Raw genomic sequence first — 72089 nt, 5'->3', positions numbered from 1 at the left:
CCATTAGTGCGATCCGATTGCGATGCGATTTTGGTCAAAGCGCAATCGTCGTCCTGCCGCGTTTTGTATGCGATTGAGCTGTACTATAATGGGTATAGTAGCTCAATCGCAATCGCATAGTGGAAATTGAAACGCGATTGCGATCGCGATTGCAATCGCGATCGCAATCGTGATCGCGTTTCATAGTGGAAAAGAGCCCTAAGTCGTGGAGAGGGCTGTTATCTGACTTTTATTATCTCAACTGTAATTGAACTGTTTACTTTTCCACTGCTAGAGGAGAGGTCATTACTTCACAGACTGCTCTGAAAGACTCATTTTGAATGCTGAGTGTTGTGTAATCTGCACATATTATAGAGTGATGCAATGTTAGAAAAAACACTATATACCTGAAAATAAAAATATGAGAATATTTTCTTTGCTGCTAATCTTCTAGTAATTATTCATAGTACACAACCAATTCATTATATCATATATTTTTTTCCGCTTCAGTGTCTGTAAGCAATGGCTGTGTTATGGCATTGACATGTTTCTTTATTTGCTTTTAATTCTGCCTCATTGAATGTATTCAGTACCAGATCCTATATTATTATTATGATAGCTTTTCTTTAAATCATTATCTGCTAGGATTCATTATACATTGCACTAGGTGAAGGTCTGCGGGTTCCAAGCGGTTACCAGCGACGTTTCATCTTGTGCCAAGCTGACAACACAAGCTCTGTGGGGATGTGTAGTCTGCCCTATGTGTGGTGACATTGACAAATACTGGGACAATGTGTCACAGCGTGAAAAGAATGGCTTGCAAAGAATTACAATACATCCTAAAGTTTGCCAATATGCCGACACTTCCTCCTCCTGGAGCCGCTGATGCAGCTCAAAGTGTCTCCTCTAGTTTGGCCCTCTGTTTGTCTGGTGCTGAATTTCTCTCAGTCATAACTGTGGTTGACATCCCGGTTCCTCTATTCTTATCTGCAAAAGGCTAAAAAATATCAAACACATGAAAAATCTCTGGAGACGTTTTCGAATGAGAGTTATTTTTCATAGTAAATGCCCCCATATTTAGCCTGAACTGCGTGTGCCTTCGTTATAAAGTCTCCACTAGTTTCATCATTGCGTCTACTTTTTCTTGTGCTCTAAATTATAGTCACCCCATTATAGTAATCCCTGTTTTACTACCCAGTGTCCAGTGCCAGTTGAAGCCACAATGGGGTAAAATGAACCTTATTACCACCCATCCCCATATTCACCCTCCAGGCCCGCTGAGCCGGCTGCCACACCCTTGGATCTCTAGCCTCAACTTTACTTTGCTTCCCAGAGCCCCTACACTGTTTTTGTCACCTGTCCTGGTGCACTACTCCATGTGCTTCCCCTCTTCATCCCCCTGACTTACTCTTCTCAATGACCCTGTGCATGGTACTGCGGCGGGTCATGGAGACGAACTAGCCTGGAAGGATGAAGACTGGGAGCAGCAGGTCAGGACAGGTGACAAAAACAGTGCAGGGCCCCAGGGAGCACAAGTCATGGGAAAACCAGGAAGGGAAGAGCGGTGGTTGCACTCGAAAGCCCTGGGGCAATTGCCCCCTTTGCCTCTATGGTAGCACCAACCCTGCCCAATGTCAGGGTTAGGATGGGTCACACCAAGGACATTTGAGAACAGGATATTTATTATTATTTGCTGGATAGGGTAAAAAGGGGTTTCAGTTTACAGATCACAAGGTTTCAGATACCGCTTACTCTTCATCAGAATGTGGTGGGTGTAGTTAGACAGAAGAATCCTGTTGGTGGTCCCCACACCCCTGTTTTACTGCATTTCACGAGGTTTGAGGTTCCTGTAGATAACAAAAAGTTTAATATTGGTGTGTAAAGCCCAGCTGGGATGAACTCTGCTTCTTTTTCCAGAAAACAGGAAGTGCAGTGAAATATCTGTAATTCAGGCACCAACTGCAGTAAAAAAAAAAAAAAAAAAAAAAAACCTTTTTGTGGTGGAACGTTTAAAGCATACCTGAGGCAAAAATAATGAAAAAAAAAATAAAAAATAAAGGATAGATAAAAAGCCTCTGGATCCCGCAGAAGCTTCCCATTTCCTCCTGGCTCAACCTTGCCATGTACGGACCATATGGATCATATCCAACAAGAGCATATCGGATAGGTTACATGCACAAGTTTGGCTGTACTGCTCCTGCATGAGTATGTCGCACCAGCGCAGTAACCCGCAGTTCTACTGCACAGGTGCTGCTGTGCTTGCGTGATTACAGCACAGTTGCGCTCACCAAACTCCTCATCCATGCCCTCATAATTTCCCGCCTTGACTACTGCAATGCCCTTCTGTCTGGTCTCCCTATGACCCGAATTGCCCCGCTGCAGTCCATCATGAATGTGGAAAAAGCCAGAATTATCCACTCCTCCCATCGCTCCACCACGGCAGATCCCCTCTGTGAATCCCTCTACTGGCTTCCTATCCAGTCCAGAATCAGATTCAAGATACTGTGTCTGACTTACAAATCTGTGCACAAAACCTGTCCAACCTACATTTCCGATCTTACTCAGAGGTACACACCTAGCCGCTCACTCCGCTTCTCCAATAAACTTCGCCTGACCGCCCCCCGCATCACCCAGTCCCATGCATGCCTCCAGGACTTCTCAAGAGCTGCACTAACACTATGGAACTTCCTACTTCCACCCATTAGGGCAGCCCCCTCCTTCAACATCTTCATGAAGGCCCTCAAAACTCACCTTTGTACTCTGGCCTACCACCCCTCACAAGTGCTCTAAATGCACAGCTGAACTTTGGTCCCTACCTTTCGTGTCCCAACCTCTCCCTCTAGATTGTAAGCCTTTGGGCAGGGTCCTCCTCCTTTTGTGTCCTACCTGATTATGCACTGCCATTACTGTGCACCCATGCTATGCATTTGAGTGAACTCAATTTGCCTAATCTCCATGCTGCCATCCAGTGACTGACTAAGCATTACCTGGTACTCATACTGTGCTGCGTGATCTTGTTTTTCTTGTATTCCTGTATTGTCATATTGCTGTATGTCACCCCTAAATATTGTCTGTAACCTAAACTAATGTCCAGCGCTGTGTAATATGTTGGCGCTTTATAAATACAATAATAAATAAATAAATCTTGGAAAGCAGGAAATGTGGACACAAACTTCAATAGTGGTGGTGGTCTCAAACCCTCTTTAAGAGTAAGTATCTTTTTGTCATTTGGTTCGCTTTGGGTTAGCTTTAAGAAAAAAATGATCACAGCCTAGTTATAAGCAGGGATGGCAGTGTACATAAACATGTTTATATAGCTGTATATTGGTCTGTAACTCCACCTTCCCAGGCATGTTTAGCCGAGGAGGTTTATTATGCAGCCGTCCAGGGCCGGTTTAAGCAACAATGGGGCCCCAGGGAAAAATAAACCTGGGGGGGCCCCCAACAGATACCCCGGAACAAAAATCGACACTACGGGACCTTTTTTGCAGCTGGTATAGTCAGGGTGTGAAGCCCCAATCGGTCGGAGCTCTACATTCTGGCTATCCCAGCCTGCATAATTTAAAAGAAAAATTCCCACATGCTAAACATAAAAAAAAATGGGAAAATAGGAAAAAATGCCAGGGATCTTCATACAGCCATATTGCGGCTGTATAGCGAACCCTGGCCAAAGCGCTGCGGCTGCGGAGGTGTTTCCAGGAGGACCCCCTGGAAACCCCGTCAGGAAATGTATTGCTTTCTTTTGATACATTATTATTATTATTTATTTATAAAGCGCCAACATATTCCGTGGCGCTGTACAATGTAAGAAAACAAACAAGGGATACATAATGATACAGACAATGATATACATTAAATATAAACACTGATACAAGATACAGCACTGCTGATTACAATTTGATTTAACATGATGACTAAATGTATAAATGTCTAACAGTGTGCAAGCAATTAAATTAATAACAGTCCATGACACAAAAGGGTGAGAGCCCTGCCCTTGCGAGCTTACAATCTAAAGGAATGGGGTGGAAACAAGAGGTGGGGATGTATACAGTATATGTACAGGCAGTGCGTAATTAGGTTATTTAGTGGGTGCATGTAAAATTACACTACTGTTAGGTTTGCTTAGTGACATTTACCGCATTTAAAAGTATACTTTTTTCCTTCTAAACTTTAAAATCGATTTTCTCAAAAACTATAAGGTATTTTTGAAAAATTATTCCCAATGATCTCCTTAACATATCCTGCAAATTTAGGGTTTGTAGCATTTAAGGTGGATTTGCTATTAACCGTTAAAGTCGGCAGGTTTTTAAATGTGTATTTTTTTTTTCCTTTGAAACTTTAAAATCGATTTTCTCAAAAACTATAAGGTCTTTTTGAATTTTTTTTCCTCTTGTAGCCACTGGGGGCCCCTACAGGCTCTGGGGCCCTGGGGCAATTGCCTCCTTTGCCTCTATGGTAGCGCCGGCCCTGCAGCCGTCTTCTACCAGTGCACTCTGAGAGACCAGGGCCCATATGCAATTAACTTTTTCTCTGAAGTTTTCTCCTAAGTGATACTTTCAAACTTGTCAATAAAAAGTATTTTAAATCACCAGCAAGCAATAAAATACTAAAAATTGTTTTCATAGTACTTTTCCACCAACTTTTTGTACTTTTTCATTTGCAAAGTGCTGAAAATGTATTCTAAATTCAAGGTGGAAAATGATTTCTTAGGGAAAAACTCAGATAGTGAATTGCATATGGGCCCAGGTGTTGTGTCTTCTTACTTTGGAACACACAATAAACAAACAATTTGCAGCCTTGCACCTTGCCAGCAGCAAAGATGTCACCACGTATGATAAATGTACCATAGTATAAGATGCTCCTGACCATAAGACGCACCAGGGGAAAAATAAATATATATACTAAACCTGGTGCATCCATGGTGATGGGGCATCTTGTGGATTATGCCCCCTTCGTACCTCATGCCCCCTTGTACTTCTTGTGTCTCCCTGTGTCCTCCTATGTCCCCCTTGTGTCCTCATGTATCCGCCTCTGTCCTCTTAGTGTCCTCCTCTATCCTCCTTGTGTCCTCCTCCATGCCCGTTTGTGTCCCCGAGTCCTTCATTTGTCCCCCTCTGTCCTCCTCTGCATGGGCACAGTACAGCGAGTCCCCAACATTGCGGCGGGTTGGAGGTCTGTATTTGCAGACATTCACAAGTCAGGAACTACCTGCATTTGGACTAAAAGACGCAGTGATTTTTTCCCACTTTTTTTGGGGGGGGGGAAGTAAGTCTTATAATCAAAAAAATACAGAATATCAGGTTCAGGAAAGATTTTACAATGGGCAAATATTGACTAAATACTTTATATATGAATATTGTTAAAAATTATCAATTTTATTCATTAGGCTATTGTAACGATTGTGGAACTTTCTCCGTGATCAGCGCACAACGCGTGCGCTGATACGGCGGAAATCCTCCACAAGCGTATAATTGCAGGCACCCAGCAGAGGGAAATTCCTGTCGGCAGATGGCGCTGGGGAGTGCAGAGGAACCAATTCTCTGTACCTCCACAAATGCCAGACAGGAATTGTACGAAGCGCAGAACGCAATCGCAAGAGAGGCGATTGCGAATGAGAACGAGCAAAGGGACAGGTTGTATGTGTGTGCGCCAACCTAGTCGCCACCCCGCGACAGTGCACACACAACAGCAGATATGAAATAGGAACGCGATCGCGGGAAGTGCGATCGGCAGACGTGACACAAGGCAGATCAGAACAGAATACGAGGATAGCAAAGGCACAGCAAATCATACAATAAGGAGATACGGAAAATAACAAACGCTAACTGAACGTGAACACCGCACTCATTTGCAACAGTGCACACGTTCATGCGCGGTCTCCACATGATAAGCACAATAGAGACAAGCACGCCTAACTAACCATTGACAGACAAACATGAAACAGAGGACGCAAGCGCTTGCTTAACGGTTACCTCACCGAGCCTCCAGCAAGCGTTCGTAGCAGACAAGACAGACACACGAAAACAGGGACAAGCGAGAGCTAGGATCCACAGCACTAGCGAAAGTGGCTAGCGCGATCCAGGAAGACAGAACAGAAGGATCCACAGCACTAGCGCTAGGCGAGTGCGATCCAGGCAGACAGAGTAGCAGAACAGAAGGATCCACAGCACTAGTGAAAGTGGCTAGCGCGATCCAGGTACAGAGTAGCAGAACAGAAGGATCCACAGCACTAGCGGAAAGTGGCTAGCGCGATCCAAGGAGACAGAACAGAAGGATCCACAGCGCTAGCGCAAGATGCTAGTGCGATCCAAGTGAGACAGATCAGAAGAGATAGCTGGTAGCAACCGCTGCACCAGCTATACTCCAAGAACAGAGATCACAACCATTTCCTGTCGACCACCACTGGGACAGGACAATAGCAACAGAACAAACAAACAGATAAGCAATCCTAACTGCACTAAGGAAACCTGCCTAGTGCAGTTTTCCAGGAATTACTCTAAGCTGATCTTCAAACAGAGAGTAAGGCTGACACCCCTCCAGGAGTGTTACACAGGACTAAATCCTTATGACCAGCCAAGCATTGTGGGAAACACATAGTACTTATAGTACACGCCTCCAATGAATGTGGCCAGGCAATTTGCATGACAACGTATGCAAATTCCTCTGCAAGCACAAGCTGCAAAACTGACAGAAGCTCTTCTTTCCAGAGTCCTGCAGCATGCAAACCTAAACAATGGTCAAAAAGCTGCCTGCCTGCACAGGCAGCTGAGCAGATCATTACAGTTACCCCACCCCCCCTCCAGGGTCGAATTCCAGACGACCCTCAAAACTGCTATTAGCAAAAGACTCCAACCGAAGACTCATGAAGGTCGGGACAGCCCGACAAGGTCCAATTCCAGAGTCAGTCCAAACGAAACCGACCTCATCGAAAACAGAAGCCACCGAAACATGCCCATCAGCACTACAAGTCTCAGCGTAACACCCATCAGGACTGTGGATACCAGAGAAGAAGCCACCGACACCCTCCAGACAATACCCACCACCTTCCAAGGAGCGTCCGAAAATACCAAATCTGACACAAAACCTGTTCGAAGTGTCTCTTTCAAAACAAAAGCCGCTGTTGATCGTATTCAGGGTACCAAGCAAAACTTCTCTCGGAATCTCCCAGAACGCCTTGAAGCTCCGCAGAGATTCCAAGAAGCCAGAACGCTCACCCGGCTCACATGGAGAGCTACCAAGCACCCCCATGGAACCTATGACAGTTCCAGATTCAGAATTAGCAGGACACCCATCAAGATCAGGACTTTCAGGGACCACTTCTGGGCATGCAAGCAGGCAGGCTAAATCAGAACATGTCTCCACTGAGGAAGCATCTGAGTACGCTGGTAACCGAGGCACACTAGGGCTTTCTGGGTCACAGAGCACACTGGGGTACACCAGCACAGGAGAAACCTCAGGACACGTCGGGGAACTGCCAACCTCAGAGTCCGGCATGACCAGACCAAAACCAGGACCGGGCAGAAAATCATCACGAGTAGAGGTCACAGGTACTGGTATTTCAAAAGAAGACTCGGTCTCAGGCTTAGAGATCTCAATGACTGTAATGGTATCTGACAGAAATTCATCATTGACTACCCATGACTGAAGCTCCACCAGAGCTGAAAAGGTAGCCAGCAAGGCAGCAATGCCTACAGAAGAGGGCAACACCTCAGAAGGACTTGGGGGGCAGGAGACATCTCCCACAAGTTCTGCACCCTTTGGGAGGAACTCGGAGACCTCCAGAACATCAAACAAGACCTCAGGAACATCATTTTCCAGATTTTCTAAGAAGGATTCTGAACTATCCATGTTACAGGGCAAAATTGGAACTTTATTTTGTGAACAGGGCAGATGTCCCAGGAATGGTTGCACCATAACCTGAGACTGAACTTCATCATAATTAGCGGGATGTACAGGAATATTTACTGGAACACACACTGACTCCCTAACTTCATTCTCACTGTACCCAGAATTCTGTGTGGCAGTCAAACTAGCTTGTAACTCCAAAACTGCAGAAAAACAGGTGAGTATAGTGGCAATACCTAGACGAGCCTCTAGGGACACTGCACGGGATTCTAAGCAAGGCCACATTGACTCATCCAGAGTACAGGGTGCAGAATCAGCACTTCCCTCAGAGCAAGAAAGGGGCTCACAAACGTCAGTGTGAAAGGAAAACATGTTTTCATTCATGATACAGGGCAGGTTCAGAGAAAGCGTCTCTGAATAAGGCAAAGAAGGTTCAGCATCAGATTCGCAAAACCGAAGCGCTGTCTCACTCTTAGATTCGGCTAACAATGTCGAATCCGAGGAACCAGAACGCAAAACCTGCGAATCAAAATTCACTTTAGGTTGTGAAACTGACGCTTCCATAACGCAAACCTCCGCGATCTGCGGAGCAGACTGCAAGGCATCTAGGACCGAAACACTGGAGCAACTGTCACCAGGCAACGGGCCCTTACAGTTGTGAACAGGGTGAGACAGAGACTCATCTGTAGAAGAAATAGCGACATCAACAGGATAAACTTTATTAGGCATATTAATTTTACTTTTGACGCTGCATAGTCGAGAAATTTTCCCCATAGCAGGGTCACAGACGGAAGATCTCAAAGATCTGTTTCTAAATGACAAAGGATCCCACACATCCTTGAGGAAACCGGCAGACTCATGCCGATCACAATCTGCAGGAACATCCGAGAAACAGGCATCTGATCGCACAGATTCAAACTGCACACTGTCAGGAGCGAATCCTTCAGGATTCGCACAGGAATCAACCACAGCGGCACACTCATTCATTTCAGATTGCACAAAGTCAAGACTCTCATGCTTTACCCCAGAAAGGCAGGAACAATCACCTGACAACGATGTCTCTTTATTGGAATCAATTGGTTGGTGTGTGTGCAACTCATCCAAAATCGTCTGCCACACATAAATCACCAGATCCACATCACCCTCGTCACATTCATCGGAATCAATCAACAGGTACATAGAATTGAGACAATCAATCAAGACATCTTCGCTTTTTGCAATGTAAAAATCGCAAAAGGTTTTCCAATCAAAATCGAATTCTTCCAGCAAGGCCCCAACATCCCAGGAAGCAAATGGGGGTTCAAACAGGCCAGTATCCAGATAATCTCCATATGGGTGGAGTTCAGGAGCAAGAACAGATTATTTAACTGCTTTAATATAGTGTGCGATCCTACCTATAGTAGGATGCACATAAGCTTTGGATTGGGGCAAAAAAGCCGGAGACGGAACAACATCATTATAAACATTAATAGGGAGTGTTTTATTCCGATGCTTGCGTTTTTTAGTTTTTCTCTTTTTAGCCACTTTGCATGTCTGCTGTTTAAAACCTGAAGTGGCAACAGACACATTGAACTGATTGTCATACTGAAAAGTTTTGCATGGAAGGGAAAGATCAGCTGACTTATCAGCAGCTACACATTTAATCAGAGCAGGTGGTAAGCCAGGCAGTTTAAACCAGTGAGAGAATATCACTGCAAGAAACTGATACAGATTACCATTCCAAGAATTGTGTTTCAGCACATCATACACCCAGGTGAACAAATCGTCTTTTAAGAGCACATAGGCAAACTGAAGAGCCGACGTAGACGGATCAGTAATCTGAAAGGTGGGATCCAGACAAAACCTCACACATTCAGAAAGAAATTCCGCCTTGGTCTCTGAGTTTAGCCTTTTAAAGCTCTTAAAGACACAGGACCCAAACTCGACAAAATCGTACAAATCGGAATTTCCGTCTGCACTGGGGTTTTGGGTTGGGCTGGTCATACTGTAACGATTGTGGAACTTTCTCCGTGATCAGCGCACAACGCGTGCGCTGATACGGTGGAAATCCTCCACAAGCGTATAATTGCAGGCACCCAGAAAAAGGTGCTACGCACCCGTAGAGGGAAATTCCTGTCAGCAGATGGCGCTGGGGAGTGCAGAGGAACCAATCCTCTGTTCCTCCACAAATGCCAGACAGGAATTGTACGAAGCGCAAAACGCAATCGCAAGAGAGGCGATTGCGAATGAGAATGAGCAAAGGGACAGGTTGTATGTGTGTGCGCCAACCTAGTCGCCACCCCGCGACAGTGCACACACAACAGCAGATAGGAAATAGGAATGCGATCGCGAGAGGTACGATTGCCAGACGTGACACAAGGCAGATCAGAACAGAATACGAGGATAGCAAAGGCACAGCAAATCATACAATAAGGAGATACGGAAAATAACAAACGCTAACTGAACGCGAACACCGCACTCATTCGCAACAGTGCACGCGTTCATGCGCGGTCTCCATGTGATAAGCACAATAGAGACAAGCACGCCTAACTAACCATTGGCAGACAAACATGAAACAGAGGACGCGGGTGCTTGCTTAACGGTTACCTCACTTAGCCTCCAGCAAGCGTTCGTAGCAGACAAGACAGGCACACGAAAACAGGGACAAGCGAGAGATAGGATCCACAGCACTAGCGAAAGTGGCTAGCGCGATCCAGGAAGGCAGAACAGAAGGATCCACAGCACTAGCGCTAGGCGAGTACGATCCAGGCAGACAGAGTAGCAGAACAGAAGGATCCACAGCACTAGTGAAAGTGGCTAGCGCGATCCAGGTACAGAGTAGTAGAACAGAAGGATCCACAGCACTAGCGGAAAGTGGCTAGCCAATCCAAGGAGACAGAACAGAAGGATCCACAGCGCTAGTGCAAGATGCTAGTGCGATCCAAGTGAGACAGATCAGAAGAGATAGCTGGTAGCAACCGCTGCACCAGCTATACTCCAAGAACAGAGATCACAACCATTTCCTGTCTACCACCGCTGGGACAGGACAATAGCAACAGAACAAACAAACAAACAGATAAGCAATCCTAACTGCACTAAGGAAACCTGCCTAGTGCAGTTTTCCAGGAATTACTCTAAGCTGATCTTCAAACAGAGAGTAAGGCTGACACCCCTCCAGGAGTGTTACACAGGACTAAATCCTTATGACCAGCCAAGCATTGTGGGAAACACATAGTACTTATAGTACACGCCTCCAATGAATGTGGCCAGGCAATTTGCATGACAACGTATGCAAATTCCTCTGCAAGCACAAGCAGCAAAACTGACAGAAGCTCTTCTTTCCAGAGTCCTGCAGCATGCAAACCTAAACAATGGTCAAAAAGCTGCCTGCCTGCACAGGCAGCTGAGCAGATCATTACAGCTATATTCAGTAAAGTTCCTCTTTAAGAACAATGCAGTGATTGGAGGAGTGCCTTATGTGGGATTGTAAGGTTCAAGTGCCCTGATGCAGTCATACCCTCTGCATCCCCTATTGCTACGTCACTTAGGCTGAATGTATTCTCAGATGGATAATTCCTTTCAGGACAATGGAAATAAGACTGTAGATAAATAAGTATTAAGTAGGCATGTATCAACCCCCCTCCCCCCTGCAAAATTGTCATGGGCCCCCTGGGAACCAAACTCCTCCCTGCCTATCCCCCCACACACACTTTGCCCCGACAGAGTAGCACAGGAAGAGGAGTATTATTTACCTGCTCCAGCGGCCAGCACTGCAGGTCTCCTCCATGCATCACAACCGCCCACACTCTGCTGCCATTCGTCATCCCCCAATCACATGACTCACGTGATTGGGGAATGGTGTGTGTGGCTGTGATGCATGGAGGAGACCCACAGCACTGGATCAGGTAAATATGACTGCGCTACTCTGCATTTGGGTGGGGAGCAGGACCCCAGAGCCTGTCCCGCCCTCCCTCAATAGCAGGCTTTGTGGGGGCCATTGTTAGACCCAATGTATAAAGAGAGGTAATTTTGAACTGCAAAGGAGAAACAAAGAGGGTGTGTGCTCATACCAGGCAGCACCGGACTTACAATGACTGCAGAAATGTCTCTCAATAAACTTTAAGGCACAGAACATGCAAATTGCATCTGCCTGCCAGAATATGCAGGGTCTAAACTGGCTATACTGTTTTTCTCTGCAGGAGTCGGCCCATGCAGAAGAGAGAGAGAGCTGTAAGGTCTGCTTTAAATTGCCTGAATGTGTTTTTTTTTGCTAAAATAGAAGAGTTTCTGTGATAATTATTGTTTGCATTTTTTGGTATCTACAGCATATATGTTTAAGCCAATAAGGGTGTTTTCTCCAAATAAGTTTGGGCTGTGTATATTTATTCTAACAGGTGAATATGTATCTTCATATTTACCGTTACGCTATTTCTGCCTAAGCCATACTATTTTGGCATTTTGGGCTAATTTTACTCTCTTCTGTAGCTGTGCTTTGCACTCATGGAAAAAAAATGTTTATTTTGAGGCTTGAAGAGGGAGTACTGTTCCAATCATTTCATTTGAGCCCCTGCGGCAGATTATGCCGTTCGTGGAAGTCTGTGGATAAACACCCTTTTGCAGAGAGCTGGGTTAAATCCTACTTAGTTTCTGAGAGGAGCGGATTTGGTGAATTTTAGGTCAGATCACATTGAAGCTTTGCAGAAGCACACGGTGTTCAGACTCAGCTTTCTGTGGGGAGGTGAAGGAAAAAAATGCACAGAAGCCATCCTCAGGTTCTCTGCATCGCTGAGATCTTGAGTTAAAATGTGCCTCATATCTGATCTTTTGTTCCCAAGTAAAAAGTACAGGTACAGTAGCCATTTCTTTGTAGTGTTTGTATGAGTGTTTCCAGTGTAAATGACAAAGTTTGTCATGTCAGGCTCTATTGTCAATGCTGCAGGACTGGGGGAGGGGGTCTCAGGGTCAATAACTTACCTGATTGTCTGCAATTCAATAGATAAGTGAAGCTCCGCCCCCTCCCCCCCTCCTGGGCAAGACAGTCACAGCCTTTTTTCTAAAGTCTTCCAAAGCTCTGTGGCCACCCCAACCAGCGTTGCCATGTCCCGCCCCCAGCTTGCCAGACACCAATTAAGCCACAGCTGCCGTGCTGGGGGTGGGCAACGGCAACCCAGGTGGGGGTGGCCAGTGCTTCAGAAGACTTGAATAAAAACACCACAGCTAGCTAATCCAAGAAGTGGCAGAGCTTCATGTTTGTAATAAATTACAGGCGATCAGGTAAGTTATTAACCCTGAGACCCTCGTGATCCTGGCAGCGTTAAGACAGGGCCTTACATGACAGGCTCTTTCTTTCACACTGGAAGTACTTTTTAAGGTAACAGGAAAAAAGTGCACCGGCTGAGGGTGGATGAAAAGGGCGCCGCCATAGACTTTAACCCATTCAGGTTCCGTCGTTTTCACGTGAGAAATGTTCACCTCCCATTCATTTGCCTATAACTTTATCACTACTTATCACAATGCACTGATCTATATCTTGTTTTTTTCCGCCACCAATTAGGCTTTCTTTGGGGGGTACATTTTGCTAAGAGCCACTTTACTGTAAATGCATTTTAACAGGAAGAATAAGAAAAAAATGGAAAAATTCATTATTTCTCAGTTTTTAGCCATTATAGTTTTAAAATAATACATGCCTCCATACCTAAAACTCACGTATTGTATATGCCCATATGTCCCGGTTATTACACCATTAAAATTATGTCCCTATCACAATGAATGGCGACAATATTTTATTTGGAAATAAAGGTGCATTTTTTCCATTTTGCATCTATCACCATTTACAAGTTTAAAATAAAAAAAAAATATAGAAATATTTCATCTTTACATTGATATTTAAAAAGTTTAGACCCTTAGGTAAATATTTACATGTTTTTTGTTTTTTTTATTGTAATGGTTTTTTTTTTTTATAGTAAACATTTTATTTGGTTAGTTTTGGGAGGGTGGGAGGTAAACAATAGATTTATAATGTAAATGTGTGTTAATTTGTATTTTTTTTTCTTACAGGTGTAGTATTACTTTTTGGCCACAAGATGGCGGCCATGAGTTTGTTTACATGACGTCACTCTAAGCGTAACACACGCTTAGAGTGACTCATCGGAGAGGGTACGGCCAGAAAAGGCGCAGCTTCCGAGAGAAGCTGTCGCTTTTTCAGCGGGGGAGAGGAATCAATGATCGGGCACCATAGCCCGATACATTGATTCCCTGGCTACCGAATCCGCGGCCGGGAGTGCGCATGCACGCGCGCGATCGGCCGCGGGAGCGCACGGTAGCACGCATGGTTCCTGGACGTAGAAACTACATCCAGGAACCAAAATAGGTTAATGCAATTATCGTTAATGCGGCGAAAAGAGCAGAAAACAGGGCGCCGCAATAAATATCGTTAACAACATTAGAACATTACAGTTTTTGAAGTATGTTATTGTTTAGAAGCTTGCAACGTTATAGTTTTTGTCATATTATTTTGTTTGTATGCACAGATTTTACGTTTTCAAAGATATTATCGCTTATATATGTGTAAAAGGATGTTTCTGCAGAGGGAGTGGTTAGGGTTAGGCACCACCAGGGGGAGTGGTTAGGGTTAGGCACCACCAGGGGGAGTGGTTAGGGTTGGGCACCAGTTAGTTTTATGCCACAATGGGGTGGGGGGCTTCTTAGGGTTAGGCACCACCAGGGGGGGTTAGGGTTAGGCACCACCAAGGGAGTGGTTAGTTTTAGGCACCACCAGGGGAGGGTTTTGTGTAAGAATAGGGTTGGGTTAAGCTGTATTATTGAATTACGTAACAATTTTTAACATTAATATCTTTTCGTTATTATTTCCCGTCTGTTTTTAAAACGGTATTTATTGTTAACCAAGTTTCACAGCGATGTTTATCGTTATCAGATTTTGTTATCCACCGGCGCTATTTCATTATCCAGCCGGGCCCTTTTTTCACTGCGCCTTTTTTTCATGCACGCCTTTTTAAGATATAATTATCAAAATGGCTGGCTTAATTAAAGCCCCACTCCTGAAAAAAAAATGTCTTCCTGAGACTGGTGCAGGCATTGGTCAGCTTGTGTTTATACTTGTTTGTGAGCTCCTGGATAAGCTAACTGAATTGCTTGCAAAGTACCTGTTCAGCAGGCCAAACACTGGCCACTTCCTGCAGAAAAGGAGCTCTGTACTGTATCTACTGTTGTCTGGAAAAATCAAGACCTGTCTAAAGCTGTGTGCTAAGAAGTAGTGGCCACCTGGTCAGACATCACATGACATGTGCTGATAGAAATTTAAAGAAGTCCAATCTTGAAAAAATAAACTAGAATAAAAGGAGAAAACCTTCAGAATTGAGAGGAAGTCTCAGCCGACAGAGCCTGGAGCGCATTGTGGAGAGCAAGACGTTTGACGTCATCTCTGGCTACCATGCTTTGGATGAGACAAAATGGCAGCGGCTTTTCTGTGGACACTCGGCGCAGCTCTATCTGGGATGATATATGTCACATATCTGTTCACCATTCCCTTGCTGGCTGTGAGTAATTGGAAATAACTTTCTTCCACCACGGAGAAAGTACTGTTTCACAGTGTTTATTGGATGAACAGTTTTTCATACTCAGCGCTTGGTTTTTCTCCACTTTATTGGCTGTCTACCTTAAGGGGCATTGTCGACTGGCCCTGAAAAGTGGATCTTGCTTTCAAATTTTGAAGTCTTCGGGAGCCCAAGTGCTCCTGAAGATGGGTGGCTCCGTACTGCACATGCACAAGCGCGCGAGACAGCATGGTAGCACATGCGTAGTATGGAGCGGCACGTCTTCAGGAGCACTCGGGCTCCCGAAGACTTCTGAAGCCTCCTGCAGTGGTGAGCAGTGTCCGTCAATCAGTTGAAACTGCTAATGGGGGATTTAGCGCTGGAACGCGGGGACTGTGAGAGCTACGGAAAGGCTTATCAGGACCCGGAGCCTTCCCTTAGGTAAGTATCTGGTTTTTTTTTAATGACCTCAGACTCTTTTTAACAGTGGTTGCCAGAGTGGTGACCCTTGTGTGTGAGTATTAATGTATTCACTAAATATGTTTATTTTTGAACCTTAACATACTACACTATTGTGGGCTTTTGGTTTCCCTTTTTGTCTACACCAAATGAAAGCACCTGCTGTGCCAAGTAAAGCAGGCCTGGAAGGTAATCAACAAATGTATTTATGTACCTTAAATTACCCTCTGCACTTTATATATATATATATATAATTCTCTTTTTTTACTATTTGCCTGGAGCTGCTGCGTGGCCTGTAGAATGAACACACCTCGGTAGTATAATCTGTTAAATACCTCTTGATTGTTTACATTGTTAGAGTGGAGGTTTTTCTGGATGGGAGCCACTGGGAATCCGCTCACATCCTGCCTCTCCCCCTTGGCTATTAGACCCTCGCTGGTCCATTCATTATTAAACCACTACACTCCCATGGAGGAGGTAATTTTAGACATCTTAATTACTGCCTGGCGATGTCACAGGAATTAAAAGCATAATCTGCTGTTGACACTGGAAACAAACAATGGTGGTGTTTCTCTGCAAAGACAAAGAAAAGCAACATAAAAACTGTCAACAGCAGCAGTAAACTCACAATGTGGAGTAAAACATAGTAATTAGCAGATATGGGTTTTATTAACCCTGTGGGTGCAATTGCATTCCCTGGTCCTGCTTTATTCAACTCAAGGCCAAATTCTGTAGCTGCTTGCATAAGATGAATGGTATCACTAACAAAAAAAAAATAGAGATAGAACAAATCCCAAATTTCCTCTAAGTATATTCTAAGTTAGAATAGTATATTCTAAGTCTAACTAATATTCCTACACGCATCACACAATTTTTATGTACAGGATTCGAGATTCGAAAAATTTGAGAATGTTTTTGGATTCGATCCAAGGAAATCGAGGTCCTACGTGCACAGTAGGACCCGCCCATTCGCCTGCGAGCTACGAGTCCAAGTCACTGGACACCGTGCTGCTCGCCACACGTGGATTATAAGCAGAGCCGGATTAAGGCTAAATGGGGCCCTAAGAAAAGTAACTGATTTGGGCCCCCCATCATGTCGTAATAGAATCAGAAGATGCAGCTGCACAGCAACATGCCGCACACACTGGGGCAGCCGAGCTACTGGTTGCTATGGGCAACAGCCCGCTTTCCTCTGTGGGTGCACAATGCAGGGAATAGCAGCGGCAAAATGCAGAGTGAGAGAAGAATGGCTGGGACATTTGCACTCAGGGGCTGGGTACCCCTGTGAAGAGGGCGCCAGATATCACAGCAGCACTTTCCTCCTGCATCTCCAGCCTGGCAATAGCAGAAAGCTCTGTACACCGCCAAACCGGAAGCCGTTCCCCAGACAGAATTACATAACCACCCCCACCACCAAACAACCGATTTCCTCCCAAACTAGACAGCCACCATGCAGCCTCCATCCCAGTGAATACGATAGTCCAGCAGAGAAGGCAGCCACAGCGGGGGAGAATGACAGCACCAGATGACTCACATTCACCTATTGCGATCCAAGCAATAGAGGTCCCGTCATCCGGAGCCCATCTGTCTCCTCTAGAGTGCTGTCGCTCTATTACTACTACTATTACTACTTCCTACTTCCAGTCTGATCTGAGAATCAGGAAGTTCAGAGCGGCTGCACTGTAGAAGAGACAGATGGGTTTCAGATGACGGGATCTCTATCGCTTGGATCATGGATAGGTGAGTGAGCGTTTGCCATCTGCTGCTATCATTCTAGCTGCAGCTGTGGTTCTCTGTGGGAAGGGAGGGCGGAGTGGGCAGCGGCAGAGCGCACAGTAGCAGGAGGGGGACCTAGGAGGAGAGCCTGGCTTTGAAGACAATCAGCAGCACAAGACAAAACAAATAACATTTATATCGCGCTTTTCTCCTGGCGGACTCAAAGCGCCAGAGCTGCAGCCACTAGGACGCGCCCTATAGGCAGTAGCAGTGTTAGAGAGACTTGCCTAAGGTCTCCTACTGAATAGGTGCTGGCTTACTGAACAGGCAGAGCCGAGATTCGAACCCTGGTCTCCTGTGTCAGAGGCAGAGCCCTTAAAGGGACTCCGAGCAGTGCCTGTGGGTATGCCTTTAAGCATGCCCACAACTAATTAATTAAATCCTCACACCTACCAGCATGAAGTTTGTAATTATATCCCCCTGGGTTCCTTATATTTCATTGCATTGTGCTGAATTGAGCTGCCGACTTTGGAGAAAAGTCATCCTGTGGCTGCGATTTGGATCACGAAAATAGCGAAAACTAAAAGGCTTAGGGCGGCCGTTTATATATCATTGGAAAGAGGAGAAAGAGAGCTTTAAAATGATATGCATCTTTCCATAGTTAGTGTACTGCTCAGAGTCCCTTTAACCATTATACCATCCAGCCACCGCTGACAGGATGGCGAGGGCTGGTTTATGTGCTGATGGGGCCCCTTTGACTCTGAATGGGGGCCCCAAGCGACTGCTTTTGTTGTCTGGTCGGTAATCCGGTCCTGATTATAAGGAGACACTGGGACCACAAGTCAGGCTACTCTGATATGCGAAATGGGTATAACAGAGACGCCAACAAGGATAAAATAGTTTAAATCCGCTTAAAAGGGGGAAGTTGGTGGACTCGCCTCCCTCAGGTGAACAATGACCGGACAATGAGACGTTACTATAAATCACAGTAACATTTATTAGGAAGCTTCCTAATAAGCGCCTCTGTTTTACCCATTTCTCTATTGATCTAGTCCACCTTGGGTGGAGGGGTGTATCCCCATTTTCTTCCTGTTTACAGAAAGCAACTTTTTACTACCTGAGTGGGGTCAGGTCAAAATTCTCCCCACCTGCCTTTTCAGTGGTTGCCTTTTGCGGCGACCCTTGTTAATATCGTTAATTTTTATACTGTACTATCTTCTATTTGAAATACTAATTTGAAATACTACACCATATTGGACTCTCGGTTTCATTTTTGTCTTTTTCAAGCCATACTCTGATATGCGGTTTTAACAAGTTTTAATCTTGTAAGTAGAACTTGTAATTTACGAATAAAGCTTTTAGAAGTTACTGCACTATGGAGCGCTCTGCTTTCATCTATGTCCTTTCAGTTATAACTGACAGCAATTGATATAGTTATAAGGCTTTCAGCTTCCTTAGAGACAAGTCTGACCAGATCTAGTCAGAACTGGAAGTCATCGTTGTCAGAAAATAGTGAGCTTCTGAGAGGAACTGACGGTGAGGTAAGTATGCAATATTCATTTGCAGGTACATCATGTGTCTATTTTAAATAATTTTACTCAATTCAGGCTCAATGCTCAGCACTGATGTGCTTTTGTTTTTTTTTTGTTTCTTATCTTAGAGCCTTTTTCTATACGTTATTGTTTATGCTGTTTAGTTGTTAACATAGTTGTTATACTGCCTTTATATGCTACTTTGTCATCAAACACCTGTAATGTTGCATCAACAGTCTTTGTTGTTTTTGTCTCTACTTTCTGTTGTTTGCAGTACTTTGTATCTTTTCTTTTCCGCAATAAATAGCAAACAAAGCAAATCGGTTACTGCAAGGCTGACAAGATGTTTCAACACACAGCTTATATACTTTTGAACATCAGAAGGAGGTACATAGATTTATTTGCAAATATATATGTCATTCTGATACATTAATTACAACAGGAAATCAAAAGGGTTCTTGCAAAGATGCTGTAATTTCTAATCACCCAAGTGTTGTGAGGTATTTATGAAAAATAAATAAGACATAATTTTCACAAGTGGATTGGCATACCTATGAAATCACCGCCGGGAGACTTGGGTGCAGCATATAGCCGTTATATGGCTTATCCTGCTCCTGCACAAGCCCCGGTGGCATTAATTACTATTCCCCCTCCAGGTCTACGTGGATGGTGGGGAATTATGTAAAGGGCCCATACACTTAACGATTTTCCCGCCGATATATAGCAGATTCGATCACTGTGATCGAATCTGCTGTGAACTCGTTGCGCAAACGCTGACCGAACGATCGATTTCCGCCCAAAATCGATCGTACCCGTTGATCCATCCATGTGGAAGATTTCGCTCGATCGCCAGCAGGTCGGAAGTGCGTTGATAGCGCCGTTCGAATGCCTGACGACCGACGCTAGCGGCAATACATTACCTGTTCTGAGGGCACGAGTCCCCGCTCTCTCCGCTGCCCCTTCTCCGCTGGGCTCCGGCAGGCTTCACTTCTTCCTGTCCCGGCAGGAAGTTTAAACAGTTGAGTGCCCTCTACTATTTAAACTTCCCCCGGCAGGAAGTAGAGTGAAGCTGGAGCCCAGAGCGGAGAAGAGAGACAGCGGAGACCAGGGGACTTGCGCCGGCCGGATCAGGTAATGTATGCAGTAAAGGCAGCCATACAATCCCTCTCTGATCAGATTCGATCAGAGAGGGATCTATCTGTGGTCGATCTGATGGCAAATCGACCAGTGTATGGCCACCTTAATTTGGCTTCCAGCTATTGCTGGTGGCTGAATTGCAGTGTTTTAAAAGTAAAATGAGCTCCGACCTCTGACGGCGCCGAAGTTACTCACTACAGCCATAAATCCTATTACGGTCTAACACCATGTTTTTATTTCGCAGAGAGCTAAAATATATGAACTATTGATCTTTTTTGTGCACACCTTGCTCAATTCTTTGCCTGGAAAGTGTTGCATGGCTGTAATTCCTTATCATTGAGGATTACTGTAGTCTGACTGGGTCCCATGAATTGATGAATATTAACTACTAAACGACCACTCCACTCCAATTGCCCTGGATGGGGCGGTAGCCCCAGTACCGCTCAACACCAATTGACGTGAAGTCTCGGGGCGGGGTTTTGCAGGAGATCGTGCACGCCGATGTGTGTGCATCTCCGCTAGGAGACTGTTAGGCAGCAAAACTGCCGTCTATGTACACTGTACAGCGCAGCACTGCTACAGCGCTGTGTGACACGGCTGTCCCCCTGGAACCCACAGGAGCGATTGGCTGTCATAGGCTGATGCCTATGTCAACCGATTACGGTGATTGGCTGGCCCCCTGCCAATCCCCGAGGGAGGGATGGGAATAAAAAAATAATTAAAAAAATAGTAAAATTTATCATGAAAAAAAAAAAAAATACAATAAAAAAAAATAAACAAACATGCCGGCAGGGATCAGAGCCCACCAACACAAATCTCTGTTGGTTGGCAGAAAAGGGGGGGGGGGGAGAAATCACGCGATCCCCTTAAAGCTGCAGTGGCCTGATTTGTAAGAAATAGCCTGGTCACTAGACGTGGGGGGGGGGGGGGGGGTGAATGGGTAAAGCCTGTGGTCCTTAAGAAAAAAGAAAAGAAACACGGCTTATTTACTGTATATGTATGCTTCCACTGCACATGCAAATTTCCATCTCATCCTGTCACATAATGTAAGGTTCCCTTTAGAGGAAACCAGAGATGATGTAATAAGCAGCTTCTATACTCATGTGGGGCTTCCCCCAGCTCCATGTTGGCCGTAGGCTCCATCGCTGCTCTCCTGGGATCTCTGTTCCTCCGCTGTTTCCCCTGGTATGTATGTCAGTTGTGGCCAGTTATAGGTCACCGCGCTCCTGTCGACGGGAGCGTTCTGTGCCTGTGGAGCTGGTACTGCGCAGGCATAGAACGGTCCGTGTCACGGGAGAGCGACATGCGTGGTGAACTATGACTGCCCCTGACTGAGCTTTATACCGGGGGACACAGCGGAAGAATAGAGGGACGCAGGAGAACAGGGATGGAGCCCACGGCCAGCATGGGGCTGGAGGAAGCACCAGGCCAATATAAAAGCTGCTTATTACATCATCCCTGGGACTCTGAAGTGAGAATAAACTTATAATATAATGAATTGTATGTTTAATACTGCTAAGAAATAGAACATTAGCAGCACAATCTCATATTGTTTCCAGTACAGGAAGAGTTAAGAAACTTCAGTTGTTATCTATGCAAAAGAGCCTCTCTGGGCTCTCCACTTGGGTCACTGTTTTCTGGAGCACTTATACATGAAAGAAAAAGTCAGAGACAGGCTTAGATAAGATTTTTACCGCAGGGAATTTGAAAGAGTCCTTAGCTCTGCTTGTTGTATAGTTTAAAATACAGAGTGTGGCTTGTAATTGCAAATATGACAGAATTATTATTATTATTGATTTATAATGTGCCAACTGCCAACATATTCCGTGGTGCTGTACAAAGTAAGAAATGAACAGGGGGTACATAATAATACAGACAATGGTGTACACCAATATACAAAATACAGAATTGGTGATACAAAATGCAGAATAGAAGATACAGAATTGGTGATGACAGTGATAAAAGTAACATGATAAATACAATGTATGATGATTTTCAGGACACAAAAGGAGAAGAGATCCCTGCACTTGAGAGCTTACAATCTAAAGGACTGTGGGGGGAGAACAAGAGGAGGGGTTGTATACAACAAATATGTAGAGGCAGTGTGTTTTAGGATATCTAGTAGGAGTGTAATTTGGTCTTAGGACAAAGGGGAAGTAGCCTATGGAAGAGCATATGCTTGTCGGAACAAGTGAGTTTTTAGTGACCGTTTAAAAGGTAACAAAGGTTGGCGAGTGACGGATGTGTTGTGGGAGGGCATTCCAGAGGAGGGGTGAAGCACATGAAAAATCTTGCAAACATGAATGTGAGGAGGTAATTCTAAAGGAGAACAACAGAAGATCATTTGCAATGTTATAAAAAAAAAAAGCTATATAACTAAAAATTAAAATATGAGACTATTTTCTTTGCTACTCATGTTCTATTAATTATCCGCACTACACGTACAAATCATTACATCATACGTATTTTTTCACTTCCGTGTCACTTTAAGTGCATCATGAAGTGTACACATGTATTCCCATAGGCCAATCCAAATCCACAGGATGTGCATTTGATTAGTCCAAGCTGCAGACAATTTTCATGAAATATACATACAAGTCATAATGATTTGCATCTCTATTTGTGCTGGTGTAGGAAGAAAGTAAAGTGCTGTGTCATGCTGCCTTCCTGTCAAACACAGAACTATGCAGCTCCTTACAGTTAATGTTCTCCTTATTTGTCACCTCTCTGACAGTGCAATATAAAGCATACATAAAATGCTGTTCTCTGGTACCCGAGTGCATCTGATGCTGACAATAAACACGCTTTCCCTCCCTTCACAGCAGTCAGCACAAGTAATCCTGGATGATGTGCCGGCTATCTGTGCTGTACTGCCGATGATTAATAGGGTACATTGCTGACACAGAAACTGTCTTCAAACCTCTGTGTATGAATTTACAATTCTTCTGCGGAGTGTTTCTTTTTTTAACCAGCAGTACCTGCAGATCGCTGTGTGATCAGTCTGAAAGATGAGTTTTGAAATTCCATGGAGTGCATCTTTTCTGGGGTGGTAAGGTGGGGATTAACCCTTCCCAATCTATTTTTGCAATCACCCCACAGCACGGGCGGTCATGGGTGATCGTGGGAGTGCAGAGTAGCAGAGAAGTAGAGAAAGAAGTGGAAGTCTCTACTTCCTCACACTAGAGCGAGGGGTGGAGCTGACACCAGCTTGCGCACTGTAGCTCCGCCCCCTTGCACAGTGTAGTGCTGGAGGGTGGCTGACAGTGTGTCGGACTAGATCCATCAACGGCACTCCTAGTAGCAGGCCCTAATGCACCAACAGAAGGGTGCATATTATTTCAGTTCGGCGTGGGGAGAGACAAATGGCGGCTCTCTGCGCTGCCGCTAAACTCTGAGGCGGCTTTAAATACTATTCCCCCTCCGAGTTGTGGCAATTTGGAGGGAGATGTAATTTGGGGTCTGGAGCCACGAATTACCGCTACGCGGGGCGCGCATCATAGCATTGCTGCTATGACGGCGCCCAGTTTCGGCGCACGGCTCTGAGAGAAATTAACTGATCCGCCAACTTAATATTTAAATTACATGGCGCAGAGGATGGGGCTGGTGGGGATCAAGTTATTGTTGTTCAACACTTTGATCTAAAGAGGCTGACCACCGCCCGGCCCAGCAATCCGCCATGTGGATCAATTTCACCAAGCGCCAGCCGACAGCTTCGTGCTTGCTGCTCGCACATCTGCACCACTCTGTCAGCCCTCCCCCCCCCCCGCATTGCAATAGAATGTGTCACCAGTCTGTAGGCTGACTGCACATCTGTTCAACTTCGGCCCAGTGGTGTCACCTGTGGGATCCCTTTCTGATCCCTATTGGGCAACTTCAATCTAGCATGTGTACAGGCCTTAAACGTAATAAAAGCAGAAGTTCAGCAGGCCTGCCAGGCAATTTGCATTGTTTTATGGACAACTGTAATGATAGGTATATGGAGGCTGCCGTATATATTTCCTTTTAAACAATACCAGTTGCCTGGCTGCCCTGCTGCTCCTCTGTCTCTAATGCTTTTAGCCATGGACCCTGAACAAGCATGCAGCATATCAGTTGTTTCTGACAATAATGTCAGATCTGACAAGATTTGCTGCATGCTCGTTTCTCTCTGACACTCCTGCAGCTTCATAGACCAGCAGGCCTGCCAGGCAACTGGTATTGTTTAAAAGGAAATAAACATGGCAGCCTACATATCCCTCTCATTACAGTTGTCCTTTAAAAGGAAATAAATGTGGCAGCCTCCATAACCCTCTCAGTTCAGGCGTCCTTTAAAGAGAACCCGAGGTGGGGTTCTCACAACAAAATCCCCATACAGAGGCTGGCTCTGCCTATCGAGCCCGGGAACAGTAAATTCGGGCGCCTGAGGCAAGTGGACAAATCGGGCGCCGCCATTCACTCCCATAATAAATATCGTTTAATGGGCGCCCGACAGGAAAAAAGGGCGCCGGAGAAAAATAACGTTTTATAAGCGGCGCCCGGAGACTTTTACTGTTTTATAACTGCTTCTCATGATTACACATTATTTTATGATTTATAATTTTTTAAACATTATTTTTAAACGAAAAACAGTACAATCTTTTTTAAAACATTATTTTTAAACGAAAAACAGCACAATATTTTTTTCACACGTTATTAATGCTTATCACAGGGGGGTCTTAGGTTTAGGCACCACCAGGGGGGTCTTAGGTTTAGGCATCAACAGGGGGGTCTTAGGTTTAGGCACCACCAGGGGAGTCTTAGGTTTAGGCACCACCAGGGGAGTCTTAGGTTTAGGCACCACCAGGGGAGTCTTAGGTTTAGGCACCATCAGGGGAGTCTTAGGTTTAGGCACCACCAGGGGGGTCTTAGGTTTAGGCACCAACACGGGGGTCTAGGGGTTAGGGGTAGGTACAGGGAGGGTTACTTACTATTTTTTTTTAAACGTTATTATACGTTTCACTTTTTAAACGGAAGATTAACGTTTTCACAATTGCCAATTTCATGCACATTATTTAATGATTTATAACTTTATAAAACATTATTTTTAAACGAAATATAGTACATTATATTTTTAAACGTTATCCATTTTTATCGTTTAAAACCCGGCGCCCTTTTTTCCCAGCGCCCCTTTTTAACGTACGCATCGAGCCCAGCCTCTGTTGCTAATCAGATCCCCCCTAAATCCCCCCTGCGCTCAGCCAGACCCCATAAATCATAGCCGCGCTATGCGGCTATGTTTACCTTCTTAACGTCAGTCTCGGCACTCCCCCCGCCTCCTGCAGAGCTCCGGTCTCCGCCCGCGTCCCTTCCCTCCAATCAGCGTGGAGGGAAGGGACGTGGGCGGGGACCGGAGCGATACAGGAGGTGGGGGAGAGCGGAGACTGACGTTAGGAAGCTAAACACAGCTCGCTGCGACACGCTGCGTGTCGGCAGCGCAGCTGAGATTTATGGGGTCTGGCTGAGCGCAGGGGGATTTAACGGGGATCTGATTAGCAACAGAGGCTGGGCTCGATAGGCAGAGCCAGCCTCTGTATGGGGATTTTGTTGTGAGAACCCCACCTCGGGTTCTCTTTAAGCTTTTCTTTATACTGATTTTGAAGTGTGCCTTCTCCATACTAATGCATGCCTTGGGTATGTGTTGAACACTTACTGAAAACAGTGCCTGTATTTTTTTTTTGAGGTCTCACTTTTCTGGACAGATATTTTATTAGAGAACTCATAGTTTGTGTAGCCCAACCCATAAAGAAGCATGTGATCAGTTTGATCAGCTGATCGTCTTGTAAGTTTCTGATTTGCTGTGATTGCTTACTACATTAGCGCATTATCGGTATCAACAAATACGATAATCTTTTCCTCCTTTGCTTATTTAAAAGAGCCTACAGCATAGTAAAGGCTCGTACACATGCTTGACTAAAGTCAGCTGATGGTGCCAATAACAACCGCCTCAACCAATAATCAGGCATGTGTACAGTGGTTCGGGACCCCCTACCCACCAGCGATCCACCCATTGGATCAACTCACCCCCATGACGGCCGATACCCCATTGTCTACGCCGCTCCCCCTCCCACGGTGTGATGTCACGCATGCGCCACTCCTTCGTCCCTCCACCTCCTCCCTGCATAGCAACACAGTGTGTCAGCTGACCTGTGTCTCTGCAACCTGGCCCAACGATGTTGCCGAAGGGGATGATGGACAACATCCAACAAAGGTGTGCACGCACCTTAAAGTGACCCAGAACAGACCTCAAAAAATGCAATACTGAACTTACCTGGGGCTTCCACCAGCCCCCTGTAGCCTGCAAGGTCCCTTAGCGTCCCCTGGGTCCACTCCATTCTCCCGCTGGCGGCTCCAGTAGTGCAAGAATTGGTCGGGAGACGTGCAGAACTGCACATGCGTAGCCCTTCCGCATGCCTGTCTCGATCATGCCCTTGTTGCAGTGAGTGTTCTGCAAATGTGCTCTTCTCAAGAGGAGGAACTGCACATGTGTAGAACGCTCACGGCAACAGGCGTCTGATTGATCCGGGCTGCGCATGACTCCTGGCCAAGTTGCGCAGCTAACAGAGCTGCCAGTAAGACCACAGAGGGGACCCAGAGGACGCAGAAGGACCTTGTGGACAGGAGGAAGCTCCATGTAAGTTCAGTATTGCATTTTTTAGGTCTGTTCAGGGTCACTTTAACGCAGAGCAAATGTTTGTTTTTGTAGCCTACTAAAAACCCACTGAGACACAGCAAAGCACAGGATGTCTGGCAGCTTAGAGATGTCTCTAGTCAGGCTCCTGCTGGGGGATGCTGTGTGATTAACCTTCAGGTGGACTTGTAGGTAAGACACACCCTGCCTAGTGCCCAAGGCACCTCACTGTTGTGGAATAATCACCACATCCCCTTGGCCATTACAGTTTCTTAAAAGTTTCTCAAATTATAATGCAGGTGTATCCAGTTTGCTAAGTAGCGCTTTCAAGCAAATGACCAGTTTCGTGTGACCTTTTTAGCATCAGATAAAGATTCGCAGAACGTCTCCTGTAAAATGCCCTGGGAAGAAGCTGTTAGGATAAAGCATCACTATAGAATGATATTCAGCTCCAATATCCAGTATGTCATTTCCAAACATGCAGTGCAACAATATTCTGTGATGGCTGCTATGTTCAGGCGCATAATGATGGAACATCATAGCAAACATCATTACAGGGTGTTGGATCACAGTTTTCAAGCACGGATCACTCTCTCTCTACATTCGCATTGCTTTCCCGCCCACTCCTCTGTGAGCCAGTCAGGAGCTAATTTCATTGGCTTCTGACCCTGTGATCACTGTGAGCCAATCACAGGCAATAACAGTGATCTCAGGCAGGGGCGTAACTAGAAATCACTAGGCCCCCCTGTGAGACTTTGGATGGGGCCCCCTCCCACCAAACCTTGAACCTGCAGAGAATAGAATGCTTTTTCTTTCTGTGCCCAGACTCCCTAAGCATCACTAGAGATGAGCGTAATGACCTAATTACGATTTCGCGAAATTTCGCGTAATTAGTGTAATTACGATTATGGCCGTAAGTACATAATCGTAATGAAGAAGGATTTCACGAAATTTCACGTAAGCGTAATTTTCGCATTACAATGGTTATTTGTTCATGCCGTAATTTCGCATTAAACGCTACCGTAATTTTGCGTTAAACCGTAACGCTCCGTATAATATAAAAAAGCCGCCGACTTTAAGGGTTAATAGCAAAGCCCCCTTCAATGCTAAGAGCCTCAAATTTGGAGAATATATTAAGGAGATCAGGAGGAATAAGAGGAAAATTTTTTTTTCAAAAAGACCTTATAGTTTTTGAGAAAATCGATGTTAAAGTTTCAAAGTAAAAATGTATACATTTAAAAACCCGCCGACTTTAACGGTTAATAGCAAAGCCTGCTTAAAGTTTAGGAACACCAAATTCCTAGGGTATATTAAGGGGATCAGTGGGAATAAGAGGAAAAATTTTTTTTCAAAAAGACCTTATAGTTTTTGAGAAAATCGATTTTTAAGTTTCAAGGGCAAAAATGTCTTTTAAGTGCGGAAAATGTCAGTTTTTTTTGCACAGGTAACAATATTGTATTATTTTCATAGATTCCCCCAAGTGGGAAGAGTTTTACTTACTTCGTTCTGAGTGTGGGAAATATAAAAAAAAACGACGTGGTGTCCCCCCTCCCAGACCTCTTTAACCCCTTGTCCCCCATGCAGGCTGGGATAGCCAGAATGCGGAGCACCGGCCGCGTGGGGCTCCGCACCCTGACTATACCAGCCCGCATGGTCCATGGATTGGGGGGTCTCGGAAGGGGAGGGGCAGCCAAGCTTTCCCCTCCCCCTCCGAGCCCTTGTCCAATCCAAGGACAAGGGGCTCTTCTCCACCTCCGATGGGCGGTGGAGGTGGAGGCCGCGATTTCCTGGGTGGGGGGTTCATGGTGGAATCTGGGAGTCCCCTTTAAAAAGGGGTCCCCCAGATGCCCACCCCCCCCCCCTCCCAGGAGAAATGAGTATAGAGGTACTTGTACCCCTTACCCATTTCCTTTAAGAGTTAAAAGTAAATAAACACACAAACACATAGAAAAAGTATTTTAATTGAGCAAAAAACATAACCACGAAAAAAGTCCTTTAATATTCTTAATTAACCATTAATACTTACCTGTCCCTTTAAATAAATGATCCCACGCAATATCCTCGGAAATGTTCTATCAGTTACAATGTAACAAAGTTATTACAATGTAACAACTTTGTTACATTGTAACTACGCCGCACCCGACGTCACTCGCCGCTCACCCGCCGCATACACTTACGCGTCCTTGCAGGACGCTAAGTCCCTGCCTGCTCCCGCTGTCCACCCCGCCCGCATCTGTCACCCACATGTCACCCACATGTGGGTGACATGTGGGTGACATGTGGGAGAGGCGGGGAGGGCAGCGGAGCCGGCGGGGACTTAGCGTCCTGCACGGACCCAACAGAGCTCTGAGCTATAGCTCAGAGCTCTGAGAAGCATCTTTGTATTTGGGCTCCAAGGAGCCCCATTGGTCCTTAGCAGACCAATGGGGTTCCTTCAAATCAGAAGGAACCCCATTGGTCTGCTAAGGACCAATGGGCCTCCTTGGAGCCCAAATACAAAGATGCTTTCGAGAGCTCTGAGCTATAGCTCAGAGCTCTGTCGGATCCGTGCGGCGGGTGAGCGGCTAATGACGTCGGGTGCGGCGTAGTTACAATGTAACAAAGTTGTTACATTGTAATAACTTTGTTACATTGTAACTGATAGAACATTTCCGAGGATATTGCGTGGGATCATTTATTTAAAGGGACAGGTAAGTATTAATGGTTAATTAAGAATATTAAAGGACTTTTTTCGTGGTTATGTTTTTTGTTCAATTAAAATACTTTTTCTATGTGTTTGTGTGTTTATTTACTTTTAACTCTTAAAGGAAATGGGTAAGGGGTACAAGTACCTCTATACTCATTTCTCCTGGGAGGGGGGGTGGGCATCTGGGGGACCCCTTTTTAAAGGGGACTCCCAGATTCCACCATGAACCCCCCACCCAGGAAATCGCGGCCTCCACCGCCCATCGGAGGTGGAGAAGAGCCCCTTGTCCTTGGATTGGACAAGGGCTCGGAGGGGGAGGGGAAAGCTTGGCTGCCCCTCCCCTTCCGAGACCCCCCAATCCATGGACCATGCGGGCTGGTATAGTCAGGGTGAGGAGCCCCACGCGGCCGGTGCTCCGCATTCTGGCTATCCCAGCCTGCATGGGGGACAAGGGGTTAAAGAGGTCTGGGAGGGGGGACCCACGTCGTTTTTTTTTTATATTTCCCACACTCAGAACGAAGTAAGTAAAACTCTTCCCACTTGGGGGAATCTATGAAAATAATACACTATTGTAACCTGTGCAAAAAAAACTGACATTTTCCGCATTTAAAAGACATTTTTGCCCTTGAAACTTAAAAATCGATTTTCTCAAAAACTATAAGGTCTTTTTGAAAAAAAAATTTTCCCTCTTATTCCCACTGATCCCCTTAATATACCCTAGGAATTTGGTGTTCCTAAACTTTAAGCAGGCTTTGCTATTAACCGTTAAGGTCGGCGGGTTTTTAAATGTATACATTTTTACTTTGAAACTTTAACATCGATTTTCTCAAAAACTATAAGGTCTTTTTGAAAAAAAAAATTTTTCCTCTTATTCCTCCTGATCTCCTTAATATATTCTCCAAATTTGAGGCTCTTAGCATTGAAGGGGGCTTTGCTATTAACCCTTAAAGTCGGCAGCTTTTTTATATTATACGGAGCGTTACGGTTTAACGCGAAATTATGGTAGCGTTTAATGCGAAATTACGGCATGAACGAATCGCGAAATTTCGCGTTGAAAATTACGCTTATGGTATTTTCAATTACGATTTTAATGGCAATTTCGCTACGCTAATTTCGCATCGTAATCGCAAATTTCGCATGCGTAATTATAGTAATGCGAAATTACGAAAATTTCAGCTCAACTCTAAGCATCACTACAGGACACAGCACTTGGGGAGGGGTGGACAGGCTGAGGATAGAACAGCACTGTACACAAGATCCTGCTGAACACTGAATAGGGATTGTCTACAAATCTTTGTCTGCAAAACTATGTATGATTCCTTACCAATGGCTGAGCAGATGCAGTCATTAGAACAATTGTGCAGAGAGCAGAAAGCTTTTTCTCTCCTTGCCCTTAGTTGTCAGTCTCTCAGGAAAGGGCTCCCTGTGGCTTCTGGGCCCCCTTGCGGTTGTATCCCTTGCAGGGTATATTGTTACGCTCCTGATCACAAGGTCAGGAGCTAATGAGATTGGCTCCTGACTGGCCAATGGAGATCTGCTGCAGAGTGTGTGGGCTGCAACAGGGAGAGAGCAGTGCGTTTGGTGGTAGCGTGAGGCATGGTCATTGAAATCTACGCCCTGGCAGCTATAACAGGTCCTAGACAGGGCATAGATTTCTATTAGCTCGGTCTGGGAGCAGTTAAAACACACCTGTAGTGTGCTTAAGAATAACAATGATCCAGGACGTAACTACAGGGTAGCAGCTCCTGTAACTGCAGAGGGGCTCAGAGGTGTGGGGGCCCCCCAAGTACTAATCTTCCTTTCCTCCGATACTCCACATCAGGTGTTTTTGTGACTACACATGTTAAGTGTGTGAAGGTCATGATGGCCACATTTGTTTTATGATCCTTTTAAAATGGGACCCCAGGCTGTGAAGGCCACCAAAGGGAGACAAGGGAAGGTGTGTGAACATTAAAGTGGATCTGAGACAAACTTTTGCTGCCTTCATTTTTCTGCCCCCTTACATATAGTTTATTGGGCATTCTTCCCCGGATGCTTTTTTGTTTTATTTATTACCTAATTGCATGTAAATTAATGTATCCACACCCCAGATCCTCCAGCACCTAAGCATTCTGAGTCCCTGCTGCAAGTGCTCATGGGAGCTCAGCCTGGGGAGGAGGAGGCTTTTGCTGAAGCACTCACAAGATTTCAGAGGCAAGGGGGTGGAGAGGGGAGGAGAGAGGAGCAGAGGGGGATGGAGTTTTCACAGGCTGAGGGGAGGAGATGCAGAGCAGCTTTCCGGTGTATAATGATGACAAGCAGAATATGGCTGCTCTGATTTATCACAGGAATAAATAATCATAAACGGTTGAAGCTGTTTGCAGGTAGATTTACTGTGTAAACCATCTAAACTTTAGATAAGATATATAGACAAGTTACTTGCTATAGTTAGATTTTCATCTCGATCCGCTTTAAGGGGGCCCATAACTATTTCACTGGGGGCCCCATAATTTGTAGCTACTCACCTGCAATGATTGAATTGTTTGTAATAAATAAGAAGAATCAGCAAAAAAAAAAATGTTACTTTCACTCACACTTTACTCTCGGAAATAGTTGCCCAAAAAATACGTATTTTGCACGAACCCCTTTTTAATGGTTACTTTTAAAGTTTAATGGATGCCGACTTTAGCGGTTAATAGCCATTCCCCGTATGTGCTAGAAACTGTTGGCCTGTTGATAGACCAATGGGAGCCTTGGAGGGAAATGTGAAGATGCTTAGGCTCTAGCTACACTTAGTATAACTAGAGCTGTGGCGGGGAGCGGTCATGTGTGGCGGCGGCCGGAGAAGAGCTCCAGTCAAGCTCTCTCACTATATTGTCATGGGATAATTTAATTTAAGGGTATTGGCGTGGGAACATTAATTAAAGGTAAGTATTCATGGTTAATTGAGAACAATAAAGGACTTATTCATGGTTGCTTTTTTATTTCATTTTAAACCTTTGTTCAAAATGGGTAATGAGTATGTTACGCCCCTATACTCATTTCACATGGGGAAGGGGCTGGCATCTGAGGATCCCCTTCTTAACGAGGACTCCCAGGTGCCACCATGAACAAGAGGCTTGGCTGCCCCTCTCCTCCAGAGCCTTCCATATCATGGACCATGTGGGCTGGTATAGCTCAGGGTGGGAAGCCCCATGTGTCAGAGGCTCCGCATTCTGGCTATCCCTGCCTGCATGGAGGACAAAGGGTTAAAGAGGCTTGGGATGGGGAATGGCATATCTTTTTTTTTTCTTTTTAATTCCCCACACTCTGAACAAACAAAAAAAATGTAATGGTCATAAAAAAATAGGTAGTTTCCAGGGATCCTTATACACCAAGATTGCGGCTGTATAGCGATCCCGGCCACATTTTCCACCGGCTTACTGAGAGTTCTATGCACAAAGGGAGATATTGCTTGCTTGGCAGTTGGAAAAAGCTGTTATTTCCCACAATGCAACAAGGTTCACAGATAGCAAACTGTCAGGACCTTTGTCATGACATCACACTGTGGGAAGGGTTTCACCATAAGATCCGCCATACAGACACCCCTGATTTTGTGGGAAAGGGAATATCAGCTACTGATTGGTAGAGTTGTCGCAAACATAGAATTTTCCGTTCGTGAACCGCCATAGACTTCAATGGGCAGGTGAATTTTAAAACCACCAAGGACTGTTTCTGGCCACAAAAGTGATGGAAACATTGTTTCAAGGGGTCTAACACCTGGACAGTAGCATGTCAGAGGGGGATCCATGCCAAAAGTCCCAAAAATACGGCGTTGATGCAAAGTTGGGTTTTAATCCGTAAAGGGCAGAAATCACATTAGGCACAGCTCTGGGTGTCAGTGGGCTGTGGAGTGTCTCACACAGAGAAATGCAATAGTACTATCAGAATACAGTGAAATATTAATGCACTGGAGTGGTTCTGTGCCTGCAACTTAAAGCGGAATATAACCCTGCATTTCAACTTTGCTCTAAAATATTATTTACAGCATTTTATATGCAAAAAGCATTTTTTTTACTAGACCAGCATTGGAAGGGTTAAACACAGAGGTTTAAAGTTCCGTGGAGAGATATGCAGAAGTTCAGATTGTTACATTCTATCTAGTTATATGTATCTATTGATAAATGTTACACACTCTTTGGCTGTCCTCCAAGCTCCTTCTCAGTCAGAGAGATGAGTCACATTCAACACTTAGATACATTTATGTAAACAAAATGTATCTATTTCAGCTTCGGATGCGTCTGCAGAAATCTCCAGGAACTTTAAAGCCCTGTGTAACCCTTCCAATGCTGGTCTAGTAAAAAAAAAATGCTGGTTGCATATAATATACTGTAAATAATGTTTTAGAGCAAAGTTGAAATGCAGGGTTATATTCCGCTTTAATGTAGCAACAGCAGTAGTGTGCACACAGCTCTGGGTGTCAGTGGGCTGTGGAGTGTCACACACAGAGAAATGCAATAGTACTATCAGAATACAGTGAAATAATAATGCACTGTAATGGTTCTGTGCCTGCAACTTAATGACGCAACAGCAGTAGTCCTCACACAGCTCTGGGTGTCAGTGGGCTGTGGAGTGTCACACACAGAAAAAACTACAGGAGACCGATGTGCTAGCCCTCAAAAGGGCTGTTTGGGACGCTTTCACAGCAAGTGAGGAACAAGAACACAGGCCTAGCTAATGCTTTCCCTACCTATCTGCAGCAAGTTTGACCCTGCTCTCACTCAGGATTCGTTCTAACTTGAGTGGGAATCGCTAACACGCGTTTGCGGTTAGCGTTAACCGCTAACGTGTTACATGCAGCAGTTTGCCTGCGATTAGCGATCACGATTAGCATGCATAGCACTGCTAATCGCCATCGCTCCAAAACCGCTGCAGTGTCCAGTGATTTTTCCGCGTTAATCGCGGAATAATCACTCCCGCAAAACGCTAGCTAGCGAATCGAGCATGGCAAATTTTTGCTGTTTGAATGCGAAAAGCAAATGTTCGCAGAATACTGCTCGCCGGCGAACTGTTGGGGCCATCTCTATTGATTGGGATGAAGTTCAATCTTTGGTTAAAGTTCCTCTTTAAACCGAGATACACATCTATAAGAGTGTATGAGAAATCCCTTGTGCGGAATAGATCTGAACTGAGAGAATTGTTCTTTTTATCAATAAAAGTTACAAATCACGTTTAGACCAGCTTTACTTACCTTCCTGGTGACTCTCTGGCACTGAGATCAACTAATGCAGAGGCCAGATGCTTTGTTATTCTTCTGTGCTTTATTTTGTTTTTTTAAGTTGAGAAGCTCTAGGCTGTTTTTATCCATATTTATTATGCACTGGCCCTGTGCTCTGCTGGCAGCTCAGATAAATATATGCAATGCTTCCTGCCTTATCCCAGAGGGAGACACAGCAACTGTTCCAAACACAAATAGAAACACAGCTCATTGGAAATAGGATGAGGAAATCAACAGGATGTCAGAACAAAAACACAGTTGCCACAATATATATTTATTACTCACTATAACTGGCGTGTGGGTCTGTGGCATGTCTTGTGAATCATAATCAGAATTTGGGGTATAGAAAGATTATGCAATAATATGCAGATTGTCATTACATCTCTACACAACTATGCTGAAAGAAGATGTCAAAAATTAGAACTGGTGTAGAATTATTGGGGTTGATTCACCAAGCTTTTCTCTTAAATGAAGGTGCCCATACATTCAGTCGATTTCCCGCCAATAGACAGCAGATTCGATCTCGGTGATCGAATCTGCTGTGAAATTGATTACGCAATCGCGGACCGATCGACTGATTTCAATCCGAAATCAATTGATTCTGTCAATCTGTCCAGGCGGAGAATTTCACTTGATTGCTGGTGGATCGTTTAGCAGCGTTTGATTTGGTGACGACCCAACGCAGTAATAATCTCACCTGTTCCGCTGGCGCGAGTCCCCAGGTCCCTGCAGCACCTTTCTCCGGCTTGCCTTCTTCATCTTCACTTCACTTCCTGTCCCGTCCTGTGACCAGCACAAGTTCAAACAGTAGAGTGCACTCTACTGTTTTAACTACCCCTTCTCACAGGACGGGACAGGAAGTGAAGTGAAGATGAAGAAGGCCAGCCCGGAGAAAGGGACTGCAGGGACCCGGGGACTCGCGCCAGCGAAACAGGTAATGTATTGCTGCTGGCCGGGGAAAGCAGGGGCAGAGAGGCAGCGGCAGCTCTACAGATTGTGAATCGATTTCATGCTGACATCGATTCAAAATCTGTGTGCAGTAATGGGAAGCCATACGATCCCTCTTTGATCAGATTCGATTAGAGAGGGATCTATCTGTTGGTCAATCTGGTGGCAATCGACCAGTGTATGGCTGCCTTTATCTCACCTCACTTACTTTTCACCACAACTTTTAAGGAGATATAATTAATTAAATAAACAGGTAAGGGCCCTTATTCAATTAAAGGGAATCTGTAACAAAAAAAAAGAGCCCCTGGAGGTATACTTACCTCGGGAGAAGGAAGCCTCCGGATCCTATTGAGATTTCCCCCTTCCTCTTCAGACTCGTGGATCCAGTGCTGTCGGCCCCTGAAAAATCGCAGGAATGCCTGCAGCTTGTGGCAATATTTACCGTCTGTGCTCCTGCGCAGGAGTGGCTTTCTGATGGGCTCCAGTGGAAATAGCTGAGCCTGGTCAGGTCCGCTCTACTGCGCAGGTTGGAAGACACCTTCTGTGCCTGTGCAGTAGCATAGATGGTAAATATGGACATGTGTGCTGTTCGGGGGTTGCCGGCACTGGATCGCCGAGGCTGAAGAGGATGGGGGAAGCCTCATTAGGACGCAGAGGCTTCCCTCTCCCTAGGTAAGTACCCCCCAGGGGCAAGGCTGGATTTGTACTTTGTGTGCCCCTAGGCCAAGTATGTTGTTGTTCCCCTTCTACAGATTCCCTTTAACTTTTTTCTCCTGGGATCACTTCTCATCTTCTGTTTAGAATAACTTTTCAGCACTGTGCAGACAAGAAGATCTACTAATTCATGAGATAAAACAGAATAACAGATAGAATAAATGTTGAATTGAGACAGAGATATATCCTGAGTTCACTAGTAAGATTATATAATTCATGAGATAAATAGATAAGGGCCCAGATGCAATTAACTTTTTCGCCTGAGTTATCGCCTAGGAGATTACATAGTTACATAGTTATTTTGGTTGAAAAAAGACATACGTCCATCGAGTTCAACCAGTACAAAGTACAACTCCAGCTCGTCCCCCACATACCCCTGTTGATCCAGAGGAAGGCGGAAAAAAACCCACAAGGCATGGTCCAATCAGCCCCAAAAGGGAAAAATTCCTTCCTGACTCCAGATGGCAATCAGATAAAATCCCTGGATCAACATCATTAGGCATAACCTAGTAATTGTAGCCATGGATGTCTTTCAACGCAAGGAAAGCATCTAAGCCCCCTTTAAATGCAGGTATAGAGTTTGCCATAACGACTTCCTGTGGCAATGCATTCCACATCTTAACCACTCTTACTGTAAAGAACCCTTTCCTAAATAAATGGCTAAAACGTTTTTCCTCCATGCGCAGATCATGTCTTCTAGTCCTTTGAGAAGGCCTAGGGACAAAAAGCTCATCCGCCAAGCTATTATATTGCCCTCTGATGTATTTATACATGTTAATTAGATCCCCTCTAAGGCGTCTTTTCTCTAGACTAAATAAACCCAGTTTATCTAACCTTTCTTGGTAAGTGAGACCGTCCATCCCACGTATCAATTTTGTAGCTCGTCTCTGCACCTGCTCTAAAACTGCAATATCTTTTTTGTAATGTGGTGCCCAGAACTGAATTCCATATTCCAGATGTGGCCTTACTAGAGAGTTAAACAGGGGCAATATTATGCTAGCATCTCGAGTTTTTATTTCCCTTTTAATGCATCCCAAAATTTTGTTCGCTTTAGCTGCAGCGGCTTGGCATTGAGTACGATTATTTAACTTGTTGTCGATGAGTACTCCTAAGTCCTTCTCCAAGTTTGATGTCCCCAACTGTATTCCATTTATTTTGTATGGTGCTAGACCATTGGTACGACCAAAATGCATGACTTTACATTTGTCAACATTGAACTTCATCTGCCATGTATGTGCCCATATAGCCATCCTATCCAGATCCTGTTGCAATATGACACTATCTTCCTGAGAGTTGATGATTCTGCACAATTTTGTATCATCTGCAAAAATAGCAACATTGCTCACTACTGCATCTACTAGGTCATTAATAAATAAATTGAAGAGCACTGGACCCAGTACAGACCCCTGTGGGACCCCACTGCTAACAGTCTCCCATTTTGAGTACGATCCATTGACCACAACTCTTTGTTTTCTGTCCATTAGCCAGTTCCCTATCCATGCACACAGACTCTTCCCCAGTCCTGGCATCCTCAACTTTTGCACCAGACTTCTGTGGGGAACAGTGTCGAAGGCCTTTGCAAAGTCCAAGTATATCACATCTGCAGCATTCCCAATATCCATATTAGCATTCACTACCTCATAAAAGCTGAGCATGTTAGTCAAACAGGACCTGTCTTTAGTAAACCCATGTTGATGCTGAGAAATAAGATTATTTTCTACTATGAAGTCATGTATAGTATCTCTTAGTAACCCCTCAAATAGTTTGCATACAACTGATGTTAAGCTTACAGGTCTATAATTTCCTGGATCAGATTTTTTGCCCTTTTTAAATAATGGGAAAACGTGGGCTGTACGCCAATCCACTGGGACTCTGCCAGTTGCAAGAGAGTCACAAAAGATAATTTTCATCTTCTTTTAAACTAAATATTCAGCATTTTACAATTCAAAAAGTACCAAAACGTATGTAATTTGAGTATTTTCATACTTGGCGGTGGCTTAAAATACATTTTATGAAAAGTTGTGAAAATATCACCTAGGAGAAATCTGACGAGAAAAAGTGAATTACATATGGGCCAAGAGGAGATATAAATAATGTGTTAAAGGTCTCCACACTGACTCCTCCCATGCATAAGAGTCCCTTCACCAGCTTAGATGGCTGCTGTGTAAAGGTGCATACACACATCAGACCATAGTCTTTGGAAAATGAAAGATCACAAAACCAATTTTACCCCCTTCCATGTAGTATGAGAGCCATACTCTACACAGTCTATTCTATGGAGCTGAACTCCCCATCAGACAGAAATCTTTGCAAGATGCTGCACACAAAGATGCTGTACACATGCAACAGATCAGTATCTACAAAAGATCTGTTCCTGCAAAAGATCCGTTCCTGCAAAATGCATTCATAGTCTATGAGATCTGCAGATCATCATACACACCTTGTTTAACTGACATTCATCTGCTGATCAGACAATTATCTGCCGATCTGAAGATCCATCCTGGTGGATCTGATCTGCAGATGAATGTCTGTTAAACAAGGTGTGTATGATGATCTGCAGATATCATAGACTATGAATGCATTTTGCAGGGACAGATCTTTTGCAGGAACAGATCTTTTGCAGTTACTGATCTTTTGTGTCTGTACAGCATCTGTGTGTGCAGCATCTTGCAAAGATTTCTATCTGATGGGGAGTTCAGCTCCATAGAATAGACTGTGTAGAGTATGGCTCTCATACTACATGAAGGGTGGTAAGATTGGTCTGTGATCTTTCATTTTCCAAAGACTATAGTCTGATGTGTGTATGCACCTTTAATCCTTTTAAATGGGTGTCCCTGGGTGTGGGGGTTTGGTGAGAGGAGCTACTCCCTCTTTTTAAGAAGATTTTGTAAACACAATCAGATGGGATAAAGCTCCAGTGGCATTCCTTTAACTCTGCACATTCAGAACTTAGCAACAAACAGACTAACTAGGACTTATGTGCAGGTATTTTTGGAGTACAAAGACCCAATAAAACAGTTGTATGTAATAGTTTGAGATGGTCAATGAGATACAAATAATCCAGCTTGCATGCAAGTTTAATATACATTTTATGCAGCTGTGAACTGGGCAATCATAATCAACAGGAAATGTAAATGATTGGCCCAATTGTAAGCTGCATATCATTTGCATTACATTTGCATGCATTCCATACTTATTTGCACCTGGTAATGATAGACTTGAAAGCCAGCTTGGTCACACTGAAATCTTTACTCTTCCAAATCCGAGACTGGAGTCACACTTTATAAAGAATGGGCATAGCAAGGTGTCAACTGCCCCAAATCTGAGACTGGAGTCACACGATATAAAGAATGGGCATAGCAAGGTGTGAACTGCCCCAAATCTGAGACTGGAGTCACACATTATAAAGAATGGGCATAGCAAAGTGTGAACTGCCCCAAATCTTCCCCAAATCTGAGACTGGAGTCACACATTATAAAGAATGGGCATAGCAAAGTATGAACTGCCCCAAATCCGAGACTGGAGTCACACTTTATAAAGAATGGGCATAGCAAAGTGTAAACTGCCCCAAATCTGAGACTGGAGTCACACATTATAAAAAATGGGCATAGCAAAGTGTGAACTGCCCCAAATCTGAGACTGGAGTCACACATTATAAAAAATGGGCATAGCAAAGTGTGAACTGCCCCAAAGCACCTGACTGGCAAAAACTGAAACATTTCAAATGGACAATGACCACCTTGTCCTATTATCCAGAATGAGACTGGCCATAACTCTTTTTAAATGAAAAAAGATAAACATATTGTTTTACTGTTAACCACTTGAGACTCAGCTACAGTATATCTAGCTCCTCTGTGACTTCATCTAAGCCACAAGGACATAGATATTTGTCTTGCAGCTTAAGCACATCTATGCATGATTGGGTTTGCTCATGTGCTCACCTCCAGCACTATCTGCTACAGCACTTATTGGTTAAAGGGAAAATATGTTCCCTGAGCCAATAAGATTGCTTTTTACCATTAAAAATACTTTTATTTTCTCAGTTCATAGTGAAAAATACACACTGTAACATTATTTCAGAATCACATATCCTCACCATAAATTGTGACATAATCTAAGTTTTGTTATAAATGGTAAAAATAGTCAAACAAAATTAGTGTTTTTTATCTACGGTGGCAATTTTTATTTTTAAATTGGAAATGGTAAAACTGAGAAATAGTGTGTTTTTGTCTTTTCTTTTCTTTTTATCCCATTAAAATTCAGAGAAAACAAATTGTTGTATGTAAAAAAAACTGCCATTCAGTTAAAGTCTAGTTTGTCTTGAAAAAAATTATCTATCTATCTATCTATCTATCTATCTATCTATCTAATATATATATATATATATATATATATATATATATATATATATATATATATATATATATATATATATATATATATATATATATATATATTTCATTTAGATGTCATAAGTAGGGACAAAGGTTATGGCTAATTAAAAAGGCACCTAGTCAAAATGTAAAACTGTCCTGGTCCATAAGGGGGAAGTCTAGATGCGAAGTTTAAAGCCCCTCGAAAAATAAAAAATACTCATCATGGTTAGTGCTGACTAGTGCAGCGATATCCTGCACGGATCACCAATGCCAGATGTCAGTTTATAGTGCTGGCCATCACATGATAATGATGTCATCCGACAATGAACAGTGTTTGCTCCTTCTTAGGAAATGGAGCTATTTTATGCCTCTTGCTGTACAATTCATTAATCTGATGTCATGGGGAGATAAATGAATACTTATATCACTTAATGCTGAATTAATTGGAGCATTTATTTTCACATATAAAAAAAGAAACCAAAGGAGTCTGTCAGGACTTTGTGTTAAATGATTTTGCAAATGGTAGGAATAGCAGCTTGTTTTGTATCTGGTATATTCTATAATGTATTTATCATAATTAATTCCAAAACACTAGTAATAAACAATATTGTGTTTGCTTTGCCTGTAAGCAGTTTTTTCTTGTGGATTAATTGAATTAACAGAGGGTTGTGTTCAAGGCTGTATTTACACTTTTTCTGCACTTAGGCCAACTTTCTTGTTGCTCCCTATCCACGGACAACATCGCCCTTCCCTTACATGTGCAACCCCCTCTGTGTGCATTTCTACTATTCCTTATATTGGTCTCCATTTGCAGCCTTATCTTCTAAACTCAGCAACTTCTTTCCATGTTAAGACGCCCCTTGGGCAGCAGCCGCCCACCGCCTGGGCCTTTGTGACCTTTCTAGAAATCCAGCCCTGGTTGTGTTCATTTTTAGTCTCTGGGATTTGGACTTTGTGTTCGGCTTTGTGTCAGATATGTGGGTGCAATCTTGATGACCTGTGCTTGCGTGACTTGCCATATAGTCTAACCCTAATTATTATTATTTAGTAGTTGTATAGCGCCAACATCTTTCACAGCACTTAGCACAGTATATTGTCTTGTTGCTAACTATCTCTCGCGGGCGCTCACAATGTAATCCCTACCATAGTCATATGTCCAATGTAGTCTAGGGACAATTTATTGGGAAGCCATTTAAATTATCCATATGTTTTTAGGACATGGGAGGAAACCTGTGCAGACTTGGGTAGAACATACTAACTACTTACAGAAATTGCCCTGGGTGGAATTCAAGCCGGAGACCCATCGCTGCAAGGTGAGTGTGCTATCTACTACACCACCATGCTGCCCCAGCGTAATCCCTGCCCTGGACTGTATTTCACCAAAACTAACTATACTTTTTCCTCCCCCAGGTCAAGTGTTGGGACATTGTAACGATTGGTGTAGCAACACAGATGTCTGATTATGTGTGATCTGCAGAATCACCAATAATACAGACGTTATACCTGATTATGTGGTGATCTGCAGTATCACCAATAATACAAGTATAGCTGGCAGAATACAAAATATGTAGTGCTTGGTGCAACAGTAACAGAATAGTTTAGCTAGACCTCACCAGAGGAGCTGGTGGGTACTATTAGAACACAGTAACTGATTAATTTGGCTTAGCCTCACCAGAGGAGCTGGTGGGTACAATTAGAAGAGCACCTCACTAGTGACAAGGGCTCACTGGTGAGTAGAAAGGTCAGACAGGCTAGGATCAGTAACAAGCGGGCAGGTACAGTACAGAATCGGCAGGCAAGAGAGTAGTAAGATATCAGGCAAGGTTCAACAACAGAGTCAGATAGGCAGAAGTACAGAAACGATAAGCAAGAGCAGAGTCAGAAGGTAGCAAGAGTCATGCACAGATTATCAATAAACAGTATACACTAATCCTAGTCTTGTGTGAAATCCCTGGTTTCCTCCCAGATCAAAGCACACCGGATACTATCTAAGGTCTGAGCGCTAGCACATAAGTATTCGCAACAGCAGACAAGTTGCGAGTGAACAGTGAAGGCTTATGAAGCAGAGGAGACCCCACGGCCGAGCCCACAACAATCAGCCAATCTGGAGCATCGTGAGTCTCCTCTGACGTCAGCCGACCAGCCGGTCAGCTGATGAGCCTCCTCCCCGCATAAAGGTCCCGTCTCCGCACGCACCCGCGCAATACGGCAACCTTATGTGCAAAAGAGCAACCAGTCCTCGGCGTACAAGACGCCAGAGGCACGGGCGAAGTCCCCGAGCAGAAAGGCAAGGCGGCTGTGGAGACACCTTGCGTGCCTGCAGCCACCATTTCTGCGGATGTTACAGACATCTAGTGGGCAAAAAAGTAAAAAATGCATTTAAAATACATAAATAAAAATCCCCTATAGTTATTTATCCCTTCTACCCCCTCCCCCATAGTTACCAAAATAAAACACTTGTAAAAAACTAAAACAAAGCAGCAGTATTAAATTAAAAATACATTTTTTTTTTTTAATATGTACGTCATGATGGTATATTTTATTTTTGCAAATAACAGTTTGTAATTAGTGATAAAGTATAAACAGAAAAAAATACAACTTTTTTTCCAAATAAAATATTGTCACCATACATTGTACTAGGTACCGGTACATACTGTATTTAAATGTTGTAAAAACCTGGACAAATGGGCAAAGATAATGTGTGGGTTTTATGTACAGGGTTTTGTGTACAGTACCACTTTTTATTTTCAATCTATAATGGCTGAAAACTAAGAAATAATGACTTTTTTTATATTCCCTTTAAAATGCATAGGAAATAAAATAATTCTTAGCAAAAGTATCACCCAAAAAAGCCTAGTTTTTCCTGCAAAAAAAACAAGATATAGATCATTAAGGTGTGATAAGTAGCAGTAAAGTTATTGGCAAATGAACGGGATCCACGTGAAATGTTAAAATTGCTCTGTTTTTTAATGAGAACCCGAGGTGAGAGTGATATGGAGGCTGCCATATGTATTTCCTTTTAAACAATAGTAGTTGCCTTGCAGTCCTCCTGATCCTGTGTCTCTAATACTTTAAGCCATAGACCGTGAACTGTGGCGTAGCAATAGGGGTTGCAGAGGTAGCAACCGCATCGGAGGCCTTGGGTCAGAGGGGCCCCGGGGGGCCCTCTCTCAAGCACAATATTAGCTCTATATTGGCCCTGTATTGGTAATAATCACTTCTATAGATGCTTTAACCAGTTCACCCCCAAGGGTTTTTATCCTAACGGACCAGAGCAATTTTCAGTTGTCAGCGCTCCTCCCTTTTATTCCCTAATAACTTTATTACTACTTATCACAAGAAAATGATCTATACCTCGTTTTTTTCACCACCAATTAGGCTTTCTGTGGATAGTACATTTTGCTAAGAATTTTTTTATTCTAAATGCATTTTAATGAGAAAAACAGAAAAAAAAAAAAAAAAAATCATTATTTCTCAGTGTTCAGCCTTTATAGTTTTAAAATTAAACATTCTCCTGTGGATAAAACAAACACGTTTTATTTTCCCAGTGGTCCCGATAATTAAACCATTTAGATTATGTCCCTACCACAATGTATGGCGACAGTATATTATTTTGAAATATAAGTGGTTATTTTTCTGTTTGTTCTGGCCATAATTACAAGCCCCTATGTAATAAATTAAAATTAATTTTCCCCCATAAAATATAGAATAAAAAAAGCTGAGTCCCTAAGGCAACTATTTATTTATTTTTTTTAAGCTGATTTTTTTTTTTACAAGTGTTTTTTTTGGGGGGAGGGTTGGAAGTGTAATTTTATTAATGATGTGTATATACTTGAAAATGGATGTATTTTGTAGGTGTAATATACTTTTTGGCCACAAGATGGCGCTAGTGAACACTCATAGGCCGTGTTCATTTTTTTTTTTTTTTTTTTTTTTTTTACACTTTATTAAACTGTTACATTTCCTGTTTATGTGAATGGACGTAGCCGCTGTTCGCGGTCACGTCCATTCACTCCAGGCACTGCGATTGGGTAGAGGACTGTTCGGTCCTCTTCCCCAATCACCCAGCACGGGATCCCGACGGTAATGGCGGCGGTAGCGGCGGACACACGGCGGTAGCAGCGGCGGGAATGCGCGACGTATTAAAACGTCATGTTGCTGTTAATAGCGGTAAGCATGACGTTTTAATACGTTAGGATGGCGGTAAATGGTTAAATAGTAGTGATCATTAACAAACTGTTTCCCATCCCCTACTTGCACCTCTGACACTGTTGTTGTTCTTTGCAGATTTTGGTGCGCCGTATCAGTTGTTATGTATAGAGTGCTTGGGGGGCTCCATGTAAAACTTGCATCGGGTCCCTTAGCTCCTTAGCTACGCCACTGGCCGTGAACATGCATATGCAGATCAGATACTCTCTGACTCCGCTTACTCAGGTTTTATTGGATTAGCCATATGCTTGTTCCAGGGTTTTGACTCAGACACCACATTTGCCAGAAGATCAACAGGACTGAGAGGCAACTGGCATTGTTTAGAAAAAAAAAAAAATATGGCAGCCCCTATTTCACTCTCACCTCTGGTTCCCTTTAAAGGACACATGAGGTGTTTAAAAAAAAAAAAAGAAGTTTAGACTCTCCTGGAACTTCTACCAGCCCCTCATAGTCTTTGTATCCCTTGCCGCAGCTGCGCAGTCAACCATTAGTCAGCCGTTGTCCTGTCTGAGTCTGAGAGCATTCCCATTGCCGGATTTGCTCTGCACAGGAGTAGTAGCGCACTGTGCATTTCTTACAAGATGATCTGTACTGCTGTGTGTTGTTGGTTCCGGTTTAGGCATGGCATGGAGACAGAGAGGAAAGTACTGCTTTATGTAGAGAGCTGCTGAAGCTATGACTACTGCACACAGCACAGACAATCTCCTTCTCACTTGTAGGTGACCTTAGAGATGTGTTTGTGGCACTGATATACCTGTTGTCATTTCATTAAAAGAATATGAAACGCAAACGTTCTGTGCTTTACTACCACTACTACACCTACAATTAGAATTATCTCAAGTTTGTGTTCAGTTCTGGTTTGCTTTAAGCATTTGGCAGGCATTTCAAGTGAAAAACACAATGCATCGCTATGGCTGGCACTCCCCAGGCATTTGACAAACTGCAGCAGATGCTACAAAAACAGCACAAAAATGTGATAAAACGCTCATTCAAATGCCAAGAAAATGTCAGTCATGTTTTGTTGAAATTTGGCATAAATACCATTTAGAACTTAACCTAATTCTCTCCAACTAATTAAGTTACAGACTTGAAGACACATACACCGATTATATACTGAGGAAGATTGGCATCAGGTAACTGATGGGCGGTTTCTTAAATACAAAGAGTGTCGAACTGGGAGGTGGAATAACTGAGGAAATCCACCTGCTGGCCAAGCAGCAGTAAGTCCTCGTTCACATCTGCTGCGCTGAAAAACGTGTTAAAGCGCGTGGTAAAAAATGCATGCGCTTGTGCGCGCTTTAGTGTGCGTTTCTGTACGTTACGCTGCGCTTCTTTAAAACACGTTTTGCTTGTTGTAGCAGCAGCAGTTGTCAATAAAACTTTGTTTTTGTATGTAAATGTATTTTTTTCTCCAATTAGGGGTAAAAAACGCATGCGCTTCTATGCGCTTGTACGCGCTTCTATGCGCTAAAAAAGCGGACCCATTCACTTGCATTGATGTGCACTTTACAGCTCAGCGCACAGAAATGCATGCAACCCTACGTTTCTGTAACGCTGCTCAGCGCAGCGCATAGATGTGAACCAGCTACATTTAGTTACATGGAAAAATCAATACCTTGCTGATCGCACAGGGCAGTGCGCTGTGGAAAGTGCACAGAAACGTCCCTGATGTAAACGAGGCCTAACCCTGCCTCAGCTTTTCCAGCTCCCAGTCCGACACTGAATACAAATCACAGCAATGGACAATCTTCAATGTGTTGCTAACTTTTGCTTCTTTCGTGAACATGCCTGCATGGCAAAAGTGATGTGTGTAGTTCTTTCTATGCATAAATACTTTTACCAGTTATCACTATTTAAGATGGCCATACAATGGCCATTTTATTTTCATCGACATCCGGCCGATTTGATCATGTGATCAAATAAGCTAGAAATTAATGCAACAAATCTTGATCTTCATCCAAAATAGATCAACTCGATCAATTGTGCAAAATGGAAGATATGGGGTCGGGAAAGCGGCGATAGCGCCATTTGATTTCAGAATGAGCAAAATGCATTGTAGGCAGCAGAGCTTACACTCACCTGTCCGCCGGCTGACTTCCTATGTCTTTTCTCCATAGAACAAACACTAGAGGCCTCTAGTGATCACGTAAGGTAATCTAGTGCTTGACCTCTAGTGCTTGTCATGTGACACATCTGCCCTGGAAGAGAAGACACAGGGAGAAGCACCCAGTAACTATGGAAAGAAGACGCTCATCGGGAGACAGGTGTATGCAAGCTCCACTGCCTACATTTGGGACTTCCTTAGGTGAGGGGAGGGATTGGGCTGGTAGGACTTCAGGAAGTTTTGGGAGGGGGTTGAGCTGGGTGGGGGAGGGGGGTAAAGATCGGGGGGCTGGCAGGCATTGCACTGATCCACAGATTTTCAAAACATTTCATGCTGACTTCTCTTGATAAATCTGCATGGAGGTATTTGATCAGATAGATTCCTCTCTTATTGGATTAGGATCTGTGAGGGGTCAATCTGTTGGCCACATCAACCAGTAAATAGCCAGCTTTATGCCTAGTACACACCATACAATTTTCTGTAAGATTTTCTGTTAGATTTACCTGCCAGATAGATAAATTCCAACATGTTGGAAATTATCTATCTAACCATCTATCTGCCGAGCAATTAGGCATTGTTCTACTCAGCAGGAGACAACCAGAAGACAATGCGCCAGAGATAATGACCAGTCTCTACCAGCACTTTACAGAAAATAATCTAATTACAGAAAATCTTTATTATTATTATTGTTGATTTATATAGCGCCAGCATCTTCCGTGGCACTGTACAATAGCATACAAGGTATAACAATACAGAGTATACAATACAACACTTGATACAAGACAAGAGGGTATAACAGCTAATACAGTGAACAAATGAACTACATATTTTTACAAAAGGTGGGGGGTATGTACACCCATTACACAGCATGGTGAGACAAAGGGGGAAAAGAGCCCTGGCCAAAAAGGCCTGATGCTGGCTCGATCCCGGCGCATCCTGGCTCATTACCGCCGGCACCTGGATCAATCCCCGCTCGTCCCCGCGGGCGCTCCTTATCTTCCGCTTGATTCTCCGCTATTGTCCGCCCGCGGGGATCGAGCGGGGAGTCTATCCGGTGGGCCATCGGACCTGTCGGATATTAACAATCGAGCCAACAGCGGCTCGATTGATAAGGAGCAAATGCTCCGTGTATGTGTAACGTTTGCGGAATCGTTTTCGTGGTCAGCGCACGAGATGCGCACTGACACAGCGAAAACCTTCCACAAGCGTATAATTGGGTGAACCCAGGCTAGGTGCAATGCACCAGCAGAGGGCAATTCCCACCGGCAGATGGCGCTGTGGAGTGCAGACGAGTACAATTGCTGCACGACCACAGATGCCAGATGGGGATTGTACAGATCAAGACAATGCGGGGCTGAACAGCCCATAAAGAGAAAGAGCACAGGGACAGGACGAATGTGTGTTCACCAATCTAGTCACGACCCTGCAACGGTGAACACACATCAGCAGAAAAAAAAAGTAGGAACGCGATCGCGAGAAAGGCGATCGCCAGAAGTGACACAAGACAGACTAGAACAGAACACAAGAGGAGCAAAGGCACAGCAAATAATACAATGAGAATGATAAAGAAAATGACAAACGCTAACTAAACGCGAACACCGCACTCATTCGCAACAGCGAACGCATTTATAGCGCGGTCTCCGCGTGTTAAGCACAACAGAGACAAGCACGCCTAACTAACCACCGACAGACAAACACGAAACAAAGAACATGAACGCTTGCTTAACGGTTACCTCACCGAGCCTACAGCAAGCGCCCGTATCAGACAAGACAGACAAACGAGAAACAGGAACTAGGCAGAAAGGATCCACCGCTCTTCCGCCAGAGCAAGTGTGATCCAAGCAGGAACACAGATCAGAAAGATCCACAGCCGCTCACACTAGCGGCTAGTGCGATCTAAACAAGACAGATCAGATGAGGTAGCCGGAAGCAACCGCAGCTCCAGCTTACACTCCAGAAACTAGATCAGAAGGATTCATAGCCACTAACGCTAGAGGCTATTGCGATCCAGACAAGACAGATCAGAAGGGGCTACCAGTAACTACCGCAGCGCCGGTTAGCACCCAGACAAACAGAAGATTTCCTGTCGACCACGGCTGGGACAGGACAATCGTAACAGACAAACAAACAGATATGCAATCCTAAGTGCATTAGGGAAACAGCCTAGTGCAGTCCTAAGAATTACTCTAAGATAACTTTAACAAGAAGTAGCATGGCTGACACTCTAGGAGTGTTTATTACAAACCCTGAAGGAATAACCAGCACAGCATTCTGGGAGCAGAAAGCTCTTATAGTGCCAGTCATCAAAGGAGGCAGGCAGGGGATTTGCATAACGAATGTATGCAAATTCCTCAGCAGCAGAACAGACCAGAAACTTTCAATGGAAAAACAGGTCTCTCTTCCAGAGACCTGCAGCCCACAGACTAGAGGAATGGTCAAACAGCTGTCTGCCTGTGCAGCCAGCTGAGCGGATCATCACAGTATGCCCAGCATTACAGTCTAAACATTTAAGGTATACAGTGGCTTGCAAAAGTATTCGGCCCCCTTGAAGTTTTCCACATTTTGTCACATTACTGCCACAAACATGCATCGATTTTATTGGAATTCCACGTGAAAGACCAATACAAAGTGGTGTACATGTGAGAAGTGGATCGAAAATCATACGTCATTCCAAACATTTTTTACAAATAAATAACTGCAAAGTGGTGTGTGCATAATTATTCAGCCCCCTTTGATCTGAGTGCAGTCAGTTGCCTATAGACATTGCCTGATGAGTGCTGATGACTAAATAGAGTGCACCTGTGTGTAATCTAATGTCAGTACAAATACAGCTGCTCTGTGAGGGCCTGCTCTGCTCTGTGAGCAGTAGGACAGTAGGTAAAGCTGTGTGTGGAGTGGTAGAAATGGTGGTTAGTGGGCAGGGTCCTAGGTAGGAGAGAATGCTAGGGTGAGTGACGGATGTGTTGAGGGAGAATGTTCCAGAGGATCTTACAGTAAATCTTACAGCAAAATCTAACAGAAAATTGTATGGTGTGTACTAGGCATTAGAGAGGCGTAACTTCAGATGACAGACAAATCACTCTCATTCACATCCATGTGACTAAAAAGGGCGTGTTTCAGACTAGCTGGGGAGAAAGAAAGCAGCTGTAGGTCGCGAAACAGGAAGTGAAACTCTAAGCAAACTTGCTCATGTATGATTTATTTATAATAAAGTTTTCTTCAATACGTAAGTAAGAAATCTGTATGTTCAAGACCAGGTTTTAAAATTTTTATGTATTATATGTGGTAACAGCGCTCAACAGATATCATACATCAAATCTTTGTAACTCCAACAATTTTGCATACCATCACCCCGATATTCAATACAGAGAAAAAATATTTGAAAAAATATATGAAAAAAATATAATAAAATAATATATATACATCAGTCCATATCAAAATTCTCATCAAGATAGATAATTATAGGGTCCTAGTGCACAAGTCCCATTAGCAGATTTCTAGCTTCCAGCACAGATAATCCTTATCAGTAAACAATTGTGCTCACCAGACAGAGGTGCCAATCATAACAGTTGGCTAATTCACGTGTGGCCCAGCCAGTAATGATGTCCGCCTTGTTGTCACCGCATACAGCCCGCATATGTAAAAGAGAAACACTTCTATGGTGTGGTATGTTATAACCAAGTGCACACCCTTTAGTGCCTAGCATACAAGCCTAAGCAGGCTGTGACCCAACACCGGACTTTCTTCCGCACTCAGACATCAATAGGTCAGCCTCTTACCAGATACTCTGGCTGACCATGCAAGACCAGCAATAGCGCTTAACTTTAATGTCTGGAACTTTGTGAGTGCAATTTTAACCTTTTTTTATTAAATAAAACGGTGTTACACTATGGTAGTATTTGCTTGAGTTCAAAGGTGCTGTATTACGAGAAGAGCGAAGTGAAAGAGGACATTAAAGTTAAGCGCTATTGCTGGTCTTGCATGGTCAGCCAGAGTATCTGGTAAGAGGCTGACCTATTGATGTCTGAGTGCGGAAGAAAGTCCGGTGTTGGGTCACAGCCTGCTTAGGCTTGTATGCTAGGCACTAAAGGGTGTGCACTTGGTTATAACATACCACACCATAGAAGTGTTTCTCTTTTACATATGCGGGCTGTATGCGGTGACAACAAGGCGGACATCATTACTGGCTGGGCCACACGTGAATTAGCCAACTGTTATGATTGCCACCTCTGTCTGGTGAGCACAATTGTTTACTGATAAGGATTATCTGTGCTGGAAGCTAGAAATCTGCTAATGGGACTTGTGCACTAGGACCCTATAATTATCTATCTTGATGAGAATTTTGATATGGACTGATGTATATATATTATTTTATTATATTTTTTTCATATATTTTTTCAAATATTTTTTCTCTGTATTGAATATCGGGGTGATGGTATGCAAAATTGTTGGAGTTACAAAGATTTGATGTATGATATCTGTTGAGCGCTGTTACCACATATAATACATAAATATTTTAAGGGCATACACCCCTCACTGATAGTAGCGCACCAGGATCAGGACTACTTAGACCTTAGTAGGAGGGAGGAGCGCACTGAATTGCCTGGTTTATATACAGGTTTTAAAATTGTAACGATTGGTGTCAGCACGCAGAGAGAATCTGATTATTGGTTAACTGCAGTATCACCAAGAATGCAGATATATACCCGATTATTGATGGTCTGCAGTATCACCGACAATCAGATATATTGCTAACCTCTGGACACCTATGGATATGTGAGTGTTTGGTGTAACAGTAATACTTTGAGTGATGTACCTGCTGAGCAGGCGATAGACAATATAGAGACACTGCTCTGAGAACACAGGAACCTTCCAGCAGCCTGAGGCTCTCCGAGGGGAGGAGTCAGGCTGGAGACAGGAAGGGCCTAGGAGTGAGTGACACCTAAGATGGATGTCACTATCTGATCTGGAGACTATCTCTTAAAGGGGAGAGATAGCTCTCGAGGTCGGGCACGCCGGGTCGGCAACACACTGACAGATAAAGTACAAAGACAGAAGGCTGATTCGGTATCAAAGTCAAGCAGGGTCTGGCAATGGAATATCAGATATACGAGGTACCGAATCAGAAGACAGAAGAGTAGTCAGAAAAGCTATAAGTCATAACATATATCAAACAATGCCTATTCTGGGTGCGAGGTCCTTGGTCTCAGCACCCCGGAACTAGTCTGAAGAATACACAGATGATAATACAGTTTCCCTAGACTGGGTGCGAGGTCCGTAGTCTCAGCACCCCGGAACTAGTCTGAAGAATACACAGATGATAATACAGTTTCCCTAGACTGGGTGCGAGGTCCGTAGTCTCAGCACCCTGGAACTAGACTGAAGTATAACACAGATGATAACTCAGTTCCCTAAGCTGGGTGTGAGGTCCTTGGTCTCTACACCCTGGAACTAGCTTAAGGTATAACACAGATGATAACACAGTTCCCTAAGCTGGGTGTGAGGTCCTTGGTCTCTACACCCTGGAACTAGCTTAAGCATAAACGGAATACAATTCAAATAATCTGGCTAAGTGTGTATTCCCAGGTCCACCTGGTTCAAACACACTGAGGATCTGACTAGGTCTGAGTGCTTCCACGTAGTGATCGCAACGGCAGACAAGTTGCAAGTGACCAGCAGGAACTATATATGGAGTAGTGCTCTCCAGCACCACCCCTAATTGCTCAACCAATAGTATCCCGCTCAGGAGTCAGCTGATCGGCATGGTCAGCTGACTCTTCCTGCTTAGTATAAGAATTCTGCCTCTCAGCGCCCGCGCGTGTATTCCTAAGTCTATGTGCACTAACAGACTCAGCCACACCAGACACACGCTGCCGCGTGCAAACCGCCGCACTGGACGCGGAATCAGCCGCCTGCTCAGTAGCACATGTGGCGGCTTTTCCGCGATCTCTCACAAAAATCAATGTATTTAGCAGCCAATATTTGTATAAGAGATGCAAATAATAATATAGGTTTTCTGATTGCATTTGTCTTGAGCGGAGCTGACCCTGAATTAAGTCCCAACCTTGCAATGCCACACAGATCAGCAGAAGGACGGCTAGGAGGAAATGAGATGGCTTCCCATCAATATTTGGCTGTGCATTCATTATTTAAAAGCAGAGTCATTTTATTGCTGTAATGGGGCCAGATCCAAGCAGTCTAGATCCTCTCATGTTGCTGGGTTTTGCCTTTTTAATTATATCTGCAAGTCTTACAACCTGTGGTAATCCAAAGCCAAGATGCATGATTTATTTTATCTGCTAAGCTAACGTGTAATTAAAATGTTCATAAATTGACATAACAAGACCTCCAGAGCTGCACTCTCACACTGATCTTCAGACTGTCTGAAAACTTTCCAAAAACCGAAAAAAAAACAGAACATGTGAGCGATAATCATTTACAGTTATGTGAGAAAACAACTATTTTCTGAATTGCATTAGTAGCATTAATTAGATGATATAGATGATTGTGTTTAAAGTGAGTCTGAAGCATAAAAAAACAAACAAAAAAAAAACAGATACTTACCGAGAGGGAAGGCTGTGGGTCCTATAGAGCCTTCCCATTTATCTTGTCCCCCTACTCCTGCGCTGGCTTTGACCAATGCATCCTATTGTATGTGTGGTACGGATAATTAATAGAAAATTAGTAGCAAAGAAAAGAGTCTCTTATTTTTTTTTTCAATTATAAAGCCGTTTTTCTATAACATTGCATCATTCTCTAATATTTGCAGTTTACAAATTACGCTCTATATTTTAAATGATGAAACAGAGCAGAGCTAATGACCCTTTGAACTTTCTGGCAGAAAAACTTTAAACACACAAGAAACAGGTCCTGAACTGGTTAACTCTTCCTGTACTGGAAACAATATGAGACGCGTATCTGTGCTACTAATGTTTTATTTCTTAAGGTAGCCATACACTGGTCGATTTGCCATCAGATCCGACCAACAGATAGATCCCTCTCTGATCAGATTCGATCGTATGGCTGCCGTTACTGCAAACAGATTGTGAACCGATTTCAGCATGAAACCGATCACAATCTGTGAAGCTGCCGCTACCGCCCCTCCCCCCCTGCACCCCCCGCATACATTACCTGCTCCGCCGGCGCATGTCCCCCGGTCTCCGCTGTCTTCTTCACTGAACTTCCTGCCGGGGAAGTTTAAACAGTAGAGGGCGCTCTACTGTTTAGACTTCCTGCTGGGACAGGAAGTTCAGTGAAGCTGGAGGAGCCGAGCACGGAGAAGTGACCGTGCAGAGAGCGGGGACACGTGCCAGCGGAGCAGGTAATGTATTGCCTCTGTATTGCGTCAGTCGTCGGGCATTCGAACGCCGCTATCGACGCAATCCCGACCCGCTGGCGATCGAGCGAAATTCTCCACACGGACGGATTGACGGGAATGATTGTTTTCGGATGGAAATCGATCGTTCTGTCAGCGTTTGCGTAACGATTTCACAGCAGATTTGATCACATTGATCGAATCTGCTGTATATCGGCGGGAAAATCGTTAGGTGTATGGGCCCCTTTAGCTGTACTACATATACCAATCATTATCTCATAAGTTTATTTTCACTTCAAATTTCCTTTAACATATAATAATGAAATACATGAAAATAATGTGTGATTTTAGAAAATACATAATATGGTTTCAATTATTAGTTTGTACCTTATTCTACTTTTTACCGAATAGCCAGTCCTGTCTAGTTAATGAGATATTTTTTCTTTCCTTTCATGAAGCAGCAGTGTAATTAGCGGGGAATTTCACAGGCTGAGGTACATGTACAATGCGCAGTAAGCTCTGGACAAGAACAATTCCCCACTGAATGAGCAACGCTGTCCCCATGTGACACGAGCCTGGCGTTCTGTCTGCAGGTATTATTTGGATCAGCATGTGCTCTGTATTTACACCGCTGCTAGCTGACAGCCCATGTCACAGACACAGAAGAATTTGGAAATGGCTCTGTGTAATGAGGTTTTATGCCGGATTTCAGATGAATAAAGATGACATAAGCCATGTGATTTGTCCAGCGGCGATGTGGCAGACTTTGAAGCCGGTGAAGTCAGTTATTTTTCATGTTCGGCTCCAAGTGACCTCAGGCAAATTAAGTCATTTCCCTGTGCTTTAGGCACAACATGAGTTTGTAAACTCTCTGGGGTCTATCTGATATATTGAGTGCAGCACAGGGAATAGCATAGTCTGCTGTGACACGTAGGCTGCACACACAGAGGTGGCTGCAGAGCCATGGGCCCTGATGCAGGTTTTACACAGGGACCCTGCAGCACCGTATATACCAGGGGACCCCAAACTTTTTTGGTCAAGGGCCGAGGTCAACATACTTCAGACTGCTGGGGGGCCGGAGCATACATAAAATGATGTTGAAAAACATTACATTGAATCTAGGTATTGATTTCCCCCCAATCTTGCCTGGAGGAGAACTCCCAGCAGCAGCCATGCGGTGCCCGAAAAATGTCTTTGTGCACCAGACAGTGAAGCATTCCCAGGTGACAACCTGCCATCCAGTTGGACAGCAGTGTCACCTGATGCGGAATTGGATTGGAAGCCACCATATGACTGCTCACTGGCTTCTACAGTATGTGGATGGGTGGGGCCAGCGCTGCTATTCTTATGCAGCCCGCTGATATTTAAAGGTGCAGTGGACCACATCTATAAGTTATACATTTGGTGTTTGGGGCCAGTGAAAAAGCCTCAGGGGGCCACATTCGGCCCGCGGGCCTTAGTTTGAGGACCACTGGTATATACAGTATAATAGTCACATGATATTCATTGCCAGAACCTGATTTTCAAAGAAGTTGTATGACAGAGACAAAAGCAGAGGGGGGCACCATTTAAAGCAAACCTGAAGCTAAAAAATAGGATGATATAATGAATTGTGTGTATAGTACGGATAAGGAATAGAACATTAGTAGCGAAGAAAAGAGTCTCATATTTTTCTTTTCAGTTATATAGCTTTTTTTTTATAACATTACATCATAGTGTCACAGTTGCAGTTTTAAAACCGCACTCTGTCCTTTAAACTATAAAACAAAGCAGATGTAATGACCCTTTGAACTTTCCTGCAGTAAAACCTTATTTCAAGCTGTCTCTCACTGTTTCTTGACTGTTAAAGTGCTTCAGAAAACAGGACTGTATTCCACCCAAGGTGGAAGAGCTCAGAGAGCTTTTTTGCAGAGATAACAACAGCCTTTTTTTTAACTCTTCCTGTACTGGAAAACAATGCGAGACTCTTTTCTTTGCTACTATTGTTCTATTTCTTAGCTGGACTACACATAAAATTCATTAGCCCATAAGTTTATTTTCGATTCAGGTTTGCTGTAATAGTAATTACATTATGCGAAGCATATCAAGCATTATCATTATATAGTGTAAGCTGTGGATGTGTAGCAGGTAGGCTTCCTGGGGTGAGCAGCCTTTTCAGGTACAGAGAACAGTCCAGTGGCTTTCTTCAAACAGTGGTGTGTTTATTGTTGCTATTTACAGCTATATACACAGGAGCAGAAAATGGGCTTTAAAGAGAAACTCCGGCCAAGAATTGAACTTTATCCCAATCGGTAGCTGATACCACCTTTTACATGAGAAATCTATTCCTTTTCACAAACAGACCATCAGGGGGCGCTGTATGACTGATATTGTGGTGAAACCCCTCCCACAAGAAACAAGAAAAGTACGTACTCTTGGCAGTTTCCTGTCTGTGAACCTTGCTGCATTGTGGGAAATAGCTGCTTACAGCTGTTTCCAACTGTCAAAAAAAGCATGCAGCAGCTACATCATCTGCCAACAGTAAAAATGTCACCATGTAATAAATGTCAGAATGTAAATCAGGGATTTAAAAGTTTTTACAATGGGCAAACATTAAATCATTTATACATAATTATTGTAAAAATGAAGCACTTTTTTTATTACATTATTTTCACTGGAGTTCCTCTTTAAGAAAACAAACCTAAAACCTAGCCATGGCTCAGTTCTAACCATATAGTATATAATAAATTGGCTGCCACGGCCACAGGAGTCTGTCCTTTTCTTGTTTTTCTTCCTTTTTTCCTACCAATTCACCTTGTTTTCCCCCTGAAGGTGTGCAGTGTGGTTTGGTGTAGCCTGGGATGTTGGTGGTGGGGAGTTCGGGACCTGTTTTTTTTTCCTCTTTACCTCTGGCTGATTCTGTTGTCTATTCAGGTACAAGCTGTGTGGAGTCCACCGCTGCTACCAAGGAGTTTGGGTCTCCACTGAGGTCGGAAGACACCGCGCAGATCCTTTGGCTCCACTGGATGCTGGCTCCATCCATCCATCTGCTGCTACTGCTCCAGTTTCAGTTGTTTATGTGATGTACTGAAATATAATTATAAGCACTTCACACGTTTCAAAGGCTTTTATTGACAATTACATGAGATTTATACAAAGTATTTGCAGTGTTGGCCCTTCTTTTTCAGGACCTTTGCAATTCGACTGGGCATGCTCTCCATCAACTTCTGGGCCAAATCCTGACTGATAGCAACCCATTCTTTCACAATCACTTCTTTGAGTTTCTCAGAATTAGCTGGTTTTTGTTTGTCCACCCGCCTCTTGAGGATTGATCATAAGTTCTCAATGGGATTAAGATCTGGGGAGTTTCCAGGCCATTGACCCAAAATGTCAACGTTTTGGTCCCCGGGCCACTTAGTTATCACTTTTGCCTTATGACACGGTGCTCCATCATGCTGGAAAATGCATTGGTCTTCACCAAACTGTTGTGGGATTGTTGGAAGAAGTTGCTTTTGGAGGGTGTTTTGGTACCATTCTTTATTCATGGCTGTGTTTTTTGGCAAAATTGTGAGTGAGCCCACCACCTTGGATCAGAAGCATGCCCACACATGAATGGTATCAGGATGCTTTATTGTTGGCATGACACAGGACTGATGGTAGCGCTCACCTTTTCTTCGCCTGACAAGCCTTTTTCCAGATGCCCCAAACAATCGGAAAGGGGCTTCATCGGAGAATATGACTTTGCCCCAGTCCTCAGCAGTCCATTCACCATACTTTTTGCAGAAGATACATCTATCCCTGATGTTTTTTTGGGAGATAAGTGGCTTATTTGCTGCCCTTCTTGACACCAGGCCATCCTCCAAAAGTCTTCGCCTCACTGTGTCTGCAGATGCGCTCACACCTGCCATTCCTGAGCAACCTCTGCAGTGGTTGCACTCAGATTCCATAGTTGAATCCTCTTTAGAAGACGATCCTGGCGCTTGCTGGACTTTCTTGGATGCCCTGAAGCCTTCTTAACAAGAATTGAACCTCTTTCCTTAAAGTTCTTGATGATCCTATACATTGTTGATTTAGGTGCAATCTTAGTGGCGACAATATCCTTGCCTGTGAAGCCATTTTTATGCAACGCAATGATGGCTGCATGCGTTTCTTTCCTGGTCACCATTGTTAACAATGGAAGATCAATGATTTCAAGCATCACTCTCCTTTTAACATCTCAAGTCTGCAATTCTATCCCAATCAGCCTGACATAATGATCTCCAGCCTTGTGCTCGTCAACATTCTCACCTGAGTTAGGGCTGGTTCAGATGGACGTCTGCGTGGCGTCACGTTTGGGGGCGTTGCAGCGGCTGCACGGTCAGGCTTTCAGTAGCCTTCGCGTCACGTTCCGATGCGGACGCGTTTTTTGTTCCCCTAGGGGGACATTAGCCGTCGCTGTTGGCCGCCCCCTGGAAGCTACTGTACATGTCGCTTCCAGGGACAGATCGAAAATCGGGACTCGAATGCCGTGATTGTGAAAACGCGCGCAAAAGCTCGGTGTAAACGCTCCCATTCACTTGAATGGGAGCGTTTACCGCGACGACGTTCCGGACGTTTGCGGTAAACGCTGAGCAAGCGTCCGTCTGAACCAGCCCTTAACAAGACGATTACTGAAATTATCTCAGCAGGTCTTTTAATGACAGCAATGAAATGCGGTGGAAAGGTTTTTTGGGGATTCAGTTAAAGCGGAAGTTTAGATCCTCCAATGACCTGCGCCTAGTCGCACCACGCATAACTCAGTCACATGCACGATTGCAGGACAACACCAGGGCTGCCCCTACTTTCTGGAACTCGCTCCCACCAGCCGTCAGACTCGCCCCCACCTTCAATACCTTCAAACAAGCTCTCAAGACTCACCTCTTCATGCTCGCATACCCCCCTACACCAGCACCATAATATGTCCTGTTAGACATCCTCTCAAAAGATGCACCTATTGTCTCCACCCCCACCCTTTAGATTGTAAGCCTCTGGCAGGGCCCTCCTTCCTAGTGTTTCCAGCTTGATTATGCAATCTTACTGACAATCACCCCTCTTGTGGACTAGAACAGTCTCTATTTTGACCTATGACACTGTATTGTTATCAAATCATTTGCATGATCTTGTTTTGTTGTGAGTTTCCGTATGTTCTACCATGTATGTTAACCCATTTATCTATTGTGCCGCGCTGCGTAATATGTTGGCGCTTTATAAATACAATAAATAATAATAATACATTTAAGTAAACACAAAGTTACAATGTAACAAGTGAGGAATGTGACTCACTCTCTCTCTGTGTCCGGGAGCTCCTGCACAGTCAGAGAGTGTGTCAAATTCACCACTTGTTACATTGTGTTTACTTAAATGTATCTATCTAAACTTCGGATGCATCTGCATTTCTCTCCACGGAACTTTAAAGCTCTGTGTGTAACCCTTCCAATGCTGGTCTAGTAAAAAAAAATGCTGGTTGCATATAATATGCTGTAAATAATGTTTTAGAGCAAAGTTGAAATGCTGGGTTATATTCCGCTTTAATTTTCATGGCAAAGAAGGACTATGCAATTCATCTGAACACTCTTCATAACATTCTGGAGTATATGCAAATTGCTATTATAAAAACGTAAGCACCAACTTTTCTAATTTCCAATATTTTTGACAGTCTCAAAACTTTTGGCCAGGACTGTAAAGGCCGCCGCGGCCGGACGCTTCTGTGACAGCCAGATTATCTTGACCAGCCCTGCCGAATCCTGCCCAGGAGTCGGGACCCACCACAGAAATGAACACTACTGTACCCTTTGAACTGGAGCACCTTGGCCAGCACTGCCAGATGTCAGCAATCAGAATTCTCAGCAGCGGCAGCCTTCACCGCCAGTTTCTTTCATAAAGAATTGGGCCATCACTGCTGAACCTTCACCTCCCTCTGTTCCCCTCCCTCCCAAAGTCTTCTGTGCTCCTGTACTCTCCTGTGCTCCCTCTGTGTCCTCTCAGTCCACTCCAATGTGCTGCTGTAATTACTGTTAAAGTCCAGGACTGACTGAGGTTGTGGGCTACTACACATGCGATGTTCTGGCCGCAGGACCACTTGAATGCGCTCCTGAGGCCGGTAGCATTGTGCGCATGCTGGCCACTTGAGCACAATGGAGGATGCACATGGCCCAGGACAGAGCATGCGCAGTAGCCTTCACACCAAGAGCGCTTCTGACTGTGCCTGCATTTCGAAAAGCACTTGGCTACTGTAACCCTGTGAGGCTGTTCCCTCAGCAGCATTGCAATTTCGTTAAAATCGCAAATGCACTGCATGTAGCATTTTTTGGAGCGAGTCAGCTTGAATGAACGTGCACTCTGAAAATTGCTCTGCAGAATCACAATCCTTAAAGAACAACTATTAACATTAACTACAATTTCTAAATGCCACATATATTTCTAGTAATTACTAGCAAATAGCAATACAAAGGCTTCTTTTCATCTTTTCATGTTTTATGTGAAGAAAATGACATTCACATAGAACAATTTTCACTGTGGACAATACTATGGAGGACTGGGTCCAGCACATCCAGCACACAGAGACAATCTTCACTGGCTCTAAAACTATGAGTAAAATGTGTTCAGAATGATAGAAAGCAGAAATATAGCTTCAAATGTGTGTAAATAATCATTAGCTGCAGCTATGTCTGCGTGTTCCTGTCTCTCTCTCTCTCTCTGCATTGCAGTGTAAAGTAAACAGTTTATAGCCGGGTTACAGTTCAACTCTGTCCCTCCATGCCGACACAAAATTGTTACAAACAGCTGGTAAACAAGGCATTTTTGTCACACAGGCTCTGCTGAGAGACCTCTGAAAAGCTTTCTAGTGTTGCTAGCTAAAAGCTCTATACATATGTGGGGTTTACAGAAAAACAGTTTCATTGATAGTTGTTCTTTAAGCACTAGCAATTGCGTTTTGCGGTGTGAACTAGACCTAACAGTGACTAAGCGGACTGGGAGGACACCGATGGAGCTGGCAGACTACAGGGGGCTTGCAGAATCCCCAGGTAAGTAAAATTCTTCTCGTTACCCTCCTGTCAGTTTAGCTGCTTCAATGCACCTTTAGGTCTGGGACCCACTAGGGCGATTTTGCAGCGTTTTTGGATCGACGACAATCTTCAGCGAATCCAAAACCTCTCTGCCATGCCGCTTTGCTATGTATTGAATTGTTGGGGAACCCGTTAGTGTGAAGGCAATTAGGGTTAAGTGATTAGGCATCCACCCATAGCTCCGCCTGAAGCAGAAGTAACATCCACTTCTCTGATTGGTCCAAGAGATGCACCTCCATTAGGGAACAGGGCTAAGGACAGAAGCCAGAAATCGCGACACCTGGTAAGTATAAGTAGAGTTCATTTTTAAAATAGAATCAGTAATCAGAAGCGCTGAACAGTTTACTGAACAGCGCTTCCAAATCAGAGTGGAACGCAGATCGCAGTCGGACTTGGAATCGCTGCACACAGTGGGTCCCAGCCCTTACTAATAGATACATTTTCTGAAGTAAGTTCACTTCCACTTGAAATCTCAGCATTTGGGGACATTTGCTCATTGATTCATTTGGGCTTGGTTGGCTTGTAATGATTTTCACAGAGTGTGACCCAGTTCAGCTGAAGAGGAAGCGCCAGAAGGAACGCCCATGTGCATGAGGAAGAAACGTTTGAACAAATAGGATGTCGGTGTACAGCCAGCAATCCTTCACTGCATTAATAACACTTCACTGAGAGGAGAAACAAGGTTTCCTTCTGATTATAGGTTCCAGCAGCAAGTGGGGTGCACATAGCAGGTGTTGAATGGATACACTCCATTATTCATTGTTTCAGTGAAAGTTGTAGGAACTCCTTCTCTCCTTCTTCTGAACGCATTGACCTGCTTTCTTTGAAGTCTCCAACTGTTGTTCCTCTGTTTTCCAGAAATGGTATTAATGAGATCCACTGGGATGCTTAATCCATCTGCTTCATCTGTTACTCCAATTCTCTGCCTTTCAAAGTTGCTGTGGAATTTTCATCCACATTCACTAACTTCATTGTCTTTATTCTGGAAGTATTCCTTAAAAGTGCACTGGTCTCCTACATCTGAAAGCAACTTTGAGAACAAAAGTCTGACCTACCCATCCAACATTAATCATAGATTATGTCTCAGAGGCTTGTCTTATTTGTAGTGCATGCAAAGCACAGGCTTGTGGGTTTTTGTTTTTTTCCAATGCATATTGTGTAGAATATATAATTATTTGTGATGCATAAAGTGTTGCATATTGCGGATAAACCATTCTGCATTCAGGCTCATTTCTATCCCATAGTAACAGGGCCCCCTAGGGCACCTATGTCTGTAAACCATTACTGAGGGCACCTATACCTGGATAGCTATACTGAGAGAATCTATACTTGGCTATCTATACTGGGGCACCTATGCCTGGCAACCTATACTCAGGGCACCTATGCCTGACTGCCTATACTGGGGCATGTATGCCTTGCTATCTATACTGGGGGCACCTATGCCTGGCTACCTATACTGAGGGCACCTATACCTGGATAGCTATACTGAGAGAATCTATACTTGGCTATCTATACTGGGGGCACCTATGCCTGGCTACCTATACTCAGGGCACCTATGCCTGACTGCCTATACTGGGGCACGTATACCTGGCTATCTATACTGGAGACCTTATGCCTTGCTACCTATACTGGGGGAACCTTCCTGGCTAGCTATACTGTAGGCAGCTATACCTGGCCAGCTATATTGGAGGCACCTATACCTGTCTACCTATACTGGAAACACCTATACCTGGCTAGCTATACTGGAAGCACCTATACCTGGCTACCTACATTGGGGGCACCTTTACCTGGCAACCTATACTGGGGTACCTATTCCTGGCTACCTATACTGGGGGCACATCTATCTAGCAATCCTAGAGAAGAGGCTTATACCTATGGGACATCTGGCTACCTATACTGGGTGCAGGGTGGCTGCATCTGGCTACATAGTACTGTGGGCCAACTCATGCTGCAAAATACTGCATCACAATTTGAGCTTAACAACCTGGGGGGGGGGGGGGGGCACAATTTTTACGCCCTTGCCCTCTGAATAATTCAGCCAAGAAACTACCTATATTGAGTGCACCTATATCTGGGTACCTATACTGGGGGCACCTGTACCTGGCTACTTATACTCGGGGCACCTATACCTGGTTACCTATACTGGGGGCACCTATACCTGGCTACCTATACTGGGGGGGCACTATACCTGGCTACCTATACTTGTGCACCTACACCTGGCAAAATGATTATGACAAAACATAATTGCTATACCAATTCTTGCTCCTCATCATCTTCTTTTGGAAGCAAGCCTATGACATTAAAAATAGAAAAAGTCAGATACTTACCTCTTCCAGAGGCTTCCCCTGTCTCCCTCCACCTTGCCGTTCCAGCACTGGGACCCCCGGAGCTCGTTATCATGCTGCTATCATACATGAATGAGCACGGCCGCACTGCGCAAGTGCAGGACACCACACAACGGCGCCGTAGCACGGAGCCACCGTTCAAGCTCTGCGGAAAAAACAGAACCCAGTTAGCTATACTCCATTACCATTGTTTGTCGCAGAGCTTGGGGAGAGGGGGGGGGGGGGAGGGGGAGAGATGTCCCAGCAGTGTTGACACAGGGTCTGTAAATATTGGTGTGGTTTATATAGCAGAGGGGAGTTTCTCCTGATCTCATCACCAGGGGCAGGGAATGCAGTGCAGCCCTTGCAGCTGCAGAGGGAGCCAGAGCTTTGGAGGGTCCCATCTCCTTACCCTTCCATACAGCGGTCCAACCTCCAGATTAAGTGTTGTGGAGGCCACACCTCTTATGGGTGGAAGGATCATGATGGTCACTCGGGTTTTATAACCCCTGGGAGATGGGCCCCCAGCAGTGCCGTAACTACAATTCATGCCCCCCCCCCCCCGAGAAATTCTGATGGGGCCCTCCAATGTTCACACCCCTTCCAATGCCTCACCTTGGTGACCCTCACGGCCTGGGAGCCCACCTCACAAGGGCCATATAACAAGTGTGGCCATCATGATCTTCACACCCATAACACGTGTTGCCACAAAAACACCTTAAGGGCCCATTCACACTTGAGCGCTTTGCTGGCGATTTCGGCATAACACTCAAACGCTAGTGCTTTTCAAAGCGCTAGGGTAACAAAAGTCTATGGGCCCGTTCTCATTTGGGCGATTTGCGCTAATCGCCGTAAATCGCCCAAAAACGCTAAACGCGTAGCCTGCATCATTTTCAGGCGATTTCCCGGCTATCGCGTTTTAGTGCTATAGAAGCGCAAAACGTGATTGCTAAAAAAATCGCCAGGTGTGAATGGTGATTTTTTTGGCGTTAATCGCCAAAAAAACACCAGAGCAAAACGCTAGCAAAATCGCTTGCGTTTTGCGATCAGCAAGTGTGAATGGGCCATAACTGAAGTATAGTTCCCTGTATCGGAGGAGGGGAATGTTAGTAGTTGGGGCCCCCCAGCTCTGGGCCTGTGATCACAGGGTCTGCTCCCCTCTAGTTACGCCTCTGACCCCCATGTCGTGGGGGACACCAAGGGGAGATGGAGATAGGGGTGTTAATGTTGGGCAGCAGCCCATCAACGTTTTTTTGGATGGACAGCATGATTTTGTAGTTATGCCCCTGTTCACCACTAGAAAAATCTGATAGCTATGGGTCCATCTGCTTGGCTTACAATGTCTATGAAGTGAAATAAGGGTCACCTTCATTACATTATTAACCTTTTGGCAGCCCCACTAAAGTTATCTCGTGTAAGATAAGTCGGTTATTCTCGTGCTCCAAGCCTAAATGCGCAGGGAGCGCTTTGAAATGTACCTAATCCAGATGCTGTATTGAGTCTCCTCTTCCACCAAAGAGTGGCGCTGTATGCTGACATCATCCTCCTGGTCCCGATCACATGATATGACGTGTGACCCGAAGAAGGATGTCTACATACAGCACTGCTCTGTGGCAGAAGAGGAGACTCCACCCAGCGTCCGCATCAGATAAATATCAAGGCGCACCTTGCACTGCTCTGCATTTAGGTTGACTGGCTGGGGGAGGCAGAAAAGTATGCCGTTCCACAGCATAAAGTAAAAAAAATAAAATAAAGGAGAGACGGGAAAGAGCTAATGATTTATGAAGCACCATCCGCTGTACAGAGGGAAAACAAACATGGGTACATAAAGATACAGACATTGGTACAAAATATATAAATGACTGAAAATGCAATCAGTTCTAGTGACAATAGTATAGTGATTAACAATGTACAAATGTACAGCAACTTACAAAACACAAAAGGGTAGAGAACTCTGCCCTTGCGAGCTTAAAGTGGACCTTGCACAGGACAAAACGGAAACAGAGAGAAATACACCCTGTATGTATTTAGAGAGAAGAGCATGTCTAATTCCCCCTCATCTGTATCTAATCGCAAGTTGTAATTTGATCTCTCAGCTGTGTCAGCGCATGAATGCTGGCAGCCTCGTCAGAGTTGCTTATTTGTAAACACAGGATGTTAACCCTATGTCTGCTTCCATGAAATCAGAAAGATTTATTGCAGGATTTCTATCAGCTGTAACAAAAGAAATGTTTTTTTCTTTAAAGGTTATTATGCTGTAGCTTATCTTTTAGAGCAGAGATGAAGTTCTGAGTTCAGGTCCGCTTTAAAAGTATAAACAAATTGGGAGGAGTCAAAAAGAGACCAGATCATTGAAGAAGCGATGTGATATGCATTATACAGTAGATTAAAATTAATAACATAATAGCCCATTTGCAATTAAATTTTTCTCCTAAGCTTTCTCCTAGGTCAGGGATCTGCAAACTTGGCTCTCCAACTGTTAAGGAACTACAAGTCCCACAATGCATTGCAGGAGTCTGACAGCCACAGTCATGATTCATAAAGGCAAATGCATTGTGGGACTTGTAGTTCCTTAACAGCCGAGTTTGCAGATCACTGTCCTAGGTGATATTTTCAAAACTTGTCCATCAAATGGTTTTTAAACCTCCAGCAATGAGAAAATACTAAAAAATAATTTTAATAGTACCTTGTCACCTATTTTTGGTACTTTTTTTTTATTGCAGAGTGCTGAAAAGTTATTTTAAAAAGAAGTTGAAAAATGATCTCCTAGGAGAAAACTCAGGAGAAAAAGTTAATTGCATATGGGCCAGTGTATGTATAGAAATTGTACCTAAACTGGAGTTTTAACCAGGGCCGAGGCAGAGGCGACAGAGGCTCCAGGCTCAGGGCACAGTGTAGGAGGGGGCACACAGCTCACTCAGCTATCACGCCCCTATTGTATTTGATGCAAAGAGAAATAAGAAAGGGGGATACATGGCAGTGACTGCAAGCCAGATAGCTAGAGATTAAGGTGTTGGGGCGCTTCCTAGTCTAATAGCAATCAGTGTGCGTCCCCTGGGGTGGGAGGGATGGAGGGGCGCACTTTGTTATCTCAGCCTTGGATGCTGGTTAACATTGGTAACAAAAGAATCCTGGTGGTTTATGATATGGATGGATCCAATACGAGAAGAGACCACTTCCTATATAAAGCGGAAAAATTCTTTAAAATGCAGCCAATTTTCATCATTTCATTCTTACTTGGCAACATACAGCATGATGATACACAAACAAACTAGAAGGAATCTGCCGTACATCACCAAGATTACAATACAGAGTGCATGACCCAAAGCAGCCAAGAGCTGTTATCTATAGGAAATATACCGTACATCACATTTTATCACATCCACAGAACGTTAAACCATCATGCTGTGTGGAGAGATGGGATCATCATCACAGCAGCCCTTCTCAATGAGATAATGCATATCGGCCAGCAGGTAAAAAAAATGTGAGAAGGAAAAGAGGAATCAGAAGAAAAACACGTATATTGGCCGTCATGACTCACATGCTAGGAATGCCGTGTCAGTTAAGGAAGATACATTGATCAAATGTGTTTTAGCTAGTTTACAGGAACATTTTGCAGAACAGTTCAAGACTGCTTAAAGGCCAACACCCATAAAAGGGCGATGTATAGGCAGACGACCATGAGACAGGTCTGCATCGGCTGCCCGGACGCCCCCCCCCCCCCAAGTTTAAAAATGCCCCCCAAGTTTAAAAATGCTCCCCCAGTGCTTGTGCTACCTAAAGTCTGATCTGTCCTCTGGTAGAGATGGCCCAAACCTCCGATTTTCGTTTCGCGAACCTCCCGCGAAAGTTCAGTTCGTGCGAACTTTCGTGAACCGCAATAGACTTCAATGGGGAGGCGCACTTGGAAAACTAGAAAAATGTATGCTGCCCACAAAAGTGATGGAAAATATGTTTCAAGGGGTCTAACACCTGGAGGGGCATGGCGGAGTGGGATAGATGCCAAAAGTCCCGGGGAAAAATATGGATTTGACGCAAAGCAGCGTTTTAAGGGCCGAAATCACATTAAATCCTAAATTGCAGGCCACATCTTGCATGTGTATACATCAATCAGGGAGTGTAATTAGAGTACTGCTTCACACTGACAGACCAAACTCACTGTGTAACGCACCGCAAACAGCTGTTTGTGTAGTGACGACCGTGCTGCACTGGTGTGCACCATGGCGAGAGTGCAGGCCGTGGCAGTTTTCAAGCCCATATGGTCGATGGGCTCGGGTAGCTGAATGACAAAACAGTGACTGTCCAGCTGATCAAATTTGGTCTGTCCACAATAAAGCAACGACCTTATTATCGTGCACACACCCCTCCCCCCCCCCCCCCCGAGACACTCATATAGCCGGCGGTCATTGCTTCATTGTGATACGCAAGCCCCTTCACCGCGGCAAGGTAATTATCACGAAGTGGAATTGTCACATGTACGTGCCTTTTGTTTTGTTGTTGCAGCCACAGTGCAGCCAGAAAAATTAGGCAGGCATGTACATGCACCAGAAAAATTATTATGCTAGCAGCAGCCTTAAACATTCAGGAATCCGCCTGGAGTCCTAGACCCTGTTGGTGGTGGAGGAGAAGGCAGTCAAGTGGCCTGCAGGCAGAGATGCTGTGTGGGGAGCGACTTAGTCTTGGGGCAGGCAGTCACACGGCGTGCAGGCAGAGATGCTGTGTGTGGGGACTGACTTAGTCTTCGGGCAGGCCTGACCGTGCTTTGCAGACCAGGCATCCGTGGTCAAATGGTCCCTTGACCCAACGCTGTGTGCCAGAGATGACACCATTTGCCTTTCAACATCATGGTACAGTTTGGGTATCGCCTTTTTTGAGAAATAATTGCATATCTTCCACTGCGGTGTGTGGATTTGCTTTTGTGTGCTGCTTTCCCTCAGGTGGTCATCCCATTGCAGGTTGTGTTTTGTAATCATGTGCCTTCGTAAGGGAGTTGTCCCTACGGCTCAATTTTCGGTGGTAGAGAGTACAGATGGCATTGTTCTCATCTGAGGCAGACACACAAAAAAATGTCCACACCGCTGAGCCCTGGGGTGATAGCACTTTGGTGGTGGCGGCCGACTGAGTGTTAAGTGGGGTGCCAGAATCAAAGCAGGAGGAGGAAGCTGAGAAAGATGAGGTGTTCTGTGTTAAATAGTCAACTACGTCCTGACAATATTGGGAGTTGATGGCACGTGCCTTCTTCTGAACACTGTACTTTGGTCGCGGGACGCCCGAAATCACGACAACGCGACCTCGAACAGACCTACCAGGTGGCCTGCCTCTGCCTTTTGTTTTGTCCATATTGGGGGGGATGAAGTGAAAGGTATGCACTGACATGACTAATACAATGTTCAGTCAGTCACACACCGGTGCAATTAACAGGTATGCACGGAGTGGTATATCACACTCCGTACGCTCACTTAGGTAGGTGGGTGCACTGAAGTGAACAACAGGTAGTAGGTATATGCAGGGATGGGTATTACATGTGCACCTGTCACACACAGACAGGTACCGGATAGGCACAGTGACACTGCGTGCGCTCGCGTAGGTAGGTGGGTGCACTGAAGTGAACAACAGGTAGTAGGTATATGCAGTGATGGGTATTACATGTGCACCTGTCACACACAGACAGGCACAGTTACACTGACTGACAGGGCTGTATATACAGTGGGTTGCAAAAGTATTCAGCCCCCTTGAAGTTTTCCACATTTTGTCACATTACTGCCACAAACATGCATCAATTTTATTGGAATTCCACGTGAAAGACCAATACAAAGTGGTGTACGTGTGAGAAGTGGATCGAAAATCATACATGACTCCAAACATTTTTTACAAATCAATAACTGCAAAGTGGGGTGTGCGTAATTATTCGGCCCCCTGAGTCAATACTTTGTAGAACCACCTTTTGCTGCAATTACAGCTGCCAGTCTTTTAGGGTGTGTCTCTACCAGCTTTGCACATCTAGAGACTGAAATCCTTGCCCATTCTTCTTTGAAAAACAGCTCCAGCTCAGTCAGATTAGATGGACAGCGTTTGTGAACAGCAGTTTTCAGATCTTGCCACAGATTCTCGATTCGATTTAGATCTGGACTTTGACTGGCCCATTCTAACACATAGATATGTTTTGTTTTAAACCATTCCACTTTTATGGGGGGGGGGGGGGCTCCAGGAGTGAGTGTAGCCTGATTGGCTACAATGTGCCTGCTGACTGCGATGTAGAGGGTCTTTGACCCTCATGATGCACTATGGGGGCGAATCAAACTTCCGGAAAAGTTCCCGGTTAGCCGCAATCGCGAACCACGGAAGTTTGCCAGCGAACCGTTCGGCCATCTCTGTCCTCCGGCGCAATTCCAGGTAATTACTAGGGATGGTCAAAAAATGCAGATTTCCAATTCCACAGAAAAATTCCGACCTCCACCCATGTCGATTTCCGATTCCACAGATTTCCGAACTTCCGTTTTCTGAAGAGTCTCTTTGTTCATTTTTGATATTCACTGATTGGCCAAATACTTATGAGTTGACTCCAGGGCCGGCCCTAGACTTTTTGCCGCCTGAGGCAAATTTTGAAAAAATTATTGCTGCCGCATCCCCCCCCCCCCCCCCCCCGCCGCCGAGCTGGAGGGGTAGCGGGCAGGACGGGGGTATTGGGCCTAGCAGCGGGGAGAGGGGTCGGACCCCCCCCCCCTCCCTCGCCTGGGTCCCCTGTCCTCCGCTCCCCTCCAGCCTTAAATAGATCAGAAACGCAACTCGTAAGAGGCAGTGGGCGGAGAGGACTCACCTCTTCCTCGCTCGATCCAGCGTGCGCTGCACTGACGTCACTTCCTGCAACGCCGTCCACTTACAATACAGTGGGCGGCGTTGCAGGAAGTGACGTCAGTGGAGCGCACGCTGGATCGAGGAAGAGGTGAGTCCTCCCCGCCCACTGCCTCTTACGAGTAGCGCTTCTGATCTATTTAAGGCTGGAGGGGAGCGGAGGACGGGGCGGCCGGCTCCCCGCACCCACCGACGGGCGTGTGTCACTGCTGCTCCACTCCAGATTTGCTGGGCCCATGTGTACCCATCCGAAATGGCCGCTATGGTACGCATAGGAAGTGGGGTAGAACGTCCGGTGTTTGTCTACAGTGTGTTCAGTGCTTTCCATTCCCCATAGGTTTCTATATCCGCATGGTGCAGTCAGGATCCGGTCCGGGTGCATGGGCCGGATGATCCGGACCCACAAAATAGCGCATGTTGGAAAAGCCTCCAGAGTCCGGCTCCGGTCCGGTTCCGTACTGTACGGAATGTCCGCATGTGAACGTCCGCATAGCCTTTGCATTGCTATGTGGAACGTACGTTCCGTTTGTACAGTATACGGTCCGGATCCGATCAGGCGGATCCGGACAGGGAACGCTAATGTGAACCGGGCCTAAAAGGATACTGGTTTCTGAATGCAAATTCACTAAAAATGTCAGTCTTAAGGTGGCCACACACCATACAATTTTTTAAATATCTTTTCAATTTAAGAATTGCAATCAATTTTTCTGACTGATTGTAACATTTCAAAAATCTGACCAATGTACCACACACCTATGTTCAATTTTTCCCCCAATTATGATAAAAATGATTGGAAACTCTAACAAAATTGCTAGGGTGTGTATATAAATAAATTGACAATCCAACACACACCATACAATCTTTAGAAAGATTGAAGAAAAATATCTGGCAGTCCGGATCGATTAAAATCGAAGAAAACGGGAAATCCGATCGGATTTTTCAGTCGAATGAAAAAAAAGCTTTCGATTTTTTGGGGAGATACGATCGTTTTTATCGAATTACTGTAAAATCGGATCATTTTATTGTATCGTGTGTGGCCACCTTTAGGGTCTTATAGCCCTGACACAATGGAGAACATTTTGTGGGTCATTTTTTTAAAAATGCTACCATTGACTTCGGCTAAATAGCCGCGATTTTTCAAAGATTGCAGTTGTGGCAATTTTGTTGCAATTTTAATGTAAGTCAATGGAAGCATTTTAAAAAAAAACTAAAAAACAGTATGTCGGGCCCCTATTTTGTACACATTTCCACCTTCCAAGCCTCCTTATTGGTCCGCTGTTTCTTGATTGGCAGCTCACTGGCCTATAGTGAAACTCTGAAGCTCAACTCACTTTTTTTATTCTTTCATTTCAATCAGATTAAATCTCTTGAACTGCTGAGCGCTTTGACAGGCAGTTTACACAGAAGTTAAATTT

The 72089-nt window shown here is 44.4% G+C and overlaps 1 long non-coding RNA gene across 2 annotated transcripts; it reads left to right on the top strand.

Moving 5' to 3' along the window:
* The first annotated feature begins 12957 nt into the window (after positions 1 to 12957).
* Positions 12958 to 57528, top strand: LOC137570411 (uncharacterized). 2 transcript variants are annotated; one of them, XR_011031027.1, is made up of 6 exons: positions 12958 to 13077; positions 19371 to 19450; positions 42022 to 42119; positions 46095 to 46148; positions 54896 to 55027; positions 57348 to 57528. It is a non-coding gene; the product is annotated as an uncharacterized lncRNA (long non-coding RNA). The 2 variants fall into 2 exon arrangements; XR_011031028.1 differs by lacking the exon at positions 19371 to 19450.
* The last annotated feature ends 14561 nt before the right edge of the window (positions 57529 to 72089 follow it).

This window comes from Hyperolius riggenbachi, chromosome 4, assembly GCF_040937935.1.
Source record: "Hyperolius riggenbachi isolate aHypRig1 chromosome 4, aHypRig1.pri, whole genome shotgun sequence".
NCBI classification, from domain to species: Eukaryota; Metazoa; Chordata; class Amphibia; order Anura; family Hyperoliidae; genus Hyperolius; species Hyperolius riggenbachi.
The sequence above is the reverse complement of the archived record's forward strand: the minus strand, read 5'-3'. Positions and strand labels throughout refer to the sequence as shown.